At 35.3% G+C, this 72,089-nt stretch overlaps 3 protein-coding genes across 5 annotated transcripts; all 3 read left to right on the forward strand.

Moving 5' to 3' along the window:
* The first annotated feature begins 13,378 nt into the window (after positions 1-13,378).
* On the forward strand, positions 13,379-25,272 carry LOC114178447 (probable phosphoinositide phosphatase SAC9). Its single transcript, XM_028064362.1, has 13 exons — positions 13,379-13,604; positions 13,687-14,282; positions 15,172-15,304; positions 15,732-16,951; positions 17,269-17,376; positions 17,486-17,656; positions 18,017-18,259; positions 19,061-19,486; positions 20,540-21,361; positions 22,116-22,313; positions 22,406-22,864; positions 22,965-23,192; positions 24,706-25,272. The coding sequence occupies exons 1-13, from the start codon at positions 13,592-13,594 to the stop codon at positions 24,985-24,987; spliced, it is 4,899 nt and encodes a 1,632-aa protein (XP_027920163.1). The 5' UTR covers positions 13,379-13,591; the 3' UTR covers positions 24,988-25,272.
* A 187-nt stretch (positions 25,273-25,459) lies between these two features.
* On the forward strand, positions 25,460-26,389 carry LOC114178448. The gene is made up of 2 exons (XM_028064363.1): positions 25,460-25,793; positions 25,957-26,389. The coding sequence occupies exons 1-2, from the start codon at positions 25,597-25,599 to the stop codon at positions 26,195-26,197; spliced, it is 438 nt and encodes a 145-aa protein (XP_027920164.1). The 5' UTR covers positions 25,460-25,596; the 3' UTR covers positions 26,198-26,389.
* Positions 26,390-36,537: 10,148 nt separating this feature from the next.
* Positions 36,538-39,671, forward strand: LOC114175669. Of its 3 annotated transcripts, XM_028060449.1 has the most exons (8): positions 36,538-36,580; positions 36,694-36,869; positions 36,956-37,025; positions 37,139-37,298; positions 37,540-37,621; positions 37,997-38,213; positions 38,424-38,488; positions 39,049-39,671. In XM_028060449.1, the coding sequence occupies exons 2-8, from the start codon at positions 36,786-36,788 to the stop codon at positions 39,301-39,303; spliced, it is 933 nt and encodes a 310-aa protein (XP_027916250.1). In that variant the 5' UTR covers positions 36,538-36,580; positions 36,694-36,785; the 3' UTR covers positions 39,304-39,671. The 3 variants fall into 3 exon arrangements, with proteins under 3 accessions (XP_027916250.1, XP_027916249.1, XP_027916251.1); XM_028060448.1 differs by lacking the exon at positions 36,538-36,580 and having other exon boundaries at positions 36,587-36,869; XM_028060450.1 differs by lacking the exon at positions 36,538-36,580 and having other exon boundaries at positions 36,662-36,869; positions 37,142-37,298.
* Positions 39,672-72,089: the final 32,418 nt, after the last annotated feature.

The following is a 72,089-nucleotide window of genomic DNA, read 5'->3' on the forward strand; positions in this document are numbered from 1 at the left end:
ATTAAATTAAAAAGTTGAATACACATTTTTAAATGTTTTTATATATTATTTTGTTATTAAGTTTTCTTTCAATAATTAATATATTTTTTTATGTGAGTGAGTTATTAATGTGAAATTTAAGCAAAAAAGTTTATTAAAAAAAATCCAATTAATATATCTGAGCTTTACAAATTCTAATATAGCAGATTTAGAAAGAAAAAAAAATCATGCAATACAGAGATCCGATTACTTAAATTATAAACAAATCAAGAAATTGCATAAGAAAGTTAAAAAGCACCCCAAAAAAAAAAAAATCAAATCAATGAAAGTGTCCAGGTTCACCCAAAGAAATAAAATGAATGGGGACCAGGAAACAAATGTATGTGGAACTAGGAAACAAATGTATGGAAACGAAAATATGTGTGGAAGTAAAACAATCGTTTTTTTTTCATATCTTCAAAACAAAAGTATTTCATTTTTTCCACAACTAAAAAGACAAAATCTATCACACAACAAGAACGCGAAACAAGACATTTTGTTGCTTAATTAATAATACTACTTAGAAATGTCATTAATAATTTTGATTCGTTTTACTGAAATAGTCAAGGGAACAACAATATTATAGGAGTATAGCATATAGTCTTCGTGATTTTATTAAAAGAAAATCTATATGATTATGTATCATGTACTAAATATAAAGATGATTTAAAGAGTAGCCATTAGTATTTTATGAAATAAACTTAAACATTGAAATTTTAAAATTTTAATATTGAAATATCAATGGTTGTCGTTTGCAGTGGGGCGTTTTGCTTGTGGGACAATAGTGGAATATCGCCCCTGCCAATTTCATAGTTTGAATTTTCTGAACTTTTCATGGCAAAAGTTTCTGTTCTTTAAGCACAAAAAATATCATAAGTGATTACTTTTTCTAACATATTAGGACTACAAAAATTTTAAAAATATTAAATATTTTTTATTTAGATTTAATTGTATGATCTTTCTTCATACAAAAAAGTGAGTTGATTGATTTGTCTAACCTCAACCTATAATGAATCTATGTGAACCAATATCAGCTGACTTTGACATCCTAATATTAATATATATATATATATATATATATATATATATATATAATTCACTTAAATATCGATAATTAAAAAGATAAGCATAACTAATGAAACAAATTATTTTATAAAATTTTATCAAAAAATAATCGATTATCATCACTAAAATCTTTGTCAATATCATCCATCATTTTCTTCATCATCTATTAAATCAATACTCCCATCATCATTTTCTTCTTCTTCATAATCAATAACTTACATATGTATCATTGAATTTTAATTAGTTGTGGACAGGGTCAAGTCATTTTTATCCGATGAAAACTCATTTATTATTTAATGCATTATATAAATGGAATTGAACCAATATTTTCATTTTCTTATCACACCTCATTTACATCTTATTTGTAGCTTTCTGGGACAAATCATACCAATCTCGAGATTTTTTTTTTTTCACTACTATTAACTAATTAGAATTTTTGGTGTCTTTATCATGTTAGACACGTTGAGTTTAGGTAATAGGACATATGTTTCACTAGTCTTAATTTATGCTTATTATTAATAAAGAAATTATATTTGTCTTTCTTGTATCTTTTTCCTTGAAATACACATTTCATCAATCACATATAAATAAAATAACATTATTTTTACTAAAGTAACTTTATTCGATAAGTAATCTAAATTACTTGTATTCTTATTATTGGACTTGAAAATTAAAGTCAAGTCTCCAGAGAATTTATTGCAATGATGATGTTTGAAGATGCTGAAGTTGAAAATAATTTTGAATAGTTTAACTTTTATTGTATGTGTTTGAGAATCTCGACTTAGCACACAAACAAAACTAAAATTAACCAATAAATTTTTTAAAAGGTTAAAAATATGTGAAAAAGATTTTATGATTGTGCTAATTGATTAAGACTTTAAGCAATCGATTAAATTACTTTTGAGAATTATTCAGATCATGATAATCAATTATTTGTTTTGCTAATTGATTAACATAGATAGCAGGATAACGTGTTTTCATTTGATCTTAGAAAATAACCAATTAACTTTGTTTTCTGAAATAAATTGAAAACTGAAATAGTCAATTAACTCATGTAACAATTGACTAAAATAGAAAACACTTTAACTATTTTTCAATTAACTCATGAAATACTGAGAATAATCAATTGACAACTTAAAATAATCAATTAAATGAACCAGTTTTTAATTAGAAATTTTAGAAATTTATAAATAAAACTTTTGATTCACTATTTCATATATCTAATATACTTTTAAAAAATAATTTTACAATATTCATTTGAGAGCTTTCAAAGTTATTTTCATTTGTTAAAAGAGTGCTTTCAAGATTTTAAAAAATTCTCAAAGGTTTTGTTTTGATGCTGAAATAATGTTGTGTTGCTTTTATTATGATTAATTTCTGGTAACATCTTTCTTCTTTCTCAGTTGTTAGAGTGTTTCCAATGTATATATCCTTTTAAGTGTTTAAGAGTTGATTTGGTGAAGTTTATTTTTGGTGTAATACAAGGATAGGACATATCATCTTGATTGTATTAAAGAGTTTGTCTTCTCTTGTTTGTTGTCTTATGTATATTTTGTGCTCGTGGATTCCAATTTTATGGATTAACATTTAAGATTAAACGTAGAATAGGAGGTGATCTAAACTAATATAAATGTTTTTTTTATCTTTCTCTTCCTTCCTTTTATCATTTTTTATCCATCTTTATCTCTAAATCAAAATTTTCTAATGGAAACAATTTTTCAAAGAACTTGAAAAAAGGGTAAACTTTTGAAAACCAATTCACCTCTAATTATTAATTTAGTTTAGCCTCATTCTTTTTCTAACACTCATCAGCTCTAACTAAAATTTCATTATTTTGTGATTCATTTATCAGATAACTTTTATTAAAAAACCTTGTGTATCTACTCCACATGAGCTTAACGTTAAAATAGTTATTTAAATAAAAAAAAATCTTTCACTTCAATTATATCTTTAAATAACATAATAATTGCAATATTTGAATTTAATATTATGTAAACAAATACTATAAAACAACAATAATTTGGATTAATAATTTTAAGAAACCCATAATAACATTAACACGATCAAAAGGCTTATTCTTGTGTCACATCATTTCTTTAGCAATAATAGATGATACATATAATTTTTATAACCTTGGAGCTAAAGGAGAATAAAGCATAACTTTATAGAGTAATTTATATCCACATTAAGGAAATTTACAAGTAGGATGTTGATTTCAAATAATCATGTCGGAAAAGAATATAATCATTCATACAAGCATCTATTTTTTGTGTAATCATGCTCAAATTCACAAATACATTTTGGATCCTCGTAATAAGACCCAACTTTATTCCATGTTGGGAATGTGTTAGGAATCCAAGTGTGATTCTAAGTCCCACATTGGCTAGAAATGAGAAAGTGGAGCACTATATAAGAATAAAGACCCATAAACCTATTGCCTTAAGGTTTTGGGTTGAGAGTGGTGTCAGTGTCTTATGTGATTAAACTCAGATCTCATTGGTGTTGTTCTCCCCAGTGAAACCCCCTCTGTAAAACCTGACAAATGGTATCAGAGCTGATAGGTAAGCGTGTCCCGTGTAAAACCTGACAGAATGTTCTTGTAAATAAGTAAGTACATCAATTACTTTTGCATTCATATAAATATTTGAAGTTTTTGCAACCAATATAATTCTTGCTAAAAATTGTTAGAATTGAGCAAAGAAATGTTTCGTGACTGAATTGGGTTCTTAATAAAAATTATGCTTTAAAAAATTTCCCTTTTAATATCAAAGTTCAATTAAAATTATTTTCTTTATTTTACTACAATAAAATAAAGAGAGCAGGGAAGAGAAAATTGCGCAAGGTATTTATACGGGTTCGAATTAGAAGACCCTATGTCCAGTTGTTAATCTCTCAAAAACGAGATTAGTTCAATCACTAAAATAAATCACATATAAGAAATTTTAAGATTTAGAAACGCCTCTCTTGAAGCCACGAGAGATGAAGACACCTCCCTTGAAATCCATAAGGGATGAACACCTCCTTTGAATTACACAAAGGATGATTAGCTTCTCCTAGCAACAGCAGCAACACTCAATCACTCAAGTTCTCACTTGGTGAGTGTTATCGCACTTCCCATACTATGTCTTTCAAAGCCTTCTCATAGAGAGTTCTCAAGTACTTAGACTTCTCTAACTTCTATATGTACAAATAAAAGCCTACCACTTTATTTATAGAAGCCTATTTCGAAATTAGGTTAAAAATATAAAAAGTTAAGTCATAACTGCCAAAGATAATCGATTATCACTTATGATAATCGATTATTTCATAACAGTTTCTGAAAAACATTGTTTGACGCTAATAATCGATTATCTAAGAAGTAATCGATTATTCTAGAGCCAAATCTGAAAATTTTAAAAAATACTTATGATAATCGATTATCATAAGTGATAATTGATTATCACAGTGCATTTTGTAAAAATAAAACCTTCTCTTAGTGTTTTGCTGTTTGGGCTTTGCCTTTTAACTCTTGACATACTAATTTAACTATTTTAAATAACATACACAAATTACAAGACCTAAATAACTGAATCCTTAAGTCTCCAATGTATCTCTTGAATCCAAGCATTCTTTAAGTCTTCAACACTTTCCATGCATCATTAAGTCTTCCATACTTCTTCATAAGTCATCATCATCATCATCATCATCATCATCAAAACTCCTTATTGAAGGAAGTTGTCTATCTTCTTCTTTTTGTCAACACAAATCCTATAGTAGTTTATAAAATTTGACTCATTTTACATTGATTTTATTGTCTAGACTAATCGTATAACTTGCTTCCTTTCTTTCTTTAATGTTTCTATCATTAATAATATTTCCTAGATCATGTAATATATTCCTTTACTTATTACTAGAAATTTGCTTATTATCATCTTTATGATATTCCTTTGCTACTTCTTCATGAAGATCGATATAAAATTAAGTAAAATTAAAAACTCATTTTTCATATAAAAATTATGACCTGTCAATAATTTGTATTCAATTATTATTTATCTCTATCATATTAAAATGTTATATTTTTAATATATGAAATCTTATAAATTAAACATATTAAAATGAATAAAAGTCATAATCAAAACATATAATAACTAATAAAACAATACTAAATTACATGTTAAAAAGTATTCTCCTATAATCTACTTAATCTTTTATTCTTTTTACTCAAATTCACGGTCTCTTTTTCTTTGATTTTTCTATTTTCTATTTTATTTTTATTTTATAATTTATATAAACTTATTTAACAAACTTTACCTTTAATTTTAAATATATTCTAAAAGTAAAATTTAGTTTTATTTTCTATATATTATATACTTTTAATTAATTAATTAATTATATATATATATATATATATATATATATATTAAATTTTGTTATATTTAATTTTATAATAAATATCTTTACTTTTAAAACCCTTAAAATATTAAAATGTTTTCTTTTTAAAAATAACAAAAATAGTGAGTCGAAATGACGTTTTCTCAATCGTCACAAAGTCCTCTTCCAGTCTAATGGAATAGATTCTTCAATCGGGTAAGTCGAAACTTCGGTCTCCTTTGATACTTATTTTATTTTGGGTAGTGCATGCGAGCTTTCTTGGGTTGCATGTGCTCCTAGAGTCTTTATTTTTCCTCTTTGCTAATTAGTGGCTCCATCCTTCAGTCCAATCGTTTGTATGTTGTCTTTAGGTTGAAGAAGAGTTTTCATGAGTCGAATAGTTCGGTGAGTTCATAGATGTATATATATATATATATATATATACATACACATACATACATACATACATATACATACATATATACATATATATATATATATATTATATGTATGTATGTATGTATGTGTATGTATATATATATATATATATATATATATATATATTATATGTATGTATGTATGTATGTGTATGTATATATACATACACATACATACATACATATAATATATATATGTATATATGTATGTATATGTATATATGTATGTATGTATATACGTATACATATACATACATACATATATACATATATATATATATATATATATATATATTGGTAAATGTTATAACTCTTGTGGTTTAAGATGTAAATGGAATTAGGGATATGAATTGTTGTAATTGTTCAATCTAGTATCACTCGTAGAACATTCTAAAATGAGTTTAAGGAGAGAAAAGTGCAAGATAACAAATTGTGCAGTGGAAGGAGCCAAAATCTCACTTCCAAAGAGCATATGGTGTGGCATTGAGCGGTGGCTCAAGGACGCTAAGCGCCAACTTTGAAATTCCAAGTCAATGGTTATTTTCGTGATAGGGCGTTGAGCGGCGATAATCACCGTTAAGCACCACTTGTTTCGAGATTTGAGTGCAATATTTAATCCTTAAAAATTAACACTCTTTTCTCTTTTTGAGCCTTGGAAATGAACCTTCTCATCTAGATAACCTTAGTTATCTTAATGTCTAGTGGGAATTTTCCTTGTGCTTGCTTAACATTACCATAAACCACACTAAATTTCCTTTCAATTAATTGTGCTTTGGTGCTTTTTCACTTCTGTTTTTGAGTTCAAATTGCTATTTAGATCTTAGCAATGTCTTAGAGTCAATTTCCATTGTGTTTCATTGTGTTTCATGATCTTATTTTGATTCTTTTAAGTTTCCTTCTCCTTTGTGCTTTTCGTTTCCATTAACATGCAAATGATCAAGCATAGTGTGGTGGTGATTTTGAATTGTGGTGGAAACAAGCTGTTGTAAGAGCTATAAAAAGAAAGAAAAAGAGCATAAAAAGAATACAAGCAAGTGCCAAAAAGAATCAAAAGAAAGTGGCAAAAGAAGTACACTAAAATCACTACCATCACTTGAGTTTGAGAGCATTATTTTGTTGCATTTTACTATTGTTCCAGTTTTTGTATGAATGCACACTATATGTATTTGATTTATCATAAAACATTGGCCAGTGCAAATCCAAATCTGATTTTTCCTCTTTTAGCTAAGACAAAGACGAAAAAGAGAAAAAAATCATTGAAAAATGTTGAGAAATAAAAAAATGAAAAATAGCTGAAGTAGAGGCTTGAATTCATGTTTTTGGACTGGCACTGAGTGAAAAATCAAATTTCAGTGCAATTTTCTAGCTTATTTTGGTTGTTTTTCATCCATTCTAGTGTCATTCATTAGGTAATTCACTTGAGTGTTTATTGTAAGACCCGAGAAAATTAAATAATTAAGTAAATAATTATTTAATAAATGAGGGTAATGAAAGCCTTTAAGGCATTTAATGCAAAAGGTTATGATGTGGAAAAGTACTAGCTCAAGTGGTTGAGAGTACTTTAATTATGTGAAAGGACTTGGGTTCAAGTCCTATGTATGTCAATTTTTGTATGTTATTTTATTGATATATTTGAGTGTGAGATGTGATAATGAAATCCTAAATTATTGGGGATTATCCTAAACATGACTTGGATGAATTGGTTGTGCAACTGCCTTGTGATTGAATGGTTATGGGTTCAACCCTTGCTGAGAACAAATTAGCTCTTTATTTTTGTTAAAATGCTTGTGGTCTGAATGTGAAAGGGTGGGAAAACCCTAGAACTCTTGGGCTTCCAAGGGAAGGGAAAGACAACAGCCCATATGAGATATGAAAGCCAATTATAAATAATTAAAAGCCTTTTTCATTTTTTTTATTATTAACCATAGTTAAGAACCATATAAAAAGGGAAATTTGGGTAATTAAAAGGGTTTTGGTGAAGTCTGAAAGTTAGAGTGAAAGGGGAGCACGAGTTGGAGTGCCAAGAGAGTCAGAGAGAACCAAGAAATCTGAGTTTGGAGAGCAAAAAGGGGAATTATTGGTGGTAGTGCAAAGTCAAGGTTAAAAGACCCAATTGAGCAAGGAATTTCAGGTTAGGGAAGTTCCTTTGCTTGTTTTTATGTTTGTGAATTTCATATACTTTGAGTTTGCATGTATAATTGGGTTTGACCATGAATTTTCGTGCTTCTTATGGTATGAATTAGTGGTGAAATGGTTGCTATGCGGGTTTGGTCAATTTGTATGCATTGTATGGGAATTTACTGTACTGTTGTTGTTGAGGGTCTGTTTTCGCAATTGGAATGACTAATTTGATGTTCAATTCATGCACAAAATGTTGAATCCTGTGATGTATTGTTGGACATAGTTGAATGGGGTTTTGGGGCTTTTGGGTGTAGGTTTCTGTGCGCATGACAGGGAGAATATTTACTATTCTCGCTCGAGCTAACTAGGCTCACCTAGGCGAGAATAGCAGAAATGAAATTTTGGGTTGTGTCTGCACATCTCGCTCAGGCGAGAAATCGCATAGTGGCGAGGTTGTGCTCGAGGGACTCGCTCAGGCGAGGAGCCCATGTTTTGAGTGACAGAGTACCTCTCGCCTGAGCGAGAAATCGCAACTGAGGAGGGTGTGTTCTGATGTCTCGCCGCCTAGGCGAGTGATTTTGTGTTGAGCGAAGGGGAGATCTCGCCCAGGCAAGGCCATCTCGCCTAAGCGAGCCTTCGCACGAGAACCCTGGCAGCACGCTCGCTTAGGCGAGGAAGCTTAGCCTAAGCGAGACAGGCCTGATCGCTTAAGCTAAGGCTTCTAGCCCAAGCGAGTTTGGTGCAGTTTGTGTGTAATGTTTCTACGCTTTGATGAAACGTGGATCAGAAGATGCAGTGCCATGAGCGGGTAGGTTCATGGATGGTGAATAACATGTGATGATATGAGTGGGGAGGTTCATACTCGATTACTCTCTTGTGGGGATACGAGCGAGGTAGGTTCGTATGTTCCGTGCTCACAATTGAGAGATGCTGCATGCGGGGAGGTACGTAGCTTGTGGATCACATGTGTTGGACTACAGGCGGGTAGGTCTGTAGAGTAGGACTACGAGCGGGGAGGTTCGTAGAGGCAGGACCATGAGCGGGTAGGTTCGTGTGAGCATCATGAATCCTGAGTCCATGGCTAACCTTGTTGTATGTGAAAGGTTGAAAAGCCTTGAGGTGTGTTGGGAATGTAACCAAGGTTTATTTATGATAATAAGATTGGGTGTTTTATATTATTTAATTTATGTGATTTCTTATATTATTGAGCTCACCCTTTCTGTTTGTGCTTGGCGATGATCGTGTAACTCGTTACACGAGAGCAGATGATGATACAGATGTTGCTGATGGTGCTCGGACTGCGGAGTGAGGGCTAGCTGGGTTAAAGCTAGGGATTTTTTTTTACTCTTGATTTTATGGTTTTATGGGAACTTGTAATAACTTTTGATTTAATTTCCGTTGAGTATGGTCGCATTGAATATTGAATTTTTTTTTTCCCGCATTTTGGGATAAATAATGTTGCGACGTTTAATCTTCTTTATTATCGTTATATATTAATTTAAGTAATATTCTTTAAGGATGTTACATTTATCTTGTTTCTTTACCTTATTTATAATTTGTCATTTCTTTAGTAATCCTTTGAGTTTGTCATGGCATTATTCACTTTTGGTTTAGCAATTATAATTTTGTGCTTTTCTTGCTTTATTTCTTGATCTCTTTTGGTTTGGTTTCTATATTTGGTGTATACTTCTTTTTGGAGGTGATCTAACTTTCCTAAGGTAGAATCCTAGGAGGTGGAGTATCTAGTCCCGAAAGAGAATCATCTTTGGTGAGATCAAGAGGAAGTGCAAGAGTGAAATACTTGTGAGGACCAAGCCAAGAAGACAAAGCTAAGAAAACCTTTTACATTTTGTGCACTTTGATTGTATTCAAATTGAGTTGTAATTGTAATGCTTTCCTTCTTATGTTCATGGTCTAGTTAGGTGTCTTGGGGGAGTCTTAGGTACTCAATCCCATCTCTTAACTAGAACCTCTTCTATACATTAGTGAAGCGCTTTTAGTGGTGAAGTTTGAAGGTTCCAAGTGCCTTCTACTTCTACCAAAACTTAGGTCGCATATAGCTTCTAATCTTTCTTGTTTTTAATTTTCTTGTTTGATAGTTTAGTGTGTCTTTGAATTAATTTCATTTAAGAAGTTTTGTACAAAAGTTTGAAGTTCCCTTGGCCAGGAAAGACTTGGTATGTAAGCATCCAAGTGATTCACCTCTCTTTCCTGGAGGAGAACTAAAAGCTTTTGCTATCTACTTCTTCTTTGAAATTTTCTTTAAAAGACCAAAGTCTTCTAAAATCTAAAAAAAAGTGTCTCAACCTCCTTCTCAATGTCTAGAACGAGGTTGTCACATTAGCTCCACCTACTTCACACATGCTAGCAATGTTGTAACCAGATTCCCCATGCAAATGGCGAGTTGAGATGGCATTTCATAGATTCGAACGGTACACGCGACAGTGAATGGCGACAATCTCTTGTCCAACATGAGAACAACGTTGAAGAGATTTTGGGTTGGACTAAAATAGCAAGGGCATAATTGAAATTTTGATAGAAAATTAGTTGTTGCTGGTTTATTAAAGATATTTAAAATAATTAATTTAAGTATATCATGAATTATTAACATAAAATATTTTTAAGATTAATCAAAAGTGTTAATTATTTGGAAGACATTATATCAATAGACAAGATTTCAATAACAAAAAAGTTCACTCATTTTGTAGAGCTCTAAGACTAGGGGCTTATGTACTTCCCTTCCCTTCCATCCAAGCTAGAAAATAGTATTATTAAGTCGATATAATTATTCTCATCATATCCTACAATATGTATATTATTCTCATAAAAAATACAATTATAGTATATCACAAATATTACACCACAATAAATGCAATTATGAACATAATATGCTATGAATCATATTAAATATGATAATTGATGCAATATAAAAATAATAGAGCAAATAATGAATATTCCACCAATTAATTTTATTTGACAACTAACTGCCACCTTTACATTTTTTGCCCACTTTTACCCATAAATACGACACATTCTTACCAGAAATACTCACTCAATCTCTATCATACTCACTTTATATATTCATATATTTTATGCTCTTCTTGACTTGAGCATAGGACAATCTTAAGTAAATCAAACCATACTTTTGAAAAACTTTCTACATGTTCCTAAATTGTCCACAAATCCTATATCCATTAAAAAACTTATTAATGACCTCTCTTATAATGTTACTTTTCACAATAAAAACAATATGTAATGACAAATTTTATTTGATTAAATGTTAAGTTTGTTCTTATTGTATATAAATTCAATGAATACTTTTATATATATATATATATATATATATATATATATATATATATTATTTTAATTATTTTTTTTCTATATATATATGAAACTCAAATTTTTAAATTTTTTTCATTAAGTACCAACATTTTGAGTTTTTTTTTTACTTACTAGTACCGTAAGAATGAACAATTAACTTTATTAAATTTGATTTTTTTAGTTTTCTTTATTTTTTTTAACTCTCTTTAATTACTTCCCATTAGTGTGATATTATAGACAATAACGATGAGTCCATGCTAAAAATATTATAGAAAGATGAGCATAAAGAATGTCATGTGCTTAACTCCAAAGTACATGATGTTCTAATTACGCATCATCTGAATAATTATACAACAATGTGCATTCATTTACTTAAGCAAATGAAATATAAATCACTCTTACCATTATGTATATGGGTTTCATCCATAAATTCTATGACAAAGTTGTTGTTTTAATTTTAACCATGTCATGATTCGTGGTTACGTTTTTTTTTAAATATTCTTTGATCAATCCATGATAATTTAATTTTTTGAAAATTTGTTGGTAATTGAATTTATGAAAATTTGTTAGTAAATCCGTTAGTAATTATATATTTAAAACTAATTAGTAATGTCATTAGTAATTATGTCGATAAAATGGACACCAATTTTTTTGACAAATATGATGAAATGTGTGTTATAAATTAAATGAAGATGTATGAGAAGAAGAAGAGACAAATACAATAATAAGAGAATAGTAAGAGAAGAAGAATGAGGAAAAAGAGGAAGAGGAGACAATGATAGTAACGACAACTGCGACGATGACAATGACAAAAGGAGGATGAATAAGAGAAAGAGTAAAAAATACTCAATACAACAACAAACAACAATGACAATGATGGGTGCACTAACACAACATTAGACGTAATAACAGTGGCAACAATGTTGGCCAAAAAGAAAAAAGAAGTAGAGAAAGAAAAAAAAAAAAAGAACAGAAGTAAAGGAAAAGAATTACTAAATCACGATATTTATTAAATCAATAATTTCTCTTTGTTGAAAAATATTTTCAATTATTGATAAATTTTGTCCTTTAATACATTTGATTTTTTTATTAGTCATTATCATAATTTCTTATCTCAATTACTGCAAAATTAATATGTATTCCCTACTTACAAGAAAAAAAAATCGGTGATTCACTTTTAAAAAAATCTAATTTTGATCGTAACTTTATTATGCTTAAACTTAATTATTTTGTTTAATGATCCTTTATTACAAAATGTACAAGGCTTTTGATTAAAATGAATTGATACACAGTAACACTTGATCAACTTTAACTTTTATTATGCTTAAACTTAATTATTTTGTTTAATGACCCATTTATTACAAAATGTACAAGGTTTTTATTAAACTTAGTTGATACAAAGTAATACTTGATTAACTTTAACTTTCATATTTATAACAATATATAAAAAGATATATTATTTTTGTCCACATTTCATTATTCTTTTTATCCTTAATTATTTTAAAAATTAATTATTTTATAAATAATTTATTTTTAACTATTATTCTAATTTTTTTTGTCTTAAATTGTTATTTTAAAAACTTCTTTTGTTTACATATTTTATTTTTCTAAATTTATATTTAACAATTATTTTAAAAATTAATTAAATATTTTTTATTGATCTTAATTTTTTAAAATTAAAAAATGCGAATACACACGTATTATCACGCTTATATTTTTGTTAGACAAAAGTAAAATACAAATTTAAAAGTTCACAAAAATAGACCATAATTTTAAATATTATCATTGATAAAAAAATATCGCAATATTAATTACTTAATTATGCGTGCCAATTTTTTTTTATGAGATTATTTTTTTGACACTTTTAATTGTGATGGTGTTAAAATTACTAAGCATGATAACTTCGAACTCGCATAAAAATAATCAAACAAAATACAAAAGAATAAAGAAATAACTACTTTTTAAAAAATAGAATAACAAATTAAATCTGAACAACAAGATACACAATTTAGCCTATAACACACAGAATTAAATTCTAGAAAAGGAAAATGATTTCACTAAATAAACATTCTACTGAGATACATGAAAAAAACAAACAATTTCTTTTGTTTTCAATCCATTTATCGTAAAATAAATTAGCTCGCCTGAAGCGAGGCAATACTCATTTCGGTGGTCGTGAACTTGATTCCGTCGGAATCAATCCCCAAATCTTCATCCCTCGCCGGAAGCGATTCCGTATATGAGCGGTGGCGCGCCTTCGATTCAATTCCTAACCGATGGATTCACCGGGTAAGCTAAGCTGGATCCACCCGTTACATTACCGTTCGATAAATTTTCATTTCCCAACGAATTCGCGTTCGTTAATTTTCAGGTGCTTTGAGGGACACGTCGGTTATCGTGGTGACGCTGGAGTCCGACGAAGTCTACATCATCGTGAGCCTCTCCATCAGAACGGACACTCAGGTAATCTACGTCGATCCAACCACCGGGGCGCTTCTCTACTTTGCCAGGCCAGGGTTCGATCTGTTCAAGTCGCAGGGTGAGGCCTTGAATTTCGTCACCAATGGATCGCGATTTGCTTGCAAGAGCAAGACTCCCGCAAGGGCGATATTAGGATACGCCGCGTTCGGGAACGTGGCGATGCTCCTCGTCGCGACGAGGTTGACCGCCAGCGTTCCCAATATGCCGGGTGGCGGTTGCGTGTACACGGTGGCGGAGAGCCTCTGGATCAGGATTCCGCTGCACAATGCGGTGTCGCTGGGGAAGGGAGAGGCCAAGAACGTGCAGGAGTTGACGGAGCTTGATATTGACGGGAAACATTACTTCTGCGAGACGAGGGATGTTACGCGCCCTTTTCCAAGCCGCTTCCCGATGAATCAACCTGATGAGGAGTTTGTTTGGAACGCGTGGTTTTCTACGCCGTTTGTTGATATTGGCTTGCCACGGCATTGCGTCACGCTACTGCAGGTTCTGTGATCTCTTCTGTTTACGTTTGAGTGAATGTAGTATACCATAATTTAGAATTATCTATTGAACCCTGAGAATTGCAAGAAAGTACGTGAGAGTTGGATACTTCAAATGTGCAACTGAGTGAATCTAGTGTAACTTGCTCTTGAGATATCAGTTGCTTTGTTGAATCTTGCTAATTGCGTGAAAATAGGATAATCTGAATTCGGGAGTTCAATACAATTAATGTTACTCAAGGTTTTGAATTGTCGTCCCGGTTGATGTTTGTTGCGTTCCTAGATATTGTACGAAATTGCAAACCAATGTGCAATTGTCGTTGTGTTTCAGTTAATACACCCCACAAACCTTAATGTTGTGATCGAAATTGTAGTTGCAGACTGTTTTTTGAACCATGGTTACCTCTGTTATCTTGCTAGCTGAAAGATTTTGTTTGTGCAAATTGGATGCCAAGAAAGATGAGTTTGTTAGGAGGTTGATGAATTTTTTGCATTAACAACTAAGGATGTAAATGAATGAATTTGTGGTTTGCTTTCTGAAAGATGGCATTTGTTGCGTTTGGCAACATGGGTAGACGAGATTGTAGTGGACTGATGCAACAAAAAGTCTCTTTATGAACTCGCAATTGTGGTATACTTGTTTAAGTTTTGTAATTCACATCCTTGTATAGTGAGAATGATAAAATAATCATGAAGGTATGGATGTGCTTTGGCTGTTAGTTTGTTTTTGTGGGTATTGGTTTTCTTTTCTACCTCCATGCTTGTGCAGGCTCTGTCTCAATTAGTGATTATCTTTTATAGCAATGCTGTACCAAAGATAGTAAGTGTATAGATCGATTAAGATGTGAAATTCACATGTGCATTCTTTTGTCTCACTTGGTCTTGATGTGTAGGGGTTTGCAGAATGTAGAAGTTTTGGAAGCTCAGGTCAACTCGAAGGTATTGTGGTTCTCATAGCTCGTCGAAGTAGGCTTCACCCGGGTACTCGATACTTGGCAAGGGGCCTAAATTCATGTTTCAGTTCAGGTGAATGTAGATATCATTGCTTGTTTAACTTGCATTTTCCATTATAATTAGTTGATTTGTTGACTCACATAAGAATAGCTATCTGGGCTGACTTTAAGGAAATAATAATTTATTTTAACTTATTCCTGTTTGTCTATGATTTCCATCATCTTGTAAATTATAGTTTCAGTAGCTCTACTCGTTTTCTATTTATTATGTAGAACCTTATTTTTCTTCCCAATGACATGCGTTAATCTCGTTGTTTAATTTCCCAAATAGGGAAAGTTTCACAATCACTTATTTCACCCTAGTTCTTTTTGTAGTGTAACTTGTGCTTACTGTTCCTATCATTTATTCATCATATATTCTGTTTTGCCCCCTTGATAATCATCATTTGTGTGCCTTAGTATTACCACTTGCCAAATGTTTATTAGGTTCCATTTTGCAGGAAATGAAGTGGAGTGTGAACAACTTGTATGGGTTCCCAAACGATCTGGTCAAAGTGAACCTTTCAACACATATGTGTGGCGAAGAGGCACTATTCCTATCTGGTGGGGTGCAGAACTGAAAATTACAGCTGCAGAAGCTGAAATTTATGTTTCAGATTGCGATCCTTATAAAGGAAGTGTAGAGTATTATGGAAGACTGAGTAAGAGATACGATGCTCGAAATCTAGATGTACGTGCTGGTGAGAAACCGAACAGGAAAGCCTTGGTTCCCATTGTCTGCATAAACTTGCTTCGAAATGGTGAAGGGAAGTCAGAGTCCCTTTTAGTTCAACATTTCGAGGAGTCTATTAACTTTATTAGATCATCTGGGAAGCTTCCGTACACTCGGGTGCATTTGATAAATTATGATTGGCATGCTAGTACAAAATTAAAAGGTGAACAAATCACAATTGAAGGTTTATGGATACTTCTGAAAGCACCTACTATATCCATAGGTATATCTGAAGGGGATTATTTGCCTTCCCGACAACGAATAAATGATTGCAGAGGTGAAGTTATCTACAATGATGATTTTGAAGGTGCATTCTGCTTAAGAACACATCAAAATGGGATCATACGTTTTAACTGTGCCGATTCTTTGGATAGGACCAATGCTGCTAGTTTTTTTGGCTGCCTCCAAGTATTCACCGAGCAATGTAGACGGTTAGGGATATCACTTGATAGTGATTTGGCTTTTGGTTATCAGTCAATAAGAACTAATTATGGTGGATATACTGCTCCACTGCCACCTGGGTGGGAGAAGCGATCTGATGCTGTGACAGGCAAAACATATTATATTGACCACAATACCAGAACAACCACATGGATGCATCCATGTCCCGATAAACCATGGAAGAGATTTGATATGACATTTGAGGAGTTCAAGAGAACAACAATTTTATCTCCCGTATCTCAACTTTCTGACCTTTTCTTACTTGCTGGGGATATTCATGCTACTCTTTACACCGGTTCCAAAGCAATGCATAGCCAAATACTTAGCATATTCAGCGAAGAAGCAGGAAAGTTTAAACAGTTTTCTGCTGCACAGAATGTGAAAATCACTCTGCAAAGAAGATATAAGAATGCAGTTGTGGATAGCTCTCGTCAAAAGCAATTAGAAATGTTTCTTGGATTGAGGCTTTTCAAGCATCTTCCATCGATTTCCCTTAAACCTCTACATGTATGTGACTTGCCAACTGTCAAAGTTAACTGAGTGATGCCTTTCTGTTTCTTTTTCATGCATCAAGTGCCTAGCAATTGCAGTTTCATAATTAATTTCATGTTAGTCACTGAATCACATCTCCTTTCACTTTTTGCATCTCTCTGTCGCTAAATTTTCTGTATTCATGTCTGCTTTTGGTTGAGGGATTCCACTTTTAACTGTTGACTTGTAATGCCAATATGGTATAACTTTTAATGTTGAAACTTTAAAACCTTGTGGTTTTTAATGGGAACAGGCAAGCAGTTATCAATAACTTAGCCATCTGATCATTGTAGGTACCATCTCGACCGTCTGGTTTTGTTCTCAAACCAATTGCAAACTTGTTTCCTATTTCTGGTGGTGAAGCTAATCTTCTGAGTTTCAAAAGAAAAGGCCTTGTCTGGGTATGCTAAATGGTTTCTGCTTTTCATGTATAATTTTTTTCAATTATATATACCTGAAATTTTTATATATCTCATCTTACCAAAATATGTATACCTTTTCCTGTCACAGATTTGTCCACAGCCTGCAGATGTAGTTGAAATCATTATTTATCTCGGTGAACCTTGCCATGTTTGTCAGCTCCTTCTCACAATATCCCATGGTGCAGATGATTCAACTTATCCATCTACAGTTGATGTAAGGACAGGGCGCCATTTAGATGGGCTTAAACTGGTCTTGGAGGTCTGTATTTGGTTCTCATTGTGTCTAACAACTTAATATTCATGTGTGCATATTACTACTGAAATAGTTGGTCATGCTATTTGAATAGGAAGAATTCTTGCGCTTATTTGTGTTGTGTGCAATGTAAAACTTTCTAAAGGAATAGCTTGAAAGGCATCTTCAGTTTTTAATTATTATTTTGACTGTATATTCTTTATGGTTTACATAATGCAATATCTGCTTAGGTATAAAATAACATTATTTGAATTTTTGTAAGCAATGGTTTGTCTAGCTAAGGGGCAAGCAACTTATTACTTTCTTTTATGGAGTTTTTATGAATATAGTTCTGACATCTGAACCTGTCTGACATCTATTTGGCAGGGTGCTTCTATACCACAATGTGCAAGTGGGACCAACCTTGTGATACCCTTACCTGGGGCAATTAGTGCAGAAGATGTGGCTATAACTGGGGCAAATTCTCGTCTTCATTCCCAAGATGCATTACCCTTCTCCTTACTGTATGATTTTGAGGAACTTGAGGGAGAGTGGGATTTCCTTACTCGCGTAGTTGCACTAACCTTTTATCCAACTGTTTCTGGAAGAAAACCATTAACACTTGGTGAGGTATGAGTCGTGGCTTGACAAACTATAATAGTGTTTGGCATTTTTATTTAACATTCTATGAGGATTGCATGACTGCACTACTTTTTCTTGTGATTGAAATCCTATATATTGCAAATACGATGCATAATTTAGCTGAATAGGTGAGTTGATAATCAATCAATATAGGTTTAAATTCTCCATGTAACAATTTTACTTCCAAAATCCCATTCTTCTCCTATTCTCTGTATAACATTAGTAAATTTGATGTAGATCCATTTTGAGGTTCTGTATTGTGTGAAAGTCCATTACTAAAATCAAAATTTAATGAATCTTTCTGCCCGCCCCATTTTTAAATAGCGGGTGCTAAAGTATCCTTTGCTTTTAATTCTAATGTTTCCTAGCTAAGTGAATTGTTGTCTCAGTATTAATTTACACTGCATTTCAATAATGACGAAAACTTGTTCCTTTTCTAAATGGATTTCATTCTAGCACATTTTCATTATTTCCTTTTTTCTCTAATACAATTTTCATTTTGATGAAACAAATATTTTTTAAAATGTCAAGGTCTTCAAATTAAATTTGAAAATGCACATCTAGACCCGTGCTCAAAAAGCAATGCAACATGATTTTTATCGTTCTTCTACTTGTTACTAAACTAGTGGTTGAATGATTTACTTGCGTAGGTGCTCTCCCCATGCCTATTAGTATTAATTCAATTGCCGAGTTTATTCTTTATTGCTCTACTTCTATTTTCAAGGTAGACCTGTAAATTTGGGTTACATAAATCTTTAATTGCTGCTATATGATGTGGTTTGTCTATAGATTGAAATCCTTGGAGTTTCTCTTCCTTGGAGTGATGTATTTACCAACGAAGGCCCTGGTACAAGATTAGTTGAGCATGTCAAGAAGTTTCAAGAAGAGCAAAATCCATTTTTATCTGATTCTGATACTAGTCCATTTAACCCTTCATCCATTGAAAAAGTATCACCAACCGAGCAAGGAGGCAGTTCTGCTGACCTTTTGCTTGACCTCCTGTCTGGGGATGACCCACTTCCACACCCACTTGCACAACCAGTTACTGACAACGTTGTCTACCAGGAAAGTGACCCACTTGATTTCTTGGACCTAAGTGTTGAAAATCGTGGTGCCAAAAGTGATGGTAAATTTTCAGCAGAAGATGCCCGACATTCAGATAGTAATGCTGAACAATATTTGAAGTGCCTTAAAACTCTTGCGGGGCCAGGTCTGGTATGTTATAAATTTCATGCTGTTTCTATGAATCATCATAAATTTTCCGATAACATTCTTTTCTCTCATCATGATGAATGTTCCATACATTATTGTTGTTGTCAAAGATGATTCATGACATAATATTTGGATGTAAGTTTCATTCATGATTGTTATTTGTTATCAGATTCCTTGCAGTTTCCACTAAGGGATATTGTTATCTTATTTACCAAATTTCACACTTGTATTTGCATCAGAGTACATTCACTTTTATTTGGATAAAATTTCTATACTTCAGAATTTGTAGCAGTTTATATTGGTTAATTTAGAGGTGGTGGAAAAGTAAATTGTGTATTTGGTTGGATCAAAAAGTGAGTCAAGGTTTTATTTGAGTAAGTCCCTTAAATTAGTCCTCAAGGTTACATAGACAGGGGGTTTTTACATTTAGTCCCCTTGTCTCTTGGTCCTTTTTAACTTTATTTCTCCGGATTGTATTGCCTGTATTGCCCCAAAAGAGAATCGAGTTTTGCAAATTTGGGATTAATGGAAGGACTTTAAAATCTTCGGGGCTAAAAGGCCTGAAACCCTCCTTGTCTTTCTCTATTAAGTAGTTATTTTATAAAGAGAAAAATGGAATAAATGTGTTGCTTACACTCTGAGATATAGGTTATGCTTATGGCTTCTCTCTCCAGTACTCAGCTATTTCAAGGGAGTTTCATTTTTCATTGGGTAGGGAGAGTCTAGGCAGCATTTTATTTCATTTGTTTGAGGATATTTCTATTATGAGTCATACTTTTTTCATTTCTCCCTAATACAATTTCTTTAGCAAAAAATGTGAAATTCCTGATAAGCCATGCCAAACCAAGAGATGTTGGAGAACTGGTTAATAGTGATTGGTTAATCAGTCACTTAAAATGGATTGAATAATTTGATTCACCACCCTTGGGGTGGCTTAGCTGGGGCACTGAATGTAAAGTTATATTATACATATAGCTCTTAAACGGAAGAAGTAATTGTTCTTTTGGTATCTTCGGTTTGAATCTAATTCGTGAAGTATTGGGGTATGTTTTGTAGCAAAGAAAAATCAACTTCATTGAAGCCATGAAACTTGAAATTGAACGTCTTAAGTTGAATCTTTCTGCTGCTGAAAGGGATAGAGCCTTGCTATCCGTTGGAATGGATCCTGCAACCATTAATCCCAATGCACTTCTTGATGAAGCTTATATGGCAAAATTATCTAAAGTTGCAAACAATCTTGCTCTGCTTGGTGAAACTTCTCTTGAAGATAAAATTGTTGCTGCTATTGGTCTTGGGACTCTTGATGATAATCCAATAGATTTCTGGAATATTATCAGTCTTGAGGAAACCTGTTCTGGTGGCAACTGTGAAGTGCGTGCTGAAATTAAAAAGGAAGTTCATTCATCTAGCACAATGTCATCTACTGGTGCTTCAGAAGCTATATTCTTGTGTTCCCAATGTGAAAGGAAGGTTTGTAGAGTTTGCTGTGCAGGGAGGGGGGCACTTCTGCTTGTTGGATATAACACTAGAGGAGAGGTCATGAATTACAATGGTGCTTCAAGCCAAAGTGGCCTTGTTGATTTACCTGTAAATCGTTTATTAGCTCGGGATGGTATAATTTGCAAACGATGTTGCCAGGATATTGTGCTTCAGGCATTGATTTTGGACCATGTGAGGGTTCTGATTAGCTTACGAAGAACAGAACGCGTGGAAAAGGCTGCTTGCAATGCTTTGAAGCAAATCATTGGTTTATCTTGGGATTATCTTCTAGAAAAGAATAATGCCGATGATAACAAGCGTAATGGAAAAACAGTACGTTCGTTACTGAATGGATATGAATCCCTTGCTGAATTTCCTTTTGGCAGCTTTCTACACCCGGTATTTATTTAACTTAATTTATTTTTATTTTTGGCACTGCTTCATTTTTTTTTTTTACTTTTCCATGTGAATTATCAAGCTGCATACAGCTACATCTACCAAAGATGTGTTTAATCAATGATATATAACTTTCATCAAGAGTTAAATCATGCATGGATGAGATTAATACCAATTATCTAAATGATTTTAATATTTGATTGTTCAGCGGTGAATATGTTGTTGTGAAAGGAAGGAAATTTGATACAATTGATGCAAGAACTTGAGATATAAGTTTTCGTTCAAACAATCACAAAATTTAGGCATGCAATTGCAAGAATTGTGTATATGATTTTTTTGTAGCTGAATTCTTGTGTATGATTACGAGGCCTCATTTTGCTAGACTATTGGAGCTGAATTAATGATTTTCAAGTGATATATCCAAAAAATATAGTAAAGAGAATCTTGTTGTCTAGAAAAGATTTAGAAAACTAGCAAATACCATATATCGTTAATTACATTGGCTGCTTTATAACAAATATTTCATCATTTTTAGTGGTTTAATCAACTGTGACTCTTTTATTATCCGCTTGTGTGTGCTAATTGCATGTTAAGTGAAGCATTATGTGGTTAAATTTTGTGTTGCCACCATGCAGGGAAAATAATAGATTTTTTTGCTTATTGGGGAGCCAGTATGATTCTTGGTCTTTCAAATGCAAGTGTAATCCTGCTTTTGCAACACATCTATATGCTATAACCATTATCCATGAAATTGCAGGTTGAAGCAGCAGCAGATTCTGCTCCATTTTTGTCATTGCTTGCGCCTTTAAATTCTGGTTTGGGGTTATCATATTGGAAAGCTCCATCTCGTACCTCTGCCGTTGAATTTGGAATTGTCCTGGGCAATATTTCTGATGTTAGTGGGGTTATATTGATTGTCAGTCCATGTGGCTACTCTGCGGCTGATGCTCCTATTGTAAGTATTTGTATGTCATTCCTCTGTGCTTTATTTTTTCCTTTTATTGTTCATTCAGTTTAAAGTTAAACTCTAGGAATATGTTGGCACAGGTGCAAATTTGGGCAAGTAACAAAATACACAAGGAAGAAAGATCTTTAATGGGAAAGTGGGATCTGCAATCTATGATTAATGCTTCCTCAGAATTATATGGACCTGAAAAGTCAGGAACAGAGCATAAAGTTCCTAGACATGTGAAGTTTCCCTTCAAGAATTCTGTTCGCTGCAGCATAATATGGATAAGTTTACGCCTTCCGCGAGTGGGTTCAAGTTCTATGAATATTGGAAATGACTTCAATCTGTTGTCTGTTGATGAGAACCCTTTTGCACAAGAAACTCGACGTGCCTCATTTGGAGGATCTATTGAGAGTGAACCCTGTCTTCATGCCAAGAGGATTTTAGTGGTTGGAAGCTCCGCTAGGAAGGAAGTTGATCTTAAACCACAACAAAGCTCTGACCAGTTGGCCCTGACTGGGTGGTTGGAAAGAGCACCACAGCTAAACAGATTCAAGGTAAAGTATACGCTATTTTTCTTAATCCTTTTGTGATAATCATTTTGTTTTTGAAGTTATCTCGGTCTCAAAAATATGTAATAACATCTTATTTTATCAGGTTCCAATTGAGGCTGAAAGATTGATGGACAATGATCTTGTCCTGGAGCAGTATCTGTCTCCTGTTTCTCCCTTGCTTGCTGGTTTTCGTCTAGATGCCTTTAGTGCAATCAAGCCTCGGGTTACCCATTCACCTTTTTCAGATGTACATGGCAAACATTTTCCTTCCCTTGTGGATGACAGATACATCACTCCAGCCGTATTGCATATTCAAGTATCTGTTCTCCAGGTAATTACTGAAACATTACTGCTTTTTGTCACGTTTCTCTTGCCTAGGTATATCCATGGAGGTTCTCCTTCCATGAATTGCTATGTTTATTAGAGCTCTGATTCTGTGTACCTAATTTTTTTGTTGGGGTCATGGTTGTTTGGCACCTGCACAATAATATGCAGAATGAATTTTAAAATAATAAAAAAGGCATCAGGGTTTAATTCACAAAGTATTTTTATTATATCCACGAAGAAGCACAAGTTTTCCTATTTTTAAGTAGTAGAAAAATAGATCGTCCGTTTGTTTTTTAAAGTTACACTTCATAGAAAATTTTCCTTCATAAGAGCAATTTGTTTTTTTTTTTAACAGAAATGGGAGTACTATGGCATCACTATGTTATTTGCCACCCCAACTATGTTGACACCACCAACAACATCAATCATTTGCGGCACATCAAAATAATTATAGAAAGAAAGAAGAAAATATAAAAACAGTGGGGGAACCAAACCTTGCCCATTAATCCCTAACCCTTTTTGAAAGGGTAAATCAAATCTCTTATAAAAACTCAGGACAAATAAAACTAGGAACATTGTCCCACCAAGTATAACCTTGAGATCTAGTGCCATAATGACTTTATCCATGCATTGATTATCTTTTCTAAAAATAGGCAAACAATGAATGCACATAGTAGTATTATTATTCACACAATAATTCAACCATCTATTGTGAAGATTCTAAGGAATAATACGAGTATTGGACCGAGCTTGAATAATAAGTTGAGAGTTACACTCAATCCAAAAATTAATCCAATGACACCTATGATCTCAGCATATAAAGCATTATGAACACTAAGCTATGAAGAGAAATAATCCACAATGGAAGCATGATGATCTCTAAAAATAATCCCACAACCAAATACACTAAGAGAACCTTTAGCTGTCCCATCAGCATAAGTATGTTACATTTAATCCAATGTGAAGGAAGAGGAAGCCAAAAGTCAGGAACATAGGACACAACCTTCCTAGGATGTATGTGCACTCCAAAACTTTTAAAGAATAGTAAGCTTATACGCATTGGACTTCATACAATCGGTACAAAAACTCTTAGCGCGATTGACCACAACATAAGGGTAAAATGTACAAAGTCTTAGTTTTAATGATATTTTGAAGTCTAAGTCCTAAGTTTATTTTTATCATGAAATAGCAATTCGAAATCTTAAGCTCTTAGGTGAATAAATACAGATGATTTTTATGTTACATTGGCTAGAGGCATAGAATCAGGGGTCCATAGTCCACCTAGTCTATGCTAAAATTCTATTTTTTGTTTAATTAGAAAGGGGCGATTCCGATTGATTTAGAGACCTCTGGCTCTCTAAAAGGCTTGTTATGAACTGACTGTTCCATGAACACGAGCTGTCGGATAAAGACATTTTCTTTTGTTACATTTTACATCTACTCGCCCCACTTTTGAAGTATTCCTTTTTATTCATCTTTTATGGGTGAAACAACCGGACTATTTTGATTGATTTCAGGAACCCCATACCGTGGTCACCATTGGTGAGTACCGATTACCAGAGGCACGAGCGGGAACACCAATGTACTTTGACTTCTCTGGCCAGATTCAAACTCGCAGAATTTCCTTCAAACTACTCGGAGATATTGCAGCTTTTACTGATGACCCCTCAGAACAAGATGATTCTGGCACTAGAATTTCTCCACTGGCAGTAGGGCTATCTTTGTCTAATAGAATTAAGCTGTATTACTATGCTGATCCATATGACCTTGGCAAATGGGCTAGCCTGGGAGCAGTTTAATTACACACGTCAGTACTGGTTATTATATTGATTGACTGTGTAAACATTATGTTGTATTATGGTATGTAAAGTTCATCCATTGATGTAACAGTATTATAGGATTATTCTATTAGGAACATTATTTGTATCATTTCTGGCCACTTGTGGGTTAGCTTGGAAAAGGTGGGATTTGGGAGTTTTTGATGGGGTTAGGGTTTGGAGGTTCGATTTTAGTAGTTATTTAGTTTACCAAAAGGGTGAATTTCATTTTTGACTTATATTTTAAATGTAATTGTTTCTCTCAAATTTTCTAAATTCTGTACATGTGCACTGGAGCACTGTTTGCAATATTTTACGTTGAAACTGGCAAGCCGATGAGCACTTGAACCTATAGCAGAATTTCTTCTGGAGCCACGGTTTGGTTTCAATAAACAAAAAACGTGAATTAAAACAAAGGCGAAGATGGGGAGGGTCCACGGTGGACAAAGCGATGGAACCTTATCTGGAATGAGCCAATGGATTTCCACTAGCAGATCACACACTTATTCAAATAACATCCACACTAATGTTGCCCAGTATTTTCCTATTTCGTGTAACGAGATAACCACCAAAACTTAATCATAGGAGCCAATGGCTCATTTACTAGCACCACCTCCTACCACTCTCTCCTCGAGAGCCCGCAACAGCCTCCTCTATTCTCGGAAAAATGGTAACTTTCCGACGTCAACAGTCTCCTGCTTTGGTCCCCAATATCAACAATCTCAGCCCTCTTCCATCTCTGATCTTCATCAAGTCCCTTCTCATAGTGACCACTCTCTGCGTCGCAGGTAATACTTTATAACTTGTTAACGTAGAGAAGTATTTTACTTTTACTCTCATTATTATTACTGTTGTAGTCTATTGAAATTAAATGAATAAAACGAATACGGTAGCTAATAAGATGAAATAAAGAATGGTGCATTGTTGTTACAATTACAATATTGCGTGTAGGACATTGATGGGGCTGAGTGGTGCGGTAGTGGTGGGGTTGGGTTTGATTGATGAGCAAAGGGCAAGTGGTGCTGCAAGGCGCCCACCGCCTCCACCACCAACGGAGAAAAAGGACCCGAGCGTGAGTGGTGTTATGGCTAAAATATTGGCTAGCAAGAGGAGAAAAGAAGCCATGAAAGAAGAAGTTGAGAAGCTGAGAGCCAGAGGCAAAACCGTTAATAAAGACGCACCACCACCTTAATAGTTTCCTTCCACATGTTTAACCTTTCTATTGGTTAATTTTACTTTTGTATTACCATTGTCGTTCAATTGAATAAGACATTTTAGCTTCACAGGTTTAATGGAGTGAAATGACATTCTTTTACAAAGAAATACTTGTTGATGATTTTGTAAGACCTCACAGGACTGTCATTAATGGTTGTGCTTACAATGAGCCAAATCATGTTGATGATTACCCCGCACGACTCCTTCAAGACTAATAAGTTCAATCTTTCGTGCTGCTATTATGAGAAAACTACAAAAATTTTCTAATTGGTGTTATAATATGAATCAACCCATAAAATCAAACGCATTACGAACTAGATCAAAGCATCATTCAAATTGTTGTGTTAATATTCATCAAGCTGAGATATCAATCAATCACCTATTCAATTTCTAACTCACATGATATGTATATCATAGTCATGACTTAACCTATTTAGAGTTAAAGAGAAGAATAGAATCAAATTTTATAAATAAAACTCAAATCCTTATGTGCATGATATTTGTAATGGTTAATTGCTTGAAGAATTTAGCCTTCAAGCAATGTAACTAATTTTTAAATTCAAAATTGGAAAGCTTGTTTTCAAGTATACCGAAATTGTTTATACTAATATGTAATTCGACTCAGTACAACTTACTAGGCTCAATTAATTAACTCATAATACAATTGTTCTTGTAAGGGTAGGAGCCAAGCGATCTCAAGAGCCTTCAGTCTTCTTCTTCTTACTCCACGTCTCCTCTCCTTACGGCTGACTCTGGTCCACCGTTAAGAGTGGGGTACCTGCAAACACTCCGATGCCTAAGTCAGTAATAACCCAATATTCTCTCTGTACTATATGAGTTTTAGATAGCATACCACATGTCAGTCAGTAAATTGTCCTTTATACTACCTGCATTATTCCCACTTTTATTGCCTACAGGGCGGTTTCCTTCTCCCATTAAGCACTAAGGAATCTTAATCAATACGGTAACTGCCCCCAGACCTTAACGATAACATTTCTACATTCCCATTACAGTTGAACTTCTGAACTCTTGGACCTGTGTGCTATCTTTGTCATGACTGGGATAGGTCTACCCCTCTGCACTGCTGGCCCATTACGCATCAGGACCCTTGGGCCGAGATGTACCAGGCACCAAGGGCCGACATCTACTCGGCCTCCAATCCTAAACGCGCCTGCCACCCTGTCAAGCCACGCCTTGACTCCAGTGGCCAAGATGTGTTTGGCCATTAGGCCGTGGTGTTCACGGCACCTGGACCGAGATACATGCATCTGACTACACCACCCTAATCCTCTTCTACTGACTGTGCCTTATCCTGAGTAACACCCTTTCCTGTCGTGTCCGTGGCCGAGTACATCCCTCCCAGGCTTCCCTATTGTACCTAACTAATGGGATGTACCCAGGCTTTCTATACACTAGCCCCCCAGGCTCGCAGTAAACAAAGTAAAACAAGAGTCTGTATGAAAACATAAGTGAAAGAGAGAGGGGTCGTACGTCAGCTCTGCAAAACAGAAATAGGAGTGTAGGGTCTAGAGATAGACTGGAAATAGCACGGGGCTCGAGATACAAGCTATGATGGCGACATCGAAATCCGTGCATGACCTATGTATAACTGATATCAGTGGGCTCCTATAAATAAAGATGAGGGCTCATAGTGAAAAGGATTTGCGCTCTGAGAAGGGAAGCCCCCCAAGCGAAGAAGTAGCAGCCTCCCCAGGTATGTCATCCCTTTCGGCTTATTGTTCTTCCAGTAGGTGTAGTGAGTCAAACGAGGAGCGGGATATACCTGATTCGTCGAATAGTCTAACATCCTTAGAGGATAGCGACTGTACTGTAGGGGCTGAGCAATATGCGGCCTTACATCGCCCGGGGTATGACTGGGCAGACCCTAGAGTGAAGCTTCCCTTGTCGCGGTTCACCCAATCCGCCGAACTAGCAGCCTGGCGCAAACGGGCTGATATCATAGCAGATACCGTTGATGAGCGTATTGTAAGTGTTGAGCGGGTTAGGAGAGGGGATAGCGTGTGCCACAGGCGTGAGGGTCATTCGCATGATTTCTTTTATATGTACGCAACCTTAGTGACTGATTTGCATGTATGCGTGCCGTTTGACGATTTCACAATGGGTGTGTTAAGAGTGTTAAATGTAGCTCCTAGTCAATTGCACCCCAACAGTTGGGCTGCCTTGCAGTCCTTCAGATTGATTTGCCGCGTGCTACATCTGAAACCATCACCCCAAGTCTTTTTGTAGTACTATAGTACTCGGTTAGGGGAACTGGCCAGTTGGGTATCCCTTGTAGGCCAGAGTCACCAATGCCTGTTAGCTGCGTACACCCAGTCGTTTAAAAGATTTAAGACAGGGTTCTTTAAAGTCATTATTAGGTCCGCTGGGGCTGAGTATTTCTATTTTGATGGTGGAACGCCTAAATTTCCCTTTTATTGGACCAAATCCCCCACCACATATCGTATTTGGCCGAGAGAGTCTCTTACCCCAGAAGACCGACATACATTGGCCTACTTGGACCAACTGCCCAAGAAACTCTCTTCAAAGAAAATTATTGGTGTATTTAGATCCTTCCATACGCGCGATGAGTTATTCGGTATGTATGCTTGTTTGGCTAAATGCCAGTGGTATGGTGTTAATGGGGGTTGACGCATTGATGTTTGTGCAGGTATCATGGCAGCTGTCGGTGGCTCTGGAAAGGATATCTACTTGGAACTAAGGCGGAAGAGGATGGAAGAAGAAAAGAAAAAGAGTGGTGGAAGTGCTGGGCGGATGACAGTAGAAGGGTCGTCACAGAGGGGGGACCTGCTACCCCCACCTGTTGAAAAAAAGAGGGGCAAACGTCACGATAGGCCCTCCAAGCCAGGAACCCCCCACCCTCCTTCGCCAAAAAAGACGAGGACTGCTGAAGAAGAAAGCCAAGACGCCTTGTCGGCCCTCTTTGATGCCCAGTTGAAGATAAATGAAGGCATAGAGGTATCCTTATCCCCCGAGGAGGCGGAGATAGTGTCGGCCATCCGTCCAGAGACCGTGTTGTATGCACTGAACGAGTTTCAAGCGAGAGCTATGGTAATGAGACGACACCTGGAGACGGTTTTAAGCAAATTGCCAGACTCCAGTAGGCTATCTGTTGAAATACAAACATTGCAAAGAGATTTGGCAGAGGCGAATCAGAGGAGGCAAGAGGTGTCTCTACAGTTGGGTAGTGTGAAAAATGAGAGGTCCCAGCTGTTAAAGGAACGCAATACGCTGAAAACGCGTTGCAAGGAGCTGGAAATGAAAGATGAGGAATCCCAAACCGCGCTGGAAAAGCTGGAGGAGAAATTGACGGCCTTGCAGGCCAAACATACCTCGACCCTGGAGCGAATCTATGAGTTGGAAGGATATGTCATGGCGCAACATGAGGAAGGCTTTTACAAAGCCGTTTGCCAGACTGCCCACCTATTCAACTTCGATGCAGGAGATGATCGGATTAACATCGAGAAAGATGTTTATGATGGGGTCTTGATGCATATTGACGACATAGAGTCTGCCAAAGCTGCTGCTAGTGATCCAGGGAAGGTGCTGTCGCCGCCGTCTATTTGATGAACTTATGTGTGTGATGTTTTTTGTTTTGTGTGCTAAGAGGACATTATATGTTATGTGTAAAAGGCCTTGAAGGCATGTGCTGAACTTTTATGATTTGTAAGACGTCTGTAATGAACTATCGTATGTTTGTGTGATATGATTGGATGTTTGAATTAACTGCTTTATATGTACTGTGAATTAACGCAACAGGAACATGTCTTGCAATTATCTTAGCAAGATGAGTGGTAGCGACGTCCCTTAGCATGCGAGCGGGAATGTTGTCGGCCACTAAGGGAGATATATTCTCGGTCGCGATGGCCGAGCGCTGGGAAAAGGTAGGTTTTGGTGAGATATGGGAAAAGTTAACGTTATATGGAGCGTAGTGTCGGTGTATGGGAGGGATCATCGCGGTTAATGATGCTACCTGACCCATGGTGAATAGTTGAGGGGAGGGCTCGTCATGGTTAACGAGGCTTCCAGACCCCTTGGTAGAGTAAGAACTATATTGACGCTTAGAAAAAAATGAACCAATCCAATCGCAAAACAATATAAAAGGAACACAAATACTTTATTGGTAACAGGGATGCCTCATTAAAATCTCCTCGACAAAAACCCTCCTTAGGGAAAAAAAATCAAGGTAGGAAAGAGTACATCGCGTGAAACATAAAGAGTCTTAGCTATAATAAAATTTCAGATGTGACGAATTCCAAGTTGCTGGTATAGGGGTCCCAAATAGATACTCTAGGCGGTATGCTCCCTTGCCAATTACCTCCCGGATGCGAAATGGACCCTCCTAGTTAGGGGAGAATTTGCCTGCATGCTTTCGTGCGTTACTAGCCATCCGCCAAACCAAATCTCCTTGAAGAAACGATCGATGCTTGACTTTAGAATTATAGCGGCGTTGAGCTCGAACCTTGGATGCTGCTTCTCATATGCAACTACGATCCCTGAGCTCGGGAAGCAAGTCTAGGTTGATGAGCATGCTTTCGTTGTTAAGGTGAACGTCAAAGAACTGCCTTCTCAGTGAAGTGTCGCCAATTTCAATAGGAATCATTGCATCGACACCGTATGTCAGGCTGTATGGCGTTTCCTGAGTCGTGGATTGGGGGGTGCAGCGATAGGCCCACAAAACTTCCAGTAGTTCATCGACCCAGGTGCCTTTCGCCTCCCCGAGTCGTTTCTTCAATTCCTTCGATGTGACCTTGTTTACGGCCTCTGCTTGGCCATTTGTCTACGGATGCTCCACCGAACTAGTAATATGACGAATATAGAGTCCTTTGTAAAATTCAGCCAGCCCCTTATTAATGAATTGTCGCCCATTATCTGTTACAATGGTTTGTGGAACGCCAAACCTACAGATTAGATTGCGCCAAACAAACTTGTGTACGTGCTGAGCCGTGATCGTAGCGAGAGGTTATACTTCGATCCATTTGGTAAAATAATTGACCGCTACGAGCAAAAACTTGACCCGTCCCTTCCCAAGACTAAAAGGTCCTAAGATGTCCATACCCCACATAGCGAATGGCCATGGAAATATAATGGCATGAAGTTCCTCTGGCTTCGCGTGTAAGAGATTGCCATGCTGTTGGCATCGAGTGCATCGTTGGACATACCTGTCGCAATCTCTCTTGAGAGTAGGCCAATAATACCCCGCTCGCAAAATGCGGGACGCCATGGCTTGTGAGCCCGAATGAAAACCACATATGCCTGTGTGCAATTCATCTAGCAAGTACTGCGTTTGATTTTCGGCCACACATTTTAAGAGAGGGTTGGAAAAGCCCCTTTTATATAACTCGCCGCCTATGAGCATGAACCGCGAAGCCTTCCTTCGGATTGCGGGATCGTCGGTCCCGCTATCCTCACCGTGTTGTATGAATTGAACTATGGGAGCCATCAACCCCTTGTCCTCTGTTTTAGAGACCTTCGTGACATTGCTATCTATCATGGTGACCGTAGGTTGACTGAGAGTAGCATGAATTACTGTGTGATGTTGTCCCTTCATCTTCGCCGTAGCTAACTTAGAAAGTAGATCTGCTCTAGAGTTCTGTGTGCGGTTAATGTGTTCCAGCTATACTGTTTTGAACTGTGCCAACATTCCCTTCACAACATGGTAATATCGTGAGAGGAGAGGATCTTTCACCTGAAAGTTATCGTCCATATGTCCAACTAGGAGTTGCGAATCAAATTTGCACGTAAGGTTCTCGACGCCCATGTCTACCGCTAAGTGTAATCCAGCAATCAATGCTTTGTACTCCGCTTGATTGTTGGAGGGTTTGAATCCGAATCGCAAGGATTGTTCAAGAAGAAGATTGTTCGGTCCTTGCAAAATTATACCAGCCCCGCCGCCTTTAGTGTTAGAGGAGCCGTCCACGAAAAATGTCCACGTGTTAACGTTCAGCTCTGTTTGTCCAGCCAGCTCGTTAACAAAATCAGCCAGACATTGGGCTTTGGTCGCTCCCCGCGCTTCACAGCGAATATGAAATTCAGACAATTCAACCAACCATCCCACCATACGGCCTGCCAGATCGGGTCTCCTCAGCATTTTGTGTATTGGGTAGTCGGTTCGCACTATGGCCTCATAACTCTGAAAGTACGGCCATAGTCTTCTGGTTGTGACTACTAACGCCAATGCCACCTTCTCAATTGTCTGGTAGCATAACTCAGCATCATGCAAAACTCTGCTGATGAAGTAAACAGGTTGTTATTGTCCATCGTGTTCCTGGACTATAGCAGTGCTTACAGCGTTATTAGAAATAGCCAGATAAACTAAAAGTGATTTACCTTTTGTGGGTTTGTGCAAGACCGGGGGTGAGGACAAATATTCCTTCAGGTTAACAAACGCGTGCTCACAAGCTTCATCCCACGCAAACTTACAAGCCTTCTTCATTAGTTTAAGCATTGACTGTGCTTTCTCAGCTAGTGCCGACATGAATCGTGACAGTGCCGCTAAACGTCCCATCAATCTTTGTGTCTCTTTGATGTTTGTGGGACTACACATACTCAGCACAGCTTGGCACTTGTCCGGGTTGGCCTCAATACCTCGGTACGTTAACATGAAACCTAGGAATTTTCCTCCTGTGACCCCGAACACACACTTCTCAGGATTTAGACGCATGTCATATCGACGCACTGCATGCAGCACCTCCCTTAAGTCTGTTATATGCTGCTCTAGTGAATCGGACATCACCACCATGTCATCCACGTAAACCTCCATACACTTCCCAATCAGATGATGAAAAACCTGATCCATCAACCTCTGATACGTTGCTCCTGCATTTTTCAAGCCAAAGGGCATGACCTCATGGTAGAAATTGGACTCCTCTGTGATGAAAGCTGTCTTCTTCTTATCACCTGCATACATAGGTATTTGATTGTAGCCAAAATAGGCATCCAGGAAACTAAGTACTCTATGGCCAGCTGCTCCATCGACAAGCCGGTCTATGCTGGGTAAAGGGTAAGTGTCTTTGGGGCAAACCTTATTAAGGTCCGTATAATCCGTGCACATCCGCCACTTACCATTGGACTTTTTGACTAACACCACGTTGGCTAACCAAGTGGTATACATAGCTTTTGTAATAAAGCCCTCGGAGAGAAATTTTTGCACCTCGGCCTTGGTTGCGTCCCTCTTTTCTCCCCTCCATTTTTCGCCTCTTTTAAGCGACCGATTTTGCCTCTGTATAAACATACAATCTGTGACAAGCAACTCGTGGGTCGATTCTGGGCATGTCAGCTGCACTCCAGGCGAACAAATCGGCATGTTCGTTTAGCGTCTGCTTTAGCGTTGCGACATCTGCATATGCCTTACCGATGTAGGTATACTTGAGCCCGTCCCCGAAGTCGTGCCTCTCTGTGACCTCAACTGGTTCGACCCGTGTGTCATCGTTGAAGTGAGGATCTAAGTCTGCACCCTTAATCCTCGACGTCTTCTCAATGTTGTGTACTGCGCATCTTGGGGGTGACTTGGGTCGTCCTCTCAAACTATCTGCATAACACTTACGTGCAGTGGGTTGGTCCACATGGATGGTGATGATGTCTCCGGACGCGGAAGGAAATTTCATTGCTAAATGATATGTAGAGACGACTGCGCCCAACGTGTTAAGAGAGGGCCTTCCTAATAGTATGTTGTATGATGTGTGCGCATCGATAATGAGGTACCTGATCTTTACCGTCCTCGTCACCTTTCCTCCTCCGAACTTAGTGAAAAGGTCGATATAGCCTTTCTTATCCACTTGTTCACCTGAAAAGCCAACTATAGGCTCCGAATAATGTTGAATATCTGCTTCTGAGATTTTTAACTTTTTGAAGGTTCTCCAATAGAGGATATCCACCGAGCTCCCCTGGTCCACGAGGGTTTTTCTGACGGCGAAGTCCTCGATTTCCTCCGATATGACCATCGGGTCATCATGTTGAGGGTCAACAGCCTGAAAATCGTCGTCCCGAAAGGTGATAGGCGGCATACGCCTACGCGGATGTATGGAAACTGCATTCACGCTTTGAACTGCGCGGACATACTTCTTTATGGCAGATGCAGTGGAGCCTCCGCCGGCGAAACCTCCTGCAATGTAATTGATAACTCCCCGAAGTGGCTTTTCCTGTGCGTCACGTGGCTCATCCCTCTTATGATCGATCTTCCGTCGAAGGTTATCTTCGCACCTCCCTCCGTACGCTGGCGCTCTGTACTCCTTCCTCTCATTTCCTCCTTCTCGGTCTTCTTTTCGGGATGAAAATTCCCCATCTTCACGTTTTACAAACCTCTTGAGGTGCCCAGCTTGTATCAACTCCTCGATCTTGTCCTTCAGTGTGAAGCACTCTTCCGTAGTATGGCCATAATTTCGGTGGTAGCGGCAGTGCTTCGTGGTGTCTGCATGAGAGGGAGTTGGGACCTTTCTAGGCGGAGATATAAGGTCGACGTTAAGGGCTTCCTCCAGAATCCGCGCCCTGTTGGATATCAACGAGGTATACCTATTATACTTTGGTTGTCTCTGGTCTCGGAACCTAGAGCCCGATCTGGAGGTTGCTGCCCTGCCAAGTGTATAGGAAGCCTGGGTACATCCCATTAGTTAGGTACAATAGGGAAGCTTGGGAGGGATGTACTCGACCACGGACACGACAGGAAAGGGTGTTACTCAGGATAAGGCACAGTCAGTAGAAGAGGATTAGGGTGGTGCAGTCAGATGCATGTATCTCGGCCCAGGTGCCGTGAACACCATAACCCAATGGCCAGACACATCTTGGCCACTAGAGTCAAGGCGTGGCTTGACAAGGTGGCAGACACGTTTAGGATTGGAGGCCGAGTAGATGTCAGCCCTTGGTGCTGGTACATCTCGGCCCAAGGGTCCTGATGCGTAATGGGCCAGCAGCGCAGAGGGGTAGACCTATCCCAGTCATGACAAAGATAACACACAGGTCCAAGAGTTCAGAAGTTCAACGGTAATAGGAATGTAGAAATGTTACCGTTAAGGTCTGGGGGCAGTTACCGTATTGATTAAGATTCCTTAGTGCTTAATAGGAGAAGGAAACCGCCCTGTAGGCAATAAAAGTGGGAATAATGCCAGGTAGTATAAAGGACAATTTACTGACTGACAGGTGGTATGCTATCTAAAACTCATATAGTGCAGAGAGAATATTGGGTTATTGCTGACTTAGGCATCAGAGTGTTTGCAGGTACTCCACTCTTGACGGTGGACCAGAGTTAACTGTAAGGAGAGGAGACGTGGAGTAGGAAGAAGAAGACTGAAAACTCTTGAGATCGCTGGACTTCTACCCTTACAAGAACAACAATTAAGTTAGAAGTCCAAAACTATAAATATAAAATTATGAAGTTTGAAATTTACAATACAAATGCAGAATCTTTAATATGACAATTCAACCTGTTATAATCGAATTCGATTTGTTTAGTCATAAAAATTGTAGATATTTTTCGTAACTGACATCAAAATTATCTCAAACCTATTTAGTTAAGATGCAACAAAAATATATTCAAAAGATATATTATCAAGATGCTACATTTTTCCACTCAGTCTATGAAGTAACATTTATCTTTTCAAGTCTTAGTAGTATTATTATTTTTTCTTAGTTCGCCTCCAATACGAATTACAATTTCATTCTTAATTTCTGTAATGTTTTACCAATTTAAATTACCATGCATATTTTTTAACATAATTTTAAACATTCCTTTTTAAATTGTACTTTATTTTATCATATATGCCTCTTTCAAAATTTAAGTATTTCTTCTTTTAACCTTTTTAAGGTTATTTAAATTCTATCCAATACACTAAATGTTTATTTCATATTAAGAGCGTATTTAGAATAATGGTAAGTTTTAAGTTTCGAATCTTAAAAAATCAATTTGCTTTTAATTTGTTATGATTTTCAATTTCTTCATTTTATTTGAAAAGAAAATGTAATCCGGAGTGTATACAATTTAATCATATTTTAATTCTATAAAATTTGAAAAAAATCTTATTGTAGTCTTTTACATTAAAAAGTATTTTAATTCCTAAAATTAAAAAGAAAACATTTGTAATCCTTCAAAGCAGTACATGTTAACAAAACCGTGATAAAACACTTCGAAATAAACAATATCAAATATTCATACCCTTACAACTTTTACTATTCCGTTTAACTGTTACATCAGAATAAAAGGAAAATGGACGAGAACAATAAAGAAAATAAAAGGTTAATAGTATTTTAATATAAATTTAATTTTTCATTAAGATTCTTTATTTGTTTTTCTGTAATTTTAACTATGTAGTCCAAATTGAAAGAAAGGTGGAGTGATCTGGCATCACAGGTAAATGATAAAGAGAAGGAACAGAACAAGAAAAAAGAGTTGCGTTGTGTGCTTTTGTTTGTGTCTAAATCCATCGTTAATCTTCACTCTCCTCAATTTGTTTTCATGAATAGATCGATTTTACATTTAGCGTAGAACGTAGAATTTCACTGGCACTACAGTAATTTCATGAATTTGACCTAAGCGGAGCTGAGAGTGCTGAAGAATGATGCCCAAATGCTCTGTGCCGCCCCTTCAGTTTCACACCTTGAACGGTCTCCGACAACTCGCCGAAACGCGCCGTTTCAAGGTTCCTTAATCTCACAATTTCAACATTTTATATTTATCTCTTACCCAAGCAACACAAATAACATTATCAGATATTTCACCGTTCAGGTATGGTTGTTGGACCAGTTCGGAGTACTCCACGACGGAAAACAACCTTATCCAGCTGCTATTTCGACATGTAACTAACTATTGTTATTGTTCCACTCTTTCCTTTTTCTTTCTGCTTCTCGTATCCTGTGTTGTATCTTACCTACTATGAAGCTAATGTCTCTTTGGTTTTTATTCTTTTAGTAGAAAATATAGCGAAGACGGGTGCTAAGATGGTGATCATAAGCAACTCCTCAAGACGATCATCAACCACCATTGAAAAAGTGAAGGGTCTTGGATTTGATGCCTCTCTTTTTCTGGGGGCTGTCACTAGTGGAGAACTAACTCACCAGTATTTGCAGAGGTTGTTTCTTGTTTCTTCCCTCTTCATGCAGCAAAACATAAACCAATCATTGAGTCACTCTTTCATTCTATCATTCTTCTCTTCGTAACTTGCTGCATTAATTGCATTCTTACTACAAATTTTCTGTTTCATGTATAACATGTGCCTTTGCTACCCATGACTCCGTGTTCAATTATCATTTCCTTCATTCTGTATGAATACATTGTCGCTCTGTGTATAATTTGTTGTGCTTTTTAAGCAGGAGAGATGATCCTTGGTTTGCGGCATTGGGGAGATCTTGTATTCATTTCACCTGGAATGGCCGGGGAGCAATCTCTCTTGAGGTGTGTAGGGCAGCTTCAATTCTGATATTCATCATATGCATATATTCAATTGCTACTTCTAAAAAACATTGCTTTATCCAATATAACATGGCATTGTTCTTTGAGTAATTGTTTCTTGGAACCTGGTTTATAGTTGTATCAATTAATCTGCATAGAAGGGCTCCTTTCTTCTTAAATGATGGAATTGAGGAAATTGATTTGGGCTAAACATGATCTTTTTCGTTTTGTCCATTTGAAAGTCAAATGATTGTATTCAAATATCAGTAACCTGGATAAGGTATATGTGTATATAAAATGGTTGATTTAGACAATGCAAAGATGATTGCAGAGGATAATATACATCGAGGGCTCTAAAATTTATAGCATATGATCTAGGGCTTAGACTTGCAAGTTGTGGAGAATGTTGAAGAAGCTGAATTTGTTTTGGCTCATGGTACCGAAGCCTTGGGGAATGCTGATGGGAGTGCACGTTCAATGAAACTTGAAGACCTTGAGAAAATCTTGGAGCTTTGTGCTTCCAAAGGAATTCCTATGGTTGTAGCCAATCCAGATTATGTAACTGTTGAAGCAAGAGACTTACGTGTGATGCCCGGTGAATTTGCTTTATCTTGTCCTTTACCCTTTTAACCAAATCTAAAAGTTTAATGCCTAAATAGTAATTCCAAGGTATTCTTTTCATAGAAAATTGAAGCATGAGTTTTCTTTAGATGACATGTGTATTAATATCATGTTACAACAGATTTTTTCGTCTTCCTAGTTTCATCTTATACCAATTTTTCGTGTGCATATTTTAAACTTCTAGGTACACTGGCAGCTAAATATGAAAAGCTTGGGGGTGAAGTAAAATGGATGGGCAAACCTGATGAGGTGATGAAGATGAATCTATCTCCGTGTGAATACTATTAATTCCACTTTGATAGTTATTTTCTTCTAGTGTATTCTATGCTTTTAGTACCTAGACTACTCAGATTTTACATGCACAATGGTACAAGTAAGATTACGTTTTCTGCAAATGTTAAGTGGTCAATTTATACCCTGAATCACTTGGTACATAATTCAAGTATCATCTTTCAAAATTATTAAGCAGCGTGTTTAATCCCTCTACCATTTTCAAGTTAGCTGATCTTATTGTACAGATTTTAAAGGCAATCTCAACAAGCAAAAGTAAATTCACAGTTTTAATTTATCACGTTAAGCACAGTTAAATGGATTAAATTCTGGATAATTCTCACCCAGAGCTTGATTTTTTGTTTTCTCATGATTGAATTACATATTTGGCACTAGTTTTGTTTAGGAGCAAGTAGGAACATATTTATTTATATATTAACATGATTAAGATTTTTGTGGGACATCATCTTCTGTTGCATTGGCACATGCATCCTTATTCCATGTTCTTGGCAATCTTTGTAACAATTGAGATTTGTCAGATAATCTACAAGTCAGCCATGGCCATGGCTGGGACAGATGCCTCTGACTGTATTGCTGTGGGTGATTCATTCCATCATGATATTAAGGGTGCTAATGCTGCTGGAATAGAATCAGTTTTTATCACTGGTGGAATTCACGCTACTGAACTTGGACTCCATAGTTTTGGAGAAGTTGCAGATTCATCTTCTGTGCAATCACTTGCTTCCAAATACGAAGCTTATCCATCTTATGTGTTGCCAGCTTTCAACTGGTAGAAAATTATCTCAGGGAATCTGAGCCACTACTGTTATAATTTTAGTAGGATTTGAAATGTGACAAGACTCTTCATGTTACATACATTTTCTCCATCACCCATGCTTATTATATATGCAGCAGCAGGTTTATCTTTTTTACAGGACTGAAAAGAGAATATCAACTACAGCATTGTGTGCTACATTGGAAACACACTCCTTATACAGATTCAAAAGAAGATTTTTTTTTTCTTTTTTCATTTTTGTTTTTCATAGGTATCCTTCTTCCACCTTGAGACATGACCGAACACTAAATGTGTGTATATTTTGTGGTAGAGGTTAGAAATCTGGTTTGTCACGTTATGCAATATATTTGTTTTTTTTTATGGATATCTCGAAATGTTAATTTTAGTTGCTATAAAAAGTTTGACTCATTAATATTTACATTTTAACGAAATTAAACTTTATTTTATTTTCTAATAAGGGGGCTAAAATTACTTTATTTTGATGATTGCAAAAATTAAAAGCATAATACCTTTTTACAGGGAACAAACTAAAAGATAACTTATCCTTTTCTAAAAGTAAGGTTTTAAGAAATGTTTATATGAAAGATAAAGGTAAAAGTACTTTTTGAAGTTTTATGTGTTAGCACTTCTTATATTGTAGGAATGTATATATATATATATATATATATATATATATATATATATATATATATATATATATATATATATATAACAATAACAATGGAGGTAGTATAAATGGAAACAACTGATACGAGTAACAATTACATAATTAAAAATAAATAAATTAAAAATTAAAAAGAAAATTAAGTTAATTGAAAGAGAAAGAAAAACTCAAACACGTGGCTTCTTTTTATCTTGTGACATCTATTTTTCATTCTTATAAAGCCTACTTTGTAATGTTTGTGTACACGGGTGACTTTGATCTTGGAAAAATCAATGTTTGTCAAAGTCGTGCTGCAACTTATAAAATGGTAACCTTTCTCGCAATCCTAATCTTTTTCCATTCATGTGTCTCTCCATTGTGGACAATTTACTTGGTCAAATCCACTTTTTATATTGTTTCCTGATTTTGATGTTTTCACATATTTATCCACGGAGCGAGTTGTAATTCACATGAGAAAGACAAAAGATCTTTAAGGGTATATTATTTATATGTATTTACTCCCACTTTTTCTTCATATTTATTGTTTTTCTTCATGTTCATTCAATTAATTTGGTTGTGCTGTGCGTAAAGGAAAGAAGAAGATCTGCTTTTTATTCCTACAGGTAAGAATTATTTTTTGACTTGTCTACGGAGAGTGTTTTTTTTTTTTTTTTTTTTTTTTTTTTTTTTTGTATCGTAAAGCATGTTCTGTACCCCAATTTTGTTGTTTGTGCATCATTTTACATTTTTTTCCATGGTTTTTGTTAATGGTTTGTTTGTTTGTTTATTTTTTTTATTGTAGACGATTCTCATTGTAACTACTTTTCATAGGTTGATGAAGAAGTTGAAATCGACGCAAAGGTAGTAATAGAAGAAGAAATTGCTTTTGTTAGTGAAAAAAATGATATTGGAATTGGTTAAGAAGAATGCTAAGTTTTGCTTTGTTTTATATTTATGCAAATTAGAGATTAGGGAATTCAAACGTAAAGACTATAGGCCAAACATTATTCAAAATAGTAAAGACAATTAATTGAAAGTCAAAACTAAGAAAGTAATAATTAGATGAAAGGACCAAATAAAAACATTAGACGAAAAATTTGACAAAAGCATAAGACAAATTAAAAAAAATATATAGAAAAGTTGGTTTAGGAATCTTTAATCTAAAATATATATTTGAAATTATTTTAGTGGATTTTTTTTCTATAAACAATTGAAATTGAATGAAAGCAATAAAAAACACATCAGACGAAATACAAGAATAATTAAACAAAAGTATAAAAGAAAGAGAGCACACCTAAAATTTATACTGGTTGACCCTCGATGTAAGGGTCACATCTACTCTCTTAAGCATCTACCTTAAGTATCATATGAGTACCAATCTCTCTAGGTATCATGAGTATCAACCTCTTTAGATATCATAAGTATCAATCTCTCCAAGTATCATAAGTATCAACCTTTCCAGGTATCGTAAGTATCAACCTTTCCAGGTATCATAAGTATCAACCTTTCCAGGTATCATAAGTATCAACTTCTCCAAGTATCATAAGTATCAACTTCTAAGTATCATAAGTATCAACTTCTCCAAGTATAGCCTTCTTAATCTTCCTTTGAGATTAAGAACTCTTAATGGAATAATGACAAACGTTCTCAAACTAAGAGAGTACAATTAAAACTCATAGGGAATATTTCACAAAGTGAAGAATATTACAAAGCACTCATACAAATTCACACAATAGTTTTTTTTTTAATTTGACTCCATGCACTAGGTGTTTCTAACTTTTTCTTTTTATTTTTCATATCACTTATTGTGAATATGACGTTGTTGTATTATCTATTTTATCTCATGTATCTATATTTTTTGTGTATTGTTCTTTGTTCTTCTTCATAACCTTGATTTTCTATTTATAGATATTCTAAGGATGTGATCGTTGATTCCTTATACATCTTCTTCAATATCTTTTCATATCAATCTTCTTGATTTTGCTTTTCCAACATTGAAAAGTTGTGATACAATATCAATGTTTTTTTTTTTATTCTATTCTTTGATTGTTTCTTTCTTTCCTTTTCTGAATGTTCTATTCAATCATCAAGATAGTCTTCAAATCTTTTTCTTTGACTTTCGTAGATCTTCAATTGTCTTTTTAGTTCTTGTCTTGTATCCAACATATACTAGATATAGGAAGTATTGACGTGATCTTTTGTTTCAACATCTAGAATACCTCTGCCAAAGAAAACATAAAAAATATAATATGCAATATTTCCTAATATCTGGAGGCATACAATAATTCTTATTGTCGCAACCGGAATCGCGATGGGAAGGCGAACCGAAAAAAGAAAACGAGTTTGAAAAGAGATTTGGGAGTCGCCACCACAATTATTTTTGGAAAACTATGGAAAACCATAAAATAAAGAAGTCTGCAAAAAAATAAATTTTGGATCCGGGAGTCGGTTACGCGTAGGGAAGGTGTTAGCACCCTACGCGCCCGTCCGAGGGCGGTACCTTCAATTAAAAATGAAAAGTCGATGTGGTTTTCAAAATGTTAATTTTCTCCAAAAGAAGACAAAAATGATGAAAAGAACCAAAAATATATTTTTAATTTGTTGGGTCCGACAAGGACTAACCTTGCTCCTACGTATCTCACGGTGGAGAATCAAGGATGACGTAGTTCTTAAAAAAATGACCTTTTTGTTTGAAAATATTGATATTTTATATTTTGAAAATTTTGTATGTTTTGGTGTTTTTTGAATTACTTGAAAATATGTTTCATACGGTGCGAGCGGTCGGACAGACACTAAAAGAGAAAGAAAACTATTTTTGATATTTTTGAAAATGAGTGTCACACGGTGCGGGCGACCGCACAAACACAACAAAACAAAAGAGAACATTTTTTGTTTTTAGATTTTTTTCTATTTTTTTTTGTAATTTTTTATAATTTAAAATATTTTCATTTTCTCTTTTTAAAATAAAAATAATAATAATAAATAAGTAACAAAAAAAGATAATAATAATAGGGTGTATGAGTAATGTGTGAGGTGTGTGAAGTAAACATAAAACATAGGCTCAAAACAAGATAAGCATAAATAGGGGTGCAAGGTTATCAATTATGGTGGTGCGCGAAGTAAAACATGAAACAAGTGTGGCAGGGGTGCGAGGTTAGTAAACATCAGGGGTACTCACAGTAAAATTAAAACAGGGGTGCGAGATAAAGGAAAAGGGGGTGCACAAAGACAAAAAAATTGGGGTGCAGGGATTAAGAATGGGGGTGCGCGACATAAAGATGGGTCTGGCTGCCAGCCCAAACCCAACCTTTTATTATTATTTATTTTTTAAGACATCAAAAACCCTAATGGGTTTATTTCTGTTTCTCTTTCTTCTGCAGCCGCCACACCACCATGCCACCACACCACGCCACCATGCCACGCCACCATGCCACGCCACCATGCCACCGCGCCACCGCCGGAGGTTCCACCGACGAGACCCGCAACCGTCAACGCCAACCACCACCGGAGGCGTCGCCGACAAGCACCCAAGTCCCCAAATCCTCGCGCTTCGTTTCTTCTCCCACGCACGAGACAGTGTCGTGACCACTACCACTAGAGCAACACCGTCGACACTACTCTTCACTAGTGGTTTCGTCGACGTCGAGGCCTCCTTCTCCATCTACGTCGCGTTTGGGACACCAACTCCAAGGCCAACTGTCATGCCGCCACCTCCGTTAGAAGCTTCAACTCGTCACCAACGATGCCACCAACGATTCTTTTTCGTCTCTTGGTTTTACCGTTTCCGATGGCATTGAATGGAAGAGGGTTTGATTTTGGTTCTTGTGGTTGGGGCGTGATGGTCGGGCTGAGGGTGGAAGAAAGGGATTAAGGCTTTGAATGTTATTCGGTGATGGAGGTTTGTTAGTGGCTCTTTGGAAGAAGATTGGGTCTCCGTTTTCTTGTTTTTACGCAGGTGAATAAAAAAAATTTGTGCTCTATTCTTTATTGTTTTTATGCAGGTGCGATGGGAATAAACAAAATAAATAACAGATGTAACTATGCTTACCTCAAATCATCTCTCATCCATACATTCATGAACATCAATATCAAGTCAGGTTAACAGAAGCTCCAATTCATACATCCATGAACATTAACAGCAATATCAAGTCATGGTAACATAAGCTAAAAAGGAGTTAAGAACACTTACCGTGAAAATAAAACGTAATGCATTAACAACTTTGCTTCCGTTTTCAATTTTGACTCCTTCTCTCCCTCTCTGATTTCTAGTGTCTTCTCCCCTCTGTAGTAATCCAAAAAAAAACCCCTCCTTTCATGAATCTTCCCTTTTTTATTATTTGTTCTGTTCACTTTTCTCTGCACCTTCCAATCTCGAAATTTGGGATAAGGCTAAGAGCAGATGTTGCTCCCTGCTCCTTCAGCCATCATGACCATGTTACAGGTCATTCCCAATACAAAACCATGATAGCATAACAGGCATGGGTCTGATAACAGAGAGACCTTACGTTACCTCTACCTTTCTTTCCCTTTTTCCTTTTCTTTAATTTTTCTTTTTGTTGTTGTTTTTTTGTTGTTGTTTTTTTTCTTTTTTTTATTTAACTAGATACAGAGACGTAAAACAAAAATGGAGCTATAATAATAGAAAGGAAAATAATGTAATAATAAAAATAATAAGTCCAAATAAATAAATAAATAAATAAAACAAAATTAAATTGAAAACAAAATAAATAATAATAATAATAATAATAATAAATAAAATAAACATAGATATTTATTTTTTCTCAAACTAAAACATATTTTTACCCTTTTCTTTTCTTTTATTATTTATTTATTCTTCTCAATTGAACTTTAATTAATTAATGTTTTTTGTTTATTATTTTTATCATTGTTACCCAGATGAAATTGGGTGTTAACACTTATGATTAATTTGTATTTCAAAAATTTAATTCCTATTGCAAGATATGAACCACATCAATAGTTCTCATACTTCTAACACTACTTACTTGTGGGGAGAACCACATCATCAAGCACATATATTCCTCAAACAACAATCTTTATCTTTGAGTTGTTGCATGGCCTCAAAAACATTAAATTACATTTCTTCAACTTAGACTCCGACTTTAAGCTTTCTATCATCAACATCAATAATATCCTATTAGCCTACTTAAACCCGATTCGCATAACCCGTAGCTCGCGCAGGCCACTGACGAGCTGACCAACATTTGGCCCATATTGACTTAAATTTCTAAAATTTAGCAATACTAGCACAACACGTTGGTGTGTTTCTTCTAAGAAACTTGCTCATTTGCATTTCTTTTCCAATCCATCTAAAAGTAGCTCGTTCATTCATTACAAAATGTGTGAATGCTAGAAAAGGAATTAGAAGTATATTGTTTGGTGTTTTTGATTTGAATTGAATCATGAAACCCAATCCTAGTGAAGCCTTTATCGTATATTGTTGCACACCATATGTTTGATAAAAATACAAAAAGTTTTAATTTTGTTTTTATGAAATTTTTTGTTTAATTGAATTATGAAATGCAATAGTTGTCAAGTGTTACATAAGTCTATTGGGAAACGATGCTTGGATTTTCACTTTATTACTTGTGCGATTTGGTACACTTGTCAATCTTGTAATAATTTGATTCTTTTGTTTCTATTTGTGTTCACTTATCTCTTCTAAACAAAGTTTCATTGCCTTAGTTTGAGTGATTCAAAACTTGCTTTTGCATTTTAATAATAATTTCAGTATAGAAATATGATGACTCTCCAAAGATACTAGTGATTTTAATTGATTCAAGTGTCTCTTGACTAGCAAAAGCAAGAATTGGTCACATTGAACTAATTTTGTGAAATCTAATTTGGTTGAATGTTTGGGCCATTCGTAATTTTGATTGTGCATCTCATTCATATTTTTTTTTTCTTTTAAATTCAGTTTGTATTTTTATTTGATGGTTTTACTAATTCAACGTTTAGTTTTCACTTTTCTAGTCTAGGCTAAGATTCTTATATTAAGATTTGATTAATTGAAACTTGTTCTTGCGTTTGAATATTGATTTTGAGTGTGGAACTTAAATTAGAGAGTGCACAATAACCACATCAATCCAAGTGCCTACACAGTGAGTCTTGGAGCAAGAATAAGATTCAATTTCCCTTAACTTAATTTTTTTTGAGTTTAACCTAGCTAATGAGTTTATTACTTACGTTCTATAGTAGCTTAAGTTTTGTATTTTTGTTTTACTCATTCTTTGTTTATGTACATACTTTGATTGTGTGTTTTACATGTTATTCTAGGATTAGAATGTGTTTTAAATTGGAAATCACATAGAACAAATAGGTAGTAAAATTCTACTTTTCCTATTAAGTTTGTTAATTCTAGGTTAGGCAATTTAGGTTTTTGATTTTTACAGTTTCTTTTGTTCAATTCAATGTGTTATATTTTAATTAGTGTTGTGTTAGAACAATATTCATGTTCATGTTTGACTTCCACATCATATTTTTCTTGTTCATAGTTTCACTCTTGCACCTTTGTTGGCAAGCTTATTTTACAATGTGTTTTTTATTCTTGTTATTGATTTTATGTTCTTGTTTATATAAATCAATGTCAAATGCATTTCTAGGTTAGTTTCAACATTTGAAAGTTGCTCATAGCATTTTCATTGCATCATCATCATTTGCAATTCACTTTGATATTTTATCAAACACTTTGAGGGAATTAAGTTTTCTCACAAGCATTTTCATAAAAACCTTAGCATTTTGCATTTTTTTTCATGGTTTTAGTTAGTTCTAGCACTCAATACACATTTCATATGATTCATTCATTCATTCATTATAAATACTTATAATTCATTTTTAACCTTTTCTATTAATTTTAGGATGTTGAATTGTGGAATTCACTTCATTTTAGATTAGTTGTGTATATAGATTTTAGACTAGGACTCATTCATCATATGGTTGTTGCATTTTAGGATTGTTTGAAAGTAGTTTGAAGTTCTATTTCATTTTCCCCCAAGAAAATCAGCTTACATAAGCTAATTCGTTCATACTATTACATCTCTTTGGATTGATACCTTGATCGACCTCTTATTACATTAGGGAGAAACTTAAGTTTTTGCATGAACTAATGTGGCTAAATGTGATCATCACACCCACCACATCAAATTAAAGCCCCAAATATCACCTTTCAATGCCACTAGAATGACCAAAATTTCCAATATGTAACTCTAGATATCAATAAAACGATGATGAAGGATTGACCCCAACCAAGGATGGAGGCACATGCTTAAGAAGACTAAGCATGTTTAGAAAGGAAGTTCACTAATCCTTCATCCCTTTCATTTGTGTTTGTTATTTTTGATTCCCAAAGTTGACTTAGTTGAATCAACTTTAGTTGACTTGTTGACCTTTGACTAGGTTTGACTTGTTGACTATAGTTGACTTGACTTAAGCCAACATGCTAATCTATGTTTATTTGCTTTGTAGGTTAATTAGGAGTAAGAAACCAATGCTAGGTGGCGCATGGTGATTGGTGAGCAGAAATGATGTGGAGGAGAGAGTAAAGCAAAGACATAAAGCATAAAGTAAAAGGCATGAAGCAAATGCACCTATGTACCTTTGGTCTCCTTTGTTTTTAGCACACTTTGGCCACTTTTTGGAGACATATGAGACACATTCTTTGTCTCCTCTTGTTCTAGAACGAAATTAGCCTTGCACACACACCATAGTTAGCTCTTTTGTCTCTCATTTTTTGTAACCTTATTTGAACTAGTTTCTAGAAGCTAGGGTTAGGTTTTTGTAGAGACATCCTTAGGTATTTTTTATTTGCTTAGAGGCCCTTAAACTCTTCTATATAAGGGGTGCTCCTAGACATGTAAAAGGGTTGAACATTTTGAAGTAAAAACACTCTTGTGTCTCAACCATTTGTGAGAGTTTCCTTCCTAGGAAGTGAATACTTTTAAGCCTTATCTTGCATAGCAAGTGGCGGCACACATCCACTCATCTTCAAGGTTGCCATGGCTTCTAGCCTAGCCTTGTAGTGGCGTGCTTCTCACATTTTTACCATTTCTTTCCTTTCCATTTTATGTTTTCTTCTTCCTTTAATTGTTCTTTGTTTTCTATGGTTTATTTGCTTTCCATTTCCTTTTTGTTTTGAATCAATCCATCATCTTCTTCTCTTGAGCTTTGTGAAAGGAACCTTCACATCTAGATAGCTTGCTATCTTAATGTCCAGTGGGGATTTCGCTTAGCTTTCTTAATCAACTCACCATATTCAATAATCTTAAAAAGGAACAAGATAATCCTTCATCAAACAAGACACATAGGTCAATATGATTAAATTTTGAAATTAATCAAAAATTATAATTAAAATCCAAATAAGTCCAATTAAGTAATTTTAAAAAATAACCCTAAATACAGTCTAATAAATAAAAAATTAAAGACATTAAGTATGAATAAAATATACTCATTAGTAATACATAAGAGATAATATTCATGAGTAGAAGATCTATCACCACTATTTATATATTTAGTTTTTTTATTATGATTGATAATGGAATAAATAGATAAATTATATGAGATACAAAAGTGAGATATGCAAAAACAAAGATACTCACATTGTATTAGGTAACCCACATTATCTTCAATATAGTATATTATTCAAACGATTATCAAAGTAATGTAAAATTCATTTATCATGCCACTACAAAAATAAGAAGAAGAAGAAGAAGCTATATTATAGAGGTTTTTATCCTCTGCAAATTAATTTGCGGGGTTTTTAAAACCTTCGTAGTTAGGTTCGTTAGAATCTATTTGTAGAGGTTTACGATGATCTCTAACATCTTCTTTTATATTATGGATGTCTTTTTGTGGAGGGTTTTAACCTCTTCTATTAATGAATATTATTTCATGGAGGTTTGAAACCTCCTTTATTTATAATCACCCAATTGCATTTATAATTTCTTAATTTAATGAAATCTACTTTATAAATATGAAATAAATTTTACATATCATCGTAAAAAGAAATCCAAACTAACTTATTCAACTTAATTTCAAATGAGGTTAAAAGTAGTTCATGATCCTCCAATAAATTAATCAAGCTTTCAATAGAAAGGAAAAGGAGCCACCAAATTCTTTTTTCCCCAATAACTAAAGGGGCATAGTATGAGTCCATCATGCTTTAGCTCCCCTTTAGGTAAGTGCCAAGGCTATCTATGCCTAATGAATTGAATCAAATCAAATGGATTATAGATTAACTTGAATATTGTCTATATTCTCTATTTAATCTCTTGTGAACCTATCAAAAATAGGCTACTACAAGAACCAAATTCTAGATGAAACAAAATCATAGTGTTTGAGATTAGCCTTTCTATCATGCAACGTGTTTGGTTTCATGTTAGATAACATGCATTCAATCAAGAGTCCATCATGATTTGACATGAATTAATGTATTAGTAAAACATGCTTCATGTTGTTCCAAGCATGTGTTTGATGCATTGAGCATGCATGTCATGCTTTAGTTTCACACCAAATAACTAAGATGAATGCAAAAAAGTAACAATTAATTGAGTCTAATAAGAGGCCATGAATTGCAAAAAAAAAAAAAAAAACTATACTAAATCCCACATGCTCCTTGTTAGAAAATAACTTCACTGTCTTAGGGCCTAAAAGAAGAAATGCAACCCAATCATAACCACAACAACATTAACAAAAAAAGTGCAGTAGAAATCAGCGAAGATCATATATACAAGCTAAATAATCATCTCTAGCATCTCTCAATTCAGAAAATAGATTACAAGTTACCTAACAAAAGGACAAATATGTAAGGGCATCTTTTGAGAAATATTTAAATCTTGAGATGATTTAGTCTATTTATCAAGCATTGGTCACTATGAGAGGAAAGCATATTTCAGGGTCTTAAGAAAAAACTTTTAGGGTCCATGTTTTTAACTCAATTTGAATGACATAGTTTGAAGTTTATGAACATGTTACCTTCATCTTTAAGACCTTTGATAACAATGGAGTAGAGTTTAATAATTTGCGTGAAAGGAATATAGAGCAAAATTTATGCAAACCCTCATCTTCTCTATAACACTATTTATTAAGAAACACAGTATCATAAGACAAGCAACCTAAAAACAACCAGATTTGAAAATTATAGGTTAACCTTCCAAAGCTTCGAAACAACGCCACTCGCGAGGAGATAGAAGAGGAAAACCTATCTATGTAGTCCTTAAGCCAGCTTCTAATGCTAGTGACCTCACTGGCTAGACTCGCTCGTTGTGAGTAGACGAAGTCTAAGCCTCGATGATTGAAAACGCCTTCGCACAGTCCTCACTCCTCCAACGTGCATGGTTGAACCCAACCTCAAACTCGTTGTCTATCAAATAATTGAACAAACGAATGGAAAAGGACCATGACCATGAATCGCTCCGAGGATGGCAGAAGCTGCCTAACTCAAGGTGAAAGTCGTTGTTGTTGCTAGCAACAAAGGATGATATGCAGAGGATTTTTGCCAAGTCAAATTCCATTGCGACGATGGCAGAGTGGCAAAAGGGAGCTAGAAGGTTAGACTAGAGTCAAAACAGATATAAGAGTATCAATCCACTCCATAGAAGGCGTGGCGGTAGAGAGGGAGTTGGCAATTGTACGGTAATGAACTGATAATTTAATAATGATAAAATAATATATAATGATTTGATTTGATTTTGAGGGAAAGTTTTAGTTGAATGTTTTTTATTTAAGAAAAAAGTTTTACTTAATGAAAAAATTAGGGAGAATGAAAAATCAGTTAGGAAATAAAAAATAATAAAATAACAATAAAATTGTGCAAGTCAAAAACTTTTGCAAAAGCTAATTAAAATCTCATTATTATTATTTTGAATAATTTATCGTATCATTCTAAATTATGTTAATTTGTGAGGTTGTTTTATAACTTCCACGAAGTAACTCCACTAAATATTTTTTTTAGTGTTTGCCACCTAAGTTCATATGTTTTAACAATTTTATAATGAATGTTCCTTTCTTTTTATTTTATTATTTTTCGATGAATGCTCTTTTTTTTTTTTATGTCATCGAATGTGTTATCTTCCAGAATATTCAACACCATCAACATTTGAGGAAAAAAGTCCTCACGTAGTGACTCGAAGTTTGTCATGTTTCCTTACATGGACTTTAAGATTTAATATTATGATGTTCATTTTTTCGTTTATAGAAATCTAACGGGATATTAACTTTAATAGGCAAACAAAGCCTCATTTTTATGAATATGGTTCATTTTGAACATTGCGGATACTTGTGAGAAATAATTAATGCAACATATTAATAAAATAATCTAAAAAAATGCACTGAATATTTTATATCCTGCCGACAAAGATAAATCTACCGCATGATATCATGAAAGAAATCAAGTGGCTGGTAATTTTTTTCCCACTCCAACAACATTGGATTTCACCTTTCAGAATTCAGACACTCTTCCAATTCGATGTAGTCACCTCGTTTGGAAAGACTTTATTGGCGTATTCTCGCTTTATGCCTTTCATATTTTATTATCTTGCTTAGTTTGTCACTAAGACAAAGGCTATAAATATTTATTTGATCATATTATAAACTATCCTAGATCAGTACTAAGAATCTTTAGAATCAGTTTTTTAGTTTATTATTATTTTTTTAGTGTTGAATGCAGCTGTGATGATCGTAATAAATAAATCTATCAATTAATTTATGTCATTTTGTACAACTAATGGGCATGTTCAATTATGGGGTACCAACGTTTTATGATCTATACCATGAGAATGACATTTTTTTAAATTATTTTTGTGTTATTTTTTAATGAGATTATTTTATTTAAAAAAAATAAAATTAACTTCCTCATATAGTAAAATAGGTAAGAGGTAAGGTTAAAATACTTTTTTAGTTCCAATTTTCGTCAACTTTTGTCAAATAAGTCCTAATTTTGGTTTTGTGTTTAAATAAGTCCTAATTTTCGTTAATTTTGTTCAATTAGGTTCTTTTTTGCTAACATCGTTTAAATCATTAACGACCATGAACAATGACTGCCACATGTCACTTCATGTTTTTTTTTGAATTATTTTTTTTTATTTTTTTTATTTACATAGAGACGAGTATTATGACAACCGAAGTCTATCTAAGAATAGACTTCGATTGTTAGTAGAACCAAAGCTTATTCCCTTTCTTAAAATAAAAATAAAAATAAAAATAAAAATAAAAATAAAAATGGAATTTTTGAAAATTTTGGCACCTTTTTGGCTTTGTTTCTTTGGCAACCAAAGCCTATCCAAGAATATGATTCGATTATTAGTAGAACCAAAGCCTATTTGTCTTTAGGAAATTTGTGGCACTTTTAGGCTTCAATTCTAGGACAACCAAAGCCATAGTGTTGACATGTGAAGCCAAGGTGGTATGTCTGTTGAAGATTTGGTGAAGCCCTTTTGAACTACCTTGAAGCCATTACCATTGGAATAAAGTCTACATTAATAAAGGAAATGACATTTTGAAGGAATTCATGTTGATCAAGGCTGGAACGTGTGCTCTCCACATGGATAAAACATTAAGAAAGTGTATTTGCTGTTTGTAATTCATATTGTAGACCTTGTAGCATTAATTAGATGTATTTGGTCTTTGTTGTGTTTTTTAATCTATTGAATGGTTTTTCAACAGGTTAAAATGTCTCTTTCAATTTGTTGAATGGTTTTTCAACATGTTAAAAGGTTGGCTGCAGTAGTCTTAAACTGCAACTAATTCAATCAGTTGATTTATTTTTTAATCGACTAATTTCACTTAAGTAAAGTGAAATCAACCGATTGATTTGGAAATCAACCTGTTGAATTTCATAACAGTTTGACTATAAGAGCTGTGATTTTCGAAAGAGAGGATTCTATTCATTTTTTAGCGTGAAATTGTTCTGGAAACTTGTGGAAACTCTCTCTTTTGTGATCATTCATACTGCAGTAGTTGAAGATTGATCTTGGATCAATTCTTGGAGCTTTTGGCTTGGTTTGAAGCTTGGAGAAAGTGGTTTGTGGTAGGCTGGGTTGTGCTACCACTGAAGTTTGATCTTTCTCAAGCTTTGTGTGTGTGCCTGGTTGTTTTCCATGTCTACAAGAGGGTTCTTGCTGTGCTGGTGTGATTCTTGTCTGATTCAAGAGTCTTTGTGTGGTTTTTGCATATTTTGAAAGTGTAAGGGTGAATACTTTGTAAATCTTTTGAAATAGTGCAAAGACAAGCTCAGGTTGCCTTGACAAACTGGATGTAGCTTAGTTTTTAGTGAATCAGTATAAAAATCTTGTGATCTCATCTTTTCTCTAACCCTTCTCTCTTGCTTAATCATTTAAAGATTAAAGAACTTGTGTTTCAATAATCTTTTTCATGTTCTTGCATGTTTTCATGACATCTGCAACATTGAGCATGTTTGCATAATCATTTGGGACCTGTCTTGATCATTCTTGTGCACTGTTCCTGGTTTAAAACACGAATATGCATTTCTGCATTTTTCTTAGTATTTCAGTCGACTATTTTTTGTTTCAATCGGTTGATTATACTAGAACATAATTTGTTTAGTAAAATCAATCGATTAACTCTGTTTTTGACCGATTGAAAGTATATTGTCCAGTAGCTTTTGCATCCTAACTTGGTGATCCAATTGATTCAATTAAAGATGGTTTTTAACTTTTAAAGATAGCCTAAATATTTAACTAGCCAATTCAACCCCCTCCATTCTTGGCATTTCAACCATTTCAAAACTAACAATTGGTATCTAGAGCTAGGTACTTGAAATTTGCTCAAGTAAGGTCCTAAATCTATTTTTGAATTACTTCAAATGGCTGAAAACAAGTTTCCCTTTGGTGACGGTGCATCAATTCATAGACCCTCTATGTTTAGTGGCATTAATTACCAATTTTGGAAAATTAGGATGACACCAGTGCAGTAAAGGCTTTTTTTCCCAGTTATTTTTCTCATTTTGCCTCGGGTCTGGAACCAAGGCATATTGGGGCGAGGCCAAAAGGTACCCTTTTTGGCCTTGGTTGTTACCCGAGGCCATATACCTCCTTTTATGCCTCGGTTGTTAGCAAACCAGTGCCATATACCTCCTTTTCTGCCTCGGATCAGCTAGGACCGAAGCCATAGATTAAAAATATTTTTTTTAATTAAAATTTTCTCAGACTCTTTGGCCTCGGTTATGGTAGGAACCGAGGCCATAGGGGACCTTTTTTCTTCGGTCTAGGTAGCAACCGAGGCATATTATACTGCTTTTTTTTAAAATAAATTTTCTGTTTTATATTAATTCCCACATTTAAACCTGCATATTTTTTTCACACAGCAGCACAAACCATAACATAATATTTTCTCAAACATCCAAAATCCAAAAACATTTAAAAGATAATTGAAATATACACAATCCAAATACATATATCCTAATCAATACTATTGTACATTTGAATTATGAATTTTGCACATGCTATCCTACCAAACTTTATGGACTTCGCGGGAATTGGCAAAGGACTCTTGAATGTCTGCAAAATAAGACATTAAGTTAGTATATAGAAAGACAACTTTAGTATGCCAAACTTTAGAATATTGCAAAGTAATTGTTTTAATTCAAAAATATATTACCGTTTCCCAATTATTTGTAATACGAGCACGCACAATTGTTGTCATCCATTGCATTATATATCAACCGCACTCATATGAGCCGATTTGTCTATTACACTACATTATATCAACAACATTAAAATCAATTAATGAAGAAAATCAAATCCAACAATTATAAATATATGGATAGAAATATCAAACCTGGAGGGAACACCATGCAAGACATTTTGCCTTAGCCGTTAATCTCCCTGACAACATGTTATGTCCAATAATTGAACTATGATAAAGGGAATAAGTTAGGATACTTTTATATAACATGTCATTTTCATAAGATTGAGATTAGGTTTCTTACCAATCTATCACTTGTCTAAGATGGTTGGGGGGAAGGCAGTGCAAAGAGCAAAACCACACAGCAAGGTTCTCCCTTAGGGAAACCACAAGTAATTGCCAATGATGTCTGAGAAGAAAATAAATTTATTGTTATGCATTAAAATGATAGATTACATTCACAAGTTAACAAAAATGACTTACCCAGAAACATAAGGGACAAAATAAATTTCTTTTCCGCGTTGAAAGCATCCAGTCACATATGATTGGATGTCATCAAACTTGTTGCCTTCATGAGTGAGTTGGGGGTCTACAAACCCATATACATCTTTCAGTCCCATAGTTTCAATGACACTAGACAAATACCTAAACATAAAATTGATTTGATATAAGTAAATAGATAAATATATCATATAACTATATATAATGACTGAAAGACTTACATCATCCATAACTGAACAATGGTAATATTCACTTCCTCTTGTCCTCGTGCAAGCTCCAAGACATCTTAGGAATGCAAGTAAAGTGGGATGTCAAGATCTCTCCCAAAAATGTTAGCATCCCAAGGAACCTGCATCAGGTTATCGGCTATGATTTCTGCAAGTTGGAGCAATGCACCAAGAGGATCGTCCAAAGAGAGAAGAATCTTCTTTGGTTGAGGTTTTTCCTATATTGATGCAATTTCAGTTAAAATGGAATATAATTTAAGTTTGAATATAATAAACATGTAAACTTAAAAATGTAGTATATTTGTGGGTTTAAGAGTTTGTACCGGGGGGTCAGTAACAACCAAATCTCTAGGCCAGGTAAGGAATCACTAGAATGCTTGTGCCACAGTATACACCTCATCTATTGGCATAAGAACTAAAGCAAACAGCATGAGAACCTCCTCTACCGTGACCTTAACCTCATCCTCTGATAACTCCATGCCATGAAGAACTATGGCTGCCTCAAATACTTTTCCATGAGCCACTAGTGTCTTCTCTGTACCATCCCAAATATATAGCTGACATGGATGAGTGTCATCCATGTCATCCCCGGGTGGAGCTGAACAACTCCTCTTTCCAATTCTACCTATTAGAGTCAACGATTTATTAATATTATTCAATTACTTTATTAAATATCATTTATTCAGTTCATAACTTATAGAAAACAAATTTACCCGTGGGAGGCACAAATGGGTCTAGTTCTGGCGGAGGATCCATTGGCGAATGAATGCCATAATGCTCAAATTGGCGCATAAGTTCTTCTTTCACCTGTGTCGTGATCATTTCCTTCATTCTTTGTTCATAATCAGCACCATGACTGCATGAAGACTAATGAGAGGAGGAACCAAAAAATTGGCGTATGCCGACTCTTGATCCAGCACCACGCACACATCCAGGGTGCTCAGGTCGTCCAATTGCAGCAGCAAGTATGTCATGATGACCTTTTGGAATGAATCCTCCTTGGGAGGTCTGCTCAACCAATGAATCCTACAATGTAACAAAAAAATTTATAAAAAAAATACAATATAAAACATGAACGAGCTATTTAGATAAGAATTGTATCTTACAATTTTCTCAGAGAGTGTGGTTGCCCGATGAGCGTAAACAGGCTAACTTCCACTTTTGATGACGTGATGGTGGTGAAGGAGGCTCAGTATCTTCACCCTCAAAAGGTGGGGGCCTAGATTTTTTCTTTTCTGACATTATCTTCTCTTTAGGTTTTCTATACCCACCACGAGATAATATGTGCGGGTTTTTATTTTGAGCACTTATGCTTTGAGCCTTTTTTCTCTTTACTTGTAACATATAAAACCCACTTTATGAATTAGTTAAAATTTTGCATAATTATCAATTGTTCTATTGATGATTTCAAATAAACATAGATGCCATCCCTCAGATGTCCGAAGCTCAAGAAACTGACGCCATGTGTCTTCATCAATCCAAGTGTATTTCAACAATGGATTTTCATTCTTTTTAGATCCAAAGACATACCTAGACGTCAATGTGGTCTTAAAACCACGAAATTTCTCAGCCACCGATGACAAACATATTTGTTTAAGCGTCGCCACATTTGGAATATCAAATGTTAGCTGCAATATAGAAAATGTCATCAACAATATTTATCATATTATCAACAAAATCAAAGTATAATGTTAATAACATTAATATTAGTTACCAATAAATCTTGCCATATCATTTCCCAATCAACTTCAGTGACATGATCAAAAGATGGCGTAAGGATTTATATTCTCTCTCGTGCCAACATTCCTAAATAGCTTTTGAAGACGTCCCCATAACAACCACTAGGCATTCCAGTGTCGACGTTAATATCAACATGTGTTTTCTGACCTTTAGCTCTTCTAATTAAGAGCTCTCTCAACCTAGTGGCTCCTCTGGTGGGTCTCTTAGTAGGTGCTTCATCCTTTGATGAAGTATACTATTCAACCATGTATCTGTGAAATGAAAACATAAAAAAACATTAATAAGCAACATATAAAATAATATATAAAACATTATTTAACAAAACACCTAAATTTTAACAAGAACATGATATTCATACATAAAGTTATTGATTGGTCATATGTATATTCCTTCATCGTGATCTTCTCGAATTGCATGTACATCATCAACTAGATGGATTTCATCAACATTTATTGTTCTTCTAAATGGGTGGGTGACAACAATATTAAGATCACTCATATTCTCTTCATTAGGATCAATATGTTTTTTTGCATGAAGAGCGACAAACCAATGTTCAGACGCATGATCTTTAACATAGAAAACCTTAGATGCTTGTTGTTCCATGATAAATGGCTCGTCTCGATAACCCACCTTTCAAAAATCCACTAGAGTAATTCCTAATTCATCTATTTTGACACCACTCTTATTGTCAATCCACTTACATTTGAACAGTGGAATAGTAAACATGGTATAATCAACCTCCCATATCTCTTGTATTACTCCATAGTATGTCATTGATCCTACTACCAGATTTTGATCTTTAGATGTAGAAAATTGTAGCGACTCAGCTTCAAGACGGACTCCACTATTTTGTATTGTGCTTTTATCATCTAGAGACTTTGTATAGAATGTGCAATTATTGATTTCATAACCTGTACAACAGATGACATCAAATTTCAACCCATTCGCTAACCACATCAAAGTCTTAGAGCATTGCGATTCTTTCAAAACCTCAGATTTAAACCAAGGCATGAATGTTCTATTATGCTCCATCAAATGCCATTTCTCTGATTGTCTTGGATTGTTCTCTTTCACAATGACTTTGTGTGCAGATAAGTAAGGCATTACCTCATTTGTGTTGTTCAATATGTATAGGTGTGCTTGCATCAACTCTTCGCGATCTTTGGTAACCACACTCACACCACGGATGCTGTTACTTATAGAACACCTGTTCAACCATGATCTGTGAGGAACTCCTATCGGTTTTGCTTTTGCCATGTAATCTGAACAAAACTCGACACTTTCTTCAGCAATATATCTTTCGATCATTGAATCTTTTGGACGATATTGATTTTTCACATACCCTTTCAAAATCTTCATGTAACGTTCAATGGGATACATCCATCTTAAGTATACTGGTCCACAAAACTTGATTTCTCTCACCAGATGAACAAGTAAATGTACCATGATGTCAAAAAATAATGGAGGGAAAAACATCTCTAGCTAACACAAGATGATAATAATTTCAGCTTGAAGTTCATCTAACTTTAAAGGATCAATGACTTTGCTACAAATTGAAGAGAAGAATGCACATAAACGCATTATAGTTTGTCTAACATTTTTGGGTAAAATTCCACGAATAGATACAGGTAACAATTGTTGCATTAAGATGTGGCAATCATGAGACTTTAGGCCAACAAGCTTCAAGTCTTGCATGGGCACTAGACTCTGAATATTTGAAGAGTATCCTTGAGGTACCTTGACACTCTTTAAACATAAGCAAAAACTTATCTTCTTTTGTCTGGACATAGTGTAACATGCAGGGGGCAAATAAGTACGCCTACCAACCTCCCTTGGTGCCAAGTCTTCTCGGATCTTCATTTCAACCAAATCCAAACGAGCATTTACTCCATCTTTTGTCTTTCCCTGAATGTTAAGTAGTGTACCAATCAAGCTATCACACACATTCTTCTCTACATGCATGACATCTATGCAATGCCTAACTTCTAACTTCGACCAATATGGAAGGTCAAAGAATATTGATTTTTTTTTCCAAGGACTCGATGCAGATGACTTCTTGGACGTTTTACCAAATACATGATGTATTTTATTAACTCTTTCATGAATTTGAATGCTAGTTAATGGAGTTGGTGCTTTGTCATTCTCTTGATGTCCATTGAATGCTTTCTTTAACCTTCGATAAGGATGATTAGCTTGTAAAAATCTTTGATGACGCAGATACACAGTCTTCCTTCCGTTTTTCAACTGATGAAATATTGTGTTTTCTTCACATATAGGACATGCTTTATGACCCTTGACACTATACCCTGACAAATTACCATAAGCTGGAAAGTCATTAATGGTGCAAAATAATATTGCATGCATCATGAAAGTTTCAGAAGTAACAACATCAAATACTTCAACACCATCAACACATAACAACTTCAAGTCTTCAACTAGAGGATTGAGATATACATCTATGTCATTTCCAGGCTGTTTTGGACCAGATATCATCATAGACAACATCATGTATTTTCTCTTCATGCAGAGTCTAGGAGATAAGTTGTAAATGAATAATATAATGGGCCAACAACTGTGGTTTGTACTTAAATTACCAAATGGATTCATTCCATCGGTAGCTAAGCCAAAACAAATATTTCTACATTCTTCACTGAACTTCGGAAATTCCTAATCAATATTTTTCCATTGTATTGAATCAGCTAGATGACGAAGGAGTTCGTCACATCTTCTCTCAGTTGCATGCCATCTAAGGTTTTTAGCGTCTTTAGGATTTGCAAACAAACGCTTAAGTCTGGGCACGATTGGAAGGTACCAAACTACTTTCAAAGCAGATCCTTCCTTCTCTATTTGACCATTATTTTCACTGTTTCTTTTCTGCTTGTACCGTGATGACCCACACTTTGGACATTTTTTCAAATCTTCAAATTCTTTTCTGTATAATATGCAATCATTAGGACATGCGTGTATCCTTTTATACTCCATACCCATCGGACAAAGAATTTTCTTGGCGTCATAGTTTCGAGTGGGTAGAGTATTTCCTTCGAGAAGCATTTCATTCAAGAGCACGAGCAATTCTGTGAAGCTTTTATCTGTCCAACCATTGGTCGCTTTCAAATTCATAAGTCTTAAAACCATTGATAATCGGGTGAACTTAGTTGAACCAACATACAACGAAGTTTTCACATCAGCAGACATCGTCTCATACACATGCACTTGTGCAAAAGCTTTTGCGCCAACATCCCGTATCATGTCCTCCATATTGTCTTCTTCTACTCGCTCTTCTCGTCGCTCTTTCATGGAGGAATCAGCAAGATATTCAGTTCGAGAAACAGTTGGAATGTGTATTAATTCGCCGTGCCATGTCCATATTGTATAACTTCTAAGGAAACCATCACAAATAAGATGTTCCCTAACTTGAGTTGCATTCAATTTTCTTCCATTCAAACAGTTGACACAAGGACATCTGAACTTCACCTCATCATCACTTCTCCCCTCATAACGTTGCGCAAATTTTATAAATTCTTCTACTCCATTCTCATACTCAACGCTGATACGTGGTAAATTAATCCAATCTCGATCCATACTGAAATTGCGTGAACAATTTCAGTAATCTTTGAATCAATGCTCACATTGTAATCAAGGTGTGACCCTATCCCATTTAAGAATATTCACTTTCTTTATTTTATTGGTACATATTACTTTTAAAATACATATCTTAAATTTCACGAAATTTTGCCAGCAATTCGCATTGGCCTTCAGGATACACGAAATGAAAGTGATTATAAACCACAATCAAATATGCACCCGAAGATCAATACAAAACACAATTGACAAATATTCATGAATTTTAAGATATGTATTTAATATATATATATATATATATATATATATATATATAAATATATATATATATAAATATATATATATATATATATATATATATATATATATATATATATGTACTAATAAATTACTAGAAAGTGATTAATCTTCTTAAACTGTCCAATCGGACAATTCAAGATTCAAGACATTTAAATTATTAGTATTGTATCCCCTTATATCTAATTTAAAAAAAAATGTAGTTTTTCCAAAATGAAAACTCGGGGACAATACATAATTTTCGTATTGAATGTCAAATGGGAAACTAAGGCTAACTCATAATATGTACAAACAATCCAAACAATTTCAATTTCAATGAAAATCAATACTTGCAATAATCAAAATTGAAAATTAATATATAAAAACGGAAAATGAAACAAAAGCGAGTTAGAAACTTACCTTGGAGGAACCGCGGTATGACACTTGCCGGAAAAACCGAGAAGTAGAGTCGTGCACGAAATGGAGGTGCACCAGTAGAGGCGACGCCGCGACAGTGTCTGGATGAGGAAGCTGGTGGCAGTGACAAAGGAAGATGGTGGCAGGAAGAGAGATGTGAGAGTGACGAGAAAGAGATGAGAGAGATACGAGATAGAGAGAGAGACACGAAATAGAGGTGCAACACAAAGGGGGCTCGTTCGCGTACGTGGTTGTAGTGGCCGGAGGTGGTCGGAGGTGATCGAAGGTGGCCGGAGGGTGTGGTGGCAGTGGGTGCAGCGGAGAGAGAAAAGAAAGTTGTTGTAGAGAGGGGCGCAGCGCGGGGAAGAAGAAGAGAAAGGGGGCTCGCGAATTTGGTGCCCTAATTAAACCATATGGCCTCGATTATTAATTGAACCAAGGTAGATACCTCTGTTTGGCATCGGTTCAAACCCACCCGAGGCCAAAGAGGTAACGACTAGTGGGTTTTTGGCTTCGGGTCTGCGAAACCGAAGCATATGAGCCTCTTTGGCACCAGTTTTTGGTCAACCGAAGCATATAAGCCACCTTTTGCTTCAGGTTAAGCTGAACCGAGGCATAAAAGTTGCCTAAAATTGCATAAATGCCACCGCGCCATTATATGCTTCGGTTTCTGGGCAACCGAGGCATATAAGGCGAGGTAAAAATCAATATCTGTACTAGTGTGAAAATATTTATTGAATCAATAGATCAAGGGATATGGGATGCAACCATAAATGGACCATATACTCCTAAGCATACTGTAGCAAATGTGCAAGTTGATAAGCCATGGACTCAATGGACTGAGGAAGAAAGGAGGAGAGCTTAATATGATTGCAATGCTAAGAATATCCTCACTTCATCTCTCAACATGGATGAGTTTTTTTGTGTTTCACAATGCAAGAGTGCCAAGGAAATGTTGGAGCTTCTTGAAGTGACTCATGAAGGAACCAATGATGTTAAAAGAGCAAGGAAGCATGCCTTGATTCAAGAGTATGAGCTATTCAAGATGAAACAAGGAGAATCTATAGCGGATGTACAAAAAAGATTCATTCACATAGTCAACCATCTCATGGGTTTGGGTAATGAATTTGACAAAGAAGAGTTAAACATCAAGGTGTTGAAGTGTCTTGATAGATCTTGGCAACCAAAGGTCACAACTATCTTAGAAACAAGATATTTATCTACTTTGACTACACTGCATTGTTTGGCAAGCTTTTAGGGAGCATGAGATTGAGATGCAAAGGCTAAATAAGCTAGAGTCAAGTGAGAAAAAAGGTAAGGAACATAACCTTGAAGACTAGCACCAAGAAGAATGAGGAATCCGAGAATGAGGTGGCTGAATCAAGTGAAAGTGAGAACTTGAATCTCCTTGTCAAAAGGTTTGGTAAGCATCTCAAAAGGAAAGGTAGCTATGGTAATCCTAAGAGGTATAATTCCAAACATAATGAATCAAACTCTTCTAATTTTACTTGTTATAACTGTGGAAAAAAAAGACATATCAAAATTGAATGTCTAAATGCTAACAAAGAGAAAGAGAAAAGTGTTGATAGGAAAAAGGAGAAGAAGCCAAAGGAGAGACGTGCATACATTGCATGGGAGGACAATGATGATTCAACAACAAGTAGCTCTTCACAAGATGAGAGTGAAGAAGCCAATTTGTGCCTCATGGCTGGTTATGAGTCATCCTCCTTAAGTCAAGTAAGTTCTCTAGACAAGAATGACTATGATTAATTATTGCATGATTTTGAAGAGTTGCATAATGAAGCAAACAAGATTTCTGCATTAAACAATCAATTGAAAGGCTTAAACAACTGGCTGGAAAATAGTCAATCAACTGGAAAAAGAAACAACTAATTTAAAAACTGATTTCAAACATTTGGAAATGATTTACAGTAATTCAATTGATTGTTTTAGAAATTAATTGGCTGAAAAACCCTGTGAAAACTGCACAGTTTTGAAAAATCAAGTGAAAAACCTTATAAAGACTCGTGCAAGGTTCACAAGAGGGGAAGCAAACTTAGAGGCTGTTCTTGGTTCTCAAAACTGTGTGTTTGGCAAAGCTGGACTTGGTTACAATCCTTCTTTTAAAAAGAAAACCAAGAAGTTCTCTAGTTTCTTTTCAAAAAGTAAGCGAAATGACATGCCATTCATTTCCTGCAACTACTGTATGCAAAAAGGTCATGTTATTAAGAACTGTCATGCTAGAAAATATGATGTTCGTAAAGGGGTTATGAAATGGATCCCAAAAGGATCTAGAAAGGTATAACCATGATGGACCCAACCTATCAAAGGGTACCAAGTAATCCAAATCTATTTTGTAGGTCATGAAAGGTGATAAGAAAGATTTGTGATACCTTGATAATGGTTGTTCAAGACATATGACAGGAGATAAGACCAAATTTACAAAGTTAGAGTTGAAGGAGGAAGGGTTTGTAACCTATGGAGACAACAACAAAGGAAGAATTCTTGGAAATGGAGTCATAGGCAATGAATCCTCTTTCAACATCAAGAATGTGCTACTGGTAGAAGGACTGAAACACAATTTGATAAGTATAAGTCAACTATGTGATAAAAACTTTAAATTCATGTTTGAACCAAATAATTGCTTGATATATGATGCATGTGGTAGTATTGTTTTGATATGCAAAAAAGTCAATAATATATATCTACTTGATCTGCATCATGCATCATTCAGCATCCATTGTTTGCTTACAAAAGAGGATGACACTTGGTTATGGCATAAGATACTTTGTCACACACATGCAGCATTTCAATCGGCTGAATAGAAAACAATTGGTTGAAGGACTACCAAAATTCAAGTTTGAGAAGGATAGAGTGTGTGAAGCATGTCAAAAAGGAAAATAGACCAAGGTTTCTTTTAAACCCAAAAATGTTGCTTCAACTAAAAGACCTTTAGAGATGCTTCACATGGATCTATTTGGTCCATCTCGAACCATGAGTCTTGGTGGCAACCTTTATGCATTAGTCATAGTTGATGATTTTTCTAGGTACACATGGACTTTGTTCTTAGCTGCAAAAACAGGTCACTTGAGGAACTAGCTAGAACTATGTTAAATGAAAACTCACTACCTAAGTATTCTTGTGCTGATGCAGTCAACACTGCTTGCTATGTTTTAAATAAAGTGTTGATTAGGCCAATTTTGAAGAAAACACCCTATGAGCTTTTCAAAGGGAAGAGGCCTGTTTTAAGTCACCTAAAAGTATTTGGATGTAAGTGTTTCATCTTAAATAATGACAAAGAAAGTCTTGGCAAATTTGATGCAAAAGCGGATGAAGCTGTTTTTCTAGGCTATGCTATACAAAGTCATGCATATAGAGTCTATAATAAGAGATTGATGGCTGTTGAAGAGTCTATACATGTTGTATTTGATGAAAATAACCCAAAGTTGCAAGATTAAGTGCCAAAGAATGCAGATGAAGAAGATCTACTGTAGGAGCAAATTTTTGTTGCAGAAAAGCCCTCTGCTGCAGGAAATCAATCGGCTGAAAAGGAAAAACAACTGACTGAAAAAGCTGCAGACAACAACTTGCCCAAGGATTGGATCCAGCCTAGAGGTTTATCAAAGGATAACATCATAGGTGATATCAAACAGGGAGTATCTACTAGATGTAGGATTATATTTTGTGAACATGTTGCTTTTTTATCTCTAAAATTGTGAATGATGCTTTGAATGATAATAATTGGATTGTTGCTATGCACGATGAACTCAATCAACTCACAAGAAATGATATGTGGTTTCTAGTGCCTAAAACTGATGATATGAATGTAATTGGAACTAAATGGGTTTTTAGAAACAAAATGGATGAATATGGTAATATTGTAAGGAACAAAGCTAGACTAGTTGCTAAAAGTTATAATCAAGAAGAAGGCATTGACTTTGATGAAACTTATGCACCTGTAGCTAGGCTAGAAGTTGTGAGATTACTCTTAGCATATGCTTGCATGTGTAACTTTAAATTGCATCAAATGGATGTGAAAAGTGCATTCTTGAATGGTTTCTTAAATGAAAAAGTGTATGTATCACAACCTCCTGGATTTGAGGATCATCTCTATCCTAACCATGTTTTCAAATTGAAAAAGGACTTATATGCTTTGAAACAAGCACCACGTAAGTGGTATGAAAGGCTAAGAAATTTTCTCTTATCAAAAGGTTATGCTAGAGGTGTAGTGGATAAAACACTCTTCATTAGAAAACATGAAAATGATATTATACTTGTTCAAGTGTATGTTGATGATATTATCTTTGGTTCAAATAACAATACATTGTGTGAAGAGTTTGTTGTAGCTATGCAGGGAGAATTTGAGATGTCCATGATGGGTGAGCTTACCTGCTTTCTAGGACTGCAAGTCAAGCAACTCAAGCATGGAACATTTTTAAACCAATCAAAATACTATTTTGTTCTGTTGAAAAAGTTCAAAATGGATTGCAAGGAAGCTGCCACTCCAATTGCAACAAACTGTCTTTTGGATGCAGATGAGGATGGCCAACTAGTGGATTCAACCAAATATAGAGGGTTGAATTAATCTTTGCTCTATCTTACAACAAGTAGGCTAGATATTCAGTTTGGTGTATGCTTATGTGCTAGGTTCCAAGCAAATCTAAAGGAATCACACTTTAAAGCTGCAAAAAGGATTCTAAAGTACCTTAAAGGAACAACCAATGTTGGTTTATGGTATCCATGTGACTCTAACATAACTCTTAGTGGCTTTTCCGATTCAGACTATGCAGGGTGCAAATTAGATAGGAAAGCACAAGTGGTACTTGCCATTTATTTGGATCAAGTCTAATCTCATGGAATAGCAAAAAGCAAGCATGTGTGGCACTCTCCACTGCTGAAGCTGAGCATATTGCTGCTGGACATGGTTGTGCACAAATCATATGGTTGAAGCATCAACTTTTGGACTATGGTGTAAAGCTAAGTAATGTACCTTTGTATTGTGACAATACTAGTGCCATCAACTTAACCAAGAATCTAACACAACATTATAAAACCAAGCATATAGAGATTAAGCATCATTTCATTCGTGATCATGTTCAAAAGGGAGATTGTGAAATTTAATTTGTTAAAATTGAAAATCAATTGGCTGATTTGTTTACCAAACCATTGACTAGAGATAGGTTTAACAAGCTAAGAACTAAACTAGGCATATTAGACATGAAGAATGTGGTCTGATGTGTTTTTAGCATGTTAATCTTATATATTCATGCATTGGTTTTAGAAAAATCAGCTGTTGTATGCAAAAATTGAAAACTGTCATATTTAACCTGTTCATTTTTAATTTCAATGTGTTGATTTCACTTAAATCTGCCTCTATTTGCAAAAATCATGATCTGTCAACCTGTTGATTCTTCTTTTCAATGTGTTTATTTTACTTAAACTGCCACTGAATGATGAAAAATTGATCTGTTATGGTTTTTAATCTGTTGATTTCACAATTTAGTATGTTGATTTCATTAAAACTGAATCTGGAAAAATGAAGTTCAATTTTACGATTTTCAAAATCAGTCAACTGATTTCACTTAACCAAATTCTGGTTTTAATCTCTAATGCTTTGATGCTTGTTTAATCGACTAATTTTGTTTTTCAATGTGTTGATTTTACTTAAACTGTGCATTTACTAACGAATTAAATTGCAAAGCTGACCCAGTCAAAGAAAGCATCTTTTTGTCAGGTACTATCTGCTCCTAACAGTTATTTATTTCATCAGCCATGTGTTGCTTTTACTGATTTGTTTGACCAAAAAACATGTGTAGTGTACAATTCCAATGTGCATGCAGCTCACATGATCTGAACTGATTAATTCACTCATAAAAATACATTGGAAACACCATGAATGTGTGAGATACTGTATTGAAAGGCATTAATCTAGTTTAGGTAACCTAAAATGAATTAATTAGAAAAATATGCAACATTTAATCGATAGTTTCTGAAAAACTAGTCTGTTCAATTATAAATACAACACTTGAATTGCCGCATTTGCATCACACATCTCTTAGAAACAGTCATACCCACACTCATCATGCCTTGTCGTCAACAAAGAGTGATGGAGGCGTGGTTCGGGATCGTCACATGGATTTCAGAGCAATTGATGGAATCATGTCCAAGACCTTCAAAGAGATCTTGAATTAGATTCAGATCGTAGAATATGAACTCTTTTATATTGTTTTTGTAATATTTTTGTTTGGGCTTCATCGAACCTTTAGTTGTGTTGGGCCTTTTGGTGTTTCGACCCATAGTATATAAGCCCTTATGATAAACATTTGTATTCAGATTTGAGTTATATGAAAATTTGAGTTTTCTCTCAAGTCTTGAGGTTCTCCTTAGAACCCCCGATCCTTATCTTTGAATCTCTGATTCAAAGTGGCCGATCTTCCTCACTTATCTTGGAACCTCTTCCAAGTGGCGTGAATTCCTCCCGTTCCGAAAACCCCAAAATCGACGTCCTCCATTTTCCCCCATTTGTTCTAGGGTTCATACCCATTTTCATTCTAGACGAATTTCACCCTAAAATATGAGACGATCCTTCATCATATGGTAATTAGAGCTTGGTTGATTCGAGTCGTTTCAGATTTTCATTCTTCCATTTGTGGCGCATTTTGGGTTTTGCCGTATTTGTTCTCGTGCATCCTTCGTGCTCTTTCATTTGTTTCTCTAAAGCAAAATTGCTAAATCGCAATCATTATTTCTTCTAAGGCATGAGCTGAAGTAAAGAGTTGATGGTGTGGTCATCTGCGTATGAGTGGTTTGGAAAACCACTGTTCTTCATTTTGTGCTTACACTCATTCAACCATTTTTTCGAAAATTGAATTCTCTAGCTCGAAGCTTTCTTTTTACGCATATTGGTTTCTAGGTTGGGATTGTTTTGGGCTACGGAGTTGGCAATGCATACCAAGTGTTTGTGAAATTGAAGTTGGTTGTGACAAATGCGTCAGAGATTGGCTAAGTGAGAAAGAGGCCAAGCGGTGTAAAGGAAATCCATCATGATCTTCTTGGTGCAACAACAAGAAATTAGAGTTTATACAGTTGCCAACAACTTTCTGGTTTAAGCAAGGGTGGCAATCACACTAAATCTGAATATGTTTTATTCTCGGTGCAATCAAGTAGTGGCTGTTTTAGTGCCAAACGCACTGTGTGGAAGTTTTGGCATCATCAAGCGGTGTGCACAGTAGGGCTGGAACATTTAAATTGCTTAAGCAACGTGCTATTGGTGCAATTTTCTGGTTTCTTAGTGCAAAATTGGATGCTTGAGGTCTATCTTAGTTATTTGATGCAGTAGAGACATGCTTGACAGCATCAAGTGCAAGTTGGTGAAAATTTTGTAGCAGCCAACTAAATAGGTGAATGATGCAGCAAAGTTTTCAATGGCAGTTGAAACTTTTGATGTAGTGGTGCAATATTTTGAATTAAAAGTGGTGATTTAACCCATTCGGTGGCTACATATTGACTCAATTATCTCTGAATTCAGTGCCAATATCTAATGTAGATCGTTGCAGCCATGTTTGTTGAAATTATGGTGCATAATTTGATTAAACAACAACCATTCAGTGCAGTTAGAATTAGGGCAACAAATTTTCTTTGTGTCTATTTGGCAGCACTTTCTGAGTTTCTAGAAGCATGCAGATTGGGAATTGAAATTCTAGTGTAGTGAGTATTTAGAATGTTGGATTTGTTTTAATTAGGTTTGGACAACAGGATGTTGGCCCATGCGGTGGCAACTAAACCATTCAACACAACAGCCCCTCTTGGTTCATTTGGTGGTGGTAATTAGTGTAGTCGGTGGTAGTCTCATTTTGAATTAGAACAAGCAAACTCATTTGCGTGTGCTGTTTGGAGTGGTGCAAAATTTGTCAAGGCTTGATTTGGTGTTTGATGTAGCTGCTACGTGAATCATTGTTTGGCAGTAACCTGTTCATATCCCGTTTGGTGCCAACCATTAAAAGAAGCAAGTGCGTGTTGTGAGTTAAGTGCAAAATATGTTTGAAACGATGAAAGTAGAGGTATTGGTGTGCAACATGGTGGAGAATTGGCGCTGAATTGCTGCCACGTTCATCCACTCAATCCTAGTGAAACTTTCAATTGCCAAGTGGAGCTAAGAGTTATTATTGTTTCATAAGTGACTGGGATTATAACCAATTCTGGTTGCGTTAGGGTGGTGATTCTTGGACAGCACGTTTGACACGTTGCACTAGATGTACTGTTCTCAAATTGTGCCAATATAGTACCACGAAAGAATTTTCAATCCGATATTTGCTGTTGCAACTTGAAGTGTTATTGTTTTTACAGTGCACTCAACCTCTCTTTCTCCTTCTTTAGCGTTGCTTCCTTTGTTCACGTGAACCAAATATGAGCTTGAGGTGTTGTTAATGTTAGTGGTTTTGAGTGGTTGTCCTAATTACTTTGGGGAGATCTTGTTGACTAAAACGTGCATAGATGGAGGACTGGACAACATAATTGTTGAGGGTTGTTTAGGAGTGGATTCTACTGATCTGGACAACAGTCTTGAGTATGTTTTGCTGCTGCCTCACTTTGTTTTAGGCGTGAATTGAGCTATTTTTGGGCTGTTTTGTATGCCGTTATGATGGATATACATGGTGCCTATTGTGCTTATTTCTGGGTCAATATTCTTGTGAGTATAAGTCTCTTTTCTTGAATTTTTAGCTTTGCTTGAGTCCATTGTCTATCACGTTTCTTTTTTAGTTTAATTTTCCTTGGATTCTTGTGTTGTGGAACAATGTACCTTGGGTTAAATTGTTGGAAGTATTGCTTGTGGGAGTTTGAATTATTCATCACAATTTAGCTTGAGCACTTTGTTTCACATTTCCACGAGTAATTCTAAATACATTGTTTAGATTACTCTTGTCTTTTAAAGTGCTTTTCTCGTTGTCAAGGTCTTAGTTTGTCACATATTCACTCTCTTTAGTTTAACCCTTTCTTACTTTTGGTGCTTTTTAGTTTGTCTTTAAATTTCTTTGGTTTTGTCTAGGAGTTTTCCTTTCCTTTGAGCTTAGATCCGTTGCATCTTTCACTTTGATGTTGAATTCTTGATGGGTTGATTGGAGGTTCTTTGAAGAATTGAGTAGGAACTTGAGAACGAGTGAAATTGAGTATAAACACATAAGGAGTGGTGAGACCCATTTGATAATTTTATCCATATTACTTGTGCTAACCACTTACTGTGTTTTTTTGTTAGTTCTTGTTTCCTTCTTTAATTGCAGGAATTAACAATTTTGAGCACTCCACAATATTCCATACACGTTCGACCTTGTTAGAGGATATCAACTTCATTGTGTCCATAATCATTAGGCTGAATAGCAAACATGGGGAACTTAGGAGGGAGCACAAACATGATAGAAGATCATTGTCAAGCGACAAAACAAGTGCAATTAGGTGCACCAAGTGTGAAGGATATGGACGCGAAAATTATCAATGTCCTAATTGGAACTCAAAGTACATGAATCTTCAGGAAATCCGAGATTACATTGTATACTTGAAAGAGGTGAAGAGGAGTGTTAGGCAAAAGCTCGAAGTCAGATGAGAACAACAAGCAAAAAGGGAACATGAAAAGGCGGAAAGAACACTAAAGGAAATGTGGGAAAATGCAAGACAAGAAAAAGAGTTAAAAGAGAGAAAAGAGCTAGAGATGAGAGAAAGAGAACAACAAAAGGAAGAGCTCAAAGAAAGAGTTAGAGCAAGAGAGGCGAGAGTACAAATGAGACTCCAACGATTTGAGATTTTGGAAAAAGAAAGACAAGTGGAAAATTTGGAGAGGGAAGGAAGGAAGAAAGCACTAATAGAAATAAAAGAGAACGAGCTAAGAGAGAAAAAGAAGAAAGAGTGACGAGAAAAGGAGGAAGAAGAACAAAGAGAGAAACACGAGAAGGAGTCTCTCCTCATACCCCTAACATGCATGGTTGAGATGAAATCCTTAAAGGGGGATGATAATGCGTTAAATTGTTGTTCCCATTCACATCATGATTTTGCATTTTCATTGGGAACACTTACTAACCCCTCCCCTTTTGTCTTAATACCTAGAGAAGACTTATACATTAAGAAGCAATAGCATAAGCAGTGGGGTGAAAAAAAGATGATAGAAAAGGCAACGACAACATGGGCAAAACATGAACCTGACTTTAATCATCTGCTTGTGTGTTTGTCCTATCATGAAAATCCTAAGGGATTTTAGGGACACTCTTTTTCTGTTCTTATTACTAGGGGTTGTTTTCCTTTTTGTTTCACTGTGGATAGTATAATTTTGTTGAAACTCTTTTATGTGTTCTGCAGGTTTATCTTTGATCCTGGAGGACAATCTCCAAGCACCTTGATAATAAGAGATTGGCCTCTTCCATGATTCCAATCTCATTGTTTTTATAGCATTTTATTTATGTCTTTAGACTATTTTGGTTTTGTGTGCTTTCAGCACTTATGTTTATGTGTTTGGTGTAGGTAATAAAGCGCTAAAATTCGAGGTTGAATTTTCTCCAACCCAGAGGCAATGATGGAGGCGTGGTTCGGGATCGTCACAAGGATTTCAGAGCAATTGATGGAATCATGTCCAAGACCTTTAAAGAGATCTTGAATTAGCTTTAGATCGTAGAATGGGAACTCTTTTATATATTTTTGTAATGTTTTTGTTTGGGCTTCATCGGACCTTTAGTTGTGTTGGGCCTTTTGGTGTTTCGG

The sequence above is a fragment of the Vigna unguiculata genome, chromosome 3, assembly GCF_004118075.2.
Source record: "Vigna unguiculata cultivar IT97K-499-35 chromosome 3, ASM411807v1, whole genome shotgun sequence".
Classification (NCBI taxonomy): Eukaryota; Viridiplantae; Streptophyta; class Magnoliopsida; order Fabales; family Fabaceae; genus Vigna; species Vigna unguiculata.

Coding starts and splice junctions, on each gene's coding strand:
- LOC114178447 (XM_028064362.1), top strand. Junction 18,260..19,060: donor AACCATTAACACTTGGTGAG/GTATGAGTCGTG, acceptor GTTTGTCTATAG/ATTGAAATCCTTGGAGTTTC. Junction 21,362..22,115: donor TTGGCAGCTTTCTACACCCG/GTATTTATTTAA, acceptor ATGAAATTGCAG/GTTGAAGCAGCAGCAGATTC.
- LOC114175669 (XM_028060449.1), top strand. CDS start 36,786: ATGATGCCCAAATGCTCTGTGCCGCCCCTTCAGTTTCACACCTTGAAC. Junction 37,026..37,138: donor TCCAGCTGCTATTTCGACAT/GTAACTAACTAT, acceptor TTATTCTTTTAG/TAGAAAATATAGCGAAGACG. Junction 37,622..37,996: donor GGGGAGCAATCTCTCTTGAG/GTGTGTAGGGCA, acceptor CATATGATCTAG/GGCTTAGACTTGCAAGTTGT.
- LOC114178448 (XM_028064363.1), top strand. CDS start 25,597: ATGGCTCATTTACTAGCACCACCTCCTACCACTCTCTCCTCGAGAGCC. Junction 25,794..25,956: donor GACCACTCTCTGCGTCGCAG/GTAATACTTTAT, acceptor TATTGCGTGTAG/GACATTGATGGGGCTGAGTG.